The sequence below is a fragment of the Cynocephalus volans genome, chromosome 14 (assembly GCF_027409185.1).
Source record: "Cynocephalus volans isolate mCynVol1 chromosome 14, mCynVol1.pri, whole genome shotgun sequence".
In the NCBI taxonomy this organism is placed as follows: domain Eukaryota; kingdom Metazoa; phylum Chordata; class Mammalia; order Dermoptera; family Cynocephalidae; genus Cynocephalus; species Cynocephalus volans.
This window is the reverse complement of record NC_084473.1, coordinates 91,029,584-91,101,672: the sequence shown is the minus strand read 5'-3', so window position 1 is coordinate 91,101,672 and position 72,089 is coordinate 91,029,584. Positions and strand designations below refer to the sequence as shown.

General features: G+C 44.4%; 2 protein-coding genes across 3 annotated transcripts; both read right to left on the bottom strand.

Moving 5' to 3' along the window:
* Nucleotides 1-24,513: 24,513 nt before the first annotated feature.
* NCAPH (non-SMC condensin I complex subunit H) lies at nucleotides 24,514-60,015 on the bottom strand. 2 transcript variants are annotated; one of them, XM_063078822.1, is made up of 18 exons: nucleotides 59,997-60,015; nucleotides 54,039-54,258; nucleotides 53,787-53,877; nucleotides 53,045-53,137; nucleotides 52,492-52,630; nucleotides 51,921-52,045; nucleotides 46,917-47,106; nucleotides 45,657-45,748; nucleotides 44,629-44,834; nucleotides 36,562-36,710; nucleotides 35,759-35,865; nucleotides 35,118-35,240; nucleotides 32,738-32,848; nucleotides 30,936-31,115; nucleotides 30,053-30,169; nucleotides 28,424-28,515; nucleotides 27,941-28,016; nucleotides 24,514-24,573 (listed from the first exon to the last, which is right to left on the bottom strand). In XM_063078822.1, the coding sequence occupies exons 1-18, from the start codon at nucleotides 60,013-60,015 to the stop codon at nucleotides 24,514-24,516; spliced, it is 2,190 nt and encodes a 729-aa protein (XP_062934892.1). The 2 variants fall into 2 exon arrangements, with proteins under 2 accessions (XP_062934892.1, XP_062934894.1); XM_063078824.1 differs by having other exon boundaries at nucleotides 54,039-54,219.
* Nucleotides 60,016-65,602: 5,587 nt separating this feature from the next.
* ITPRIPL1 (ITPRIP like 1) lies at nucleotides 65,603-67,249 on the bottom strand. Its single transcript, XM_063079048.1, has one exon. It carries the CDS (start codon nucleotides 67,232-67,234, stop codon nucleotides 65,603-65,605), a length of 1,632 nt encoding a protein of 543 aa, XP_062935118.1. The 5' UTR covers nucleotides 67,235-67,249.
* Nucleotides 67,250-72,089: the final 4,840 nt, after the last annotated feature.

Below are 72,089 nucleotides of genomic sequence, written 5' to 3'. Positions count from 1 at the left end.
GTGAGAGAGGGAGACAGAGGCAGAGACTGATGGAGACAGAAGCAGATACAGAGAAACAGAAACAGAGAGAGAGGCACGTAGGGAGAACGGGGACTACTCGTCAGCAGCATTAATGATACCACAGACTCAGAGGCTAGGGTCTCAGTCAGGGGCACATGGCCAGTTGTGGCACAACCCAGGTTGGAGCCCATCTCTCCTGACTGCGCGGAAGCACACGCTAGGCTGGGTCCTTTGAGCTTCAGGCTCCCAGACCTCCTCCCAGTTGAAAGGCCCTGTGCTCTTTATGAGAACAAAATCTCATCTACCTTTTTTTTTTTTTATTATTGTGGTAAAACATATACAACGTAAGGATTGCCATTTTAAGCACTTTTAAACATACAATTGTGTGGAATTCATTCCATTCGCAGGGCTGTGTGACACTGCCGCCACCTGGTTCCAAAACTTTCTCATCATCCTAAACATGAACCCTGTACCCATTAGACAGTAACTTCTCATGATTCCTTCCCCCCAGTTTCTGGTGCCCTGTAATCTACTTCTATCTCTGAAGGGTTTCTTTTCTTGTATTTTTTCTTAATTGACCCATGGTAATTGTATATATTTATGGGGTACAGTGTGATACTTGGGTACATTTGTACACTATGCGATGATCAGATCAGGGTAGTTAGCATATCCCTCGCCACAAACATTTGTCACCTCTTTGTGTTGGGAACATTCAGCGTCCTCTTGACTGGCTACTTGAAGTTGTATAGTTATTCGTTGTTGACCGTAGTCTCTCTATGGCGCTGTAGGTCATTTACCTTTAAACACTTTAAACGATGTGCAGCAGCAGCAATTCAGCTATGCAAAAAGATCTCATTTTAAAAAAATTTCTATGCTTGAACTGAATTCCTGGCTTAAGTTCACATTCCATTACGTGGCAGACATAATCCTGGTCAATTCAGGACAAGCCCAGGCAAACTTGGGTTGGCTCAGTCAGGCCCCTGGAAGGACAGACTGTGGTCTCAGCAGTGGAATTCCTTGCCCGTCCCCAAGCCCTGGACATGGGCCCATCCCCTACCCTCCTGCTTCTCTAATCCTCCCTCTCCTCCGTTTTCCAGATCAGAGTGTCCGCTGGGCGCATGCCTCCCAGGACCCAGCCTTTGGAGACAGTGGGCATCATATTTTAAGGAATTAATTGTTGGGCTTGGCCCACCCCCCACCCAAATCCAGACAGAGTTTCTCTCTTGTGTGTTTTACTCCATCGTACATCCTGCCCCAACTAGGCCTTTGGCTCTCTCCCTCTGAGTGGCATTGTTATAGCAGAAATTCAAAGAGAAATAGAAAACACTTATTCTTGGCTTGTGAGCTAGAGAAGCAACCCCTACCACGAAGGAGACACGAATTATCTGAGCTGGGAGAGGAGAGCAGCATGAAAAGGTTCGGGCTGGCTGGATAGCTCAGCTGGTTAGAGCACTGTGTTGTAACACCAAGGTCAAGGGTGTGATCCCTATACCAGCTGGCCACCAAAACAAACAGAAAAAGGACACAGAAAAAGGTTAGAGGTTGGGATGGGTCCTTAAGGAGGGGCCTGTCAATGCCCTGGGCTAAAACCCCCAGAGAGGCCAAGGGGACCCCAATGGGTTGAGGATTAGAGAGCAGTTCTGGAGGCTGGAAGTCCGAGACCAGGGCACCAGCACAGTCAGTTTCTGCGAGAGCCCTCCTCCTGGCTTACAGATGACTGCCTTCTCACTGCATCCTCACATGCTCTTTCCTCAGTGTGTGCCCGTGGAGAGACAGTGACAATGACAGCAAGGGAGCTCTCTTCTTATGAGGTGTCTCTTCTTATAAGGACACTAGTCCTATCAGCTCAGGGCCTCATTCTTAAGACCTCCTTTAATCTTAATTACTTCCTATAGGCCCTATCTCGAAATGCAGCCCCACTGGGGGTTAGGACTTCAACATATGAACTTGGAGGGACGCAAACATTCAGTCTGTAGCAGGAAGTGTCTTGTAGGTGTTATGTGTTACAGCCAGGAGCAAGTCAGGCAGCCACCAGCAGCCCAGGGTGAAATGGCAGGTTGGAAACCTACGACAGCTGGGCTCGGGTCCAGGCTGGGGCATCCTTGAGAGCAGGGGGAGGCTGGACTCTAGGAGGGCTGAGTCCGAGCCTAGCTGGGAGCTCCGAGGACTCTCGGTGCCAGGAAGGAGGACCCATCTAGGTTAGCTGAGTGGAGAGTGTATACCCTGTATATATGCGGGCAGGATTCCCGAGGGCAAGGCCTGCTTGGTAGGTGTTGGGCACAAGGTGGGCTGCCTCATAGGCAGGCAAGTAATTAGAGAAGGGGGCTCACTCCAGCCTCATGTGTCCTGTCAGACAACCATTTAGTTACACCTGAGAGACTGGAAGGCATAGGTCCCATCAGCCAGCATGTGGGTGCTAAAGTCACAAGCCTGACATCAGTGTCCCCAGGCCACTGTGGGGGAGCTGCCCCCGCAGTTCCTGAGGCTGAATGAATCTGGGGTGTGAGAGGCTTGCTCTGGCCTGGCTGATACACTGGGGCCATTGTTTTCAATGGAACAGATGAGACACATGCCAGCTGGGAGAGGCCCATTCAGCCCCAGTGTCTACACATGAGGAGCCAAGGGCCAGAACGATAGAAAGTGACTTGCCCATGTCATAGAATAAGCCATGGCAAGGCCAGAGCTTGCCAGGGGGTCGCAGCCCATAGCCCCAAACTGCTTCGTTCCTGCTGTTGACTTACAGTTTGGAACCAATTACATATTAATTTGTTTCATTGGGGGGGGAATCTAAATTTGTGCCCTCTGCCCTCCTTCAGAGGAAGCATCGTGTTTGGTGAGAACTGGGGCAAGAAACGCTCCAAGACTCTCCAGTAATTGTCTGGGAGGGGCTCAACATGCACCTGAGCAGGAGCAAGGTGGGGCTAAGGGAGCCCCCCAACAGGCAAGATAGCAAATACACACTGACTGCTGGGAGGAAAATGAAGGGGCTGGGTTTGGTGAGCTGGGGGAGGTCTCCTCTTGCATCCGTTAGGGTGGTGGCAGCCATGGGTAACCAGAAACGCAATTCGAACAGCCTAAGCAAGGGGGCTTTATCATCCCACATCCCTGGCTGTCCTCAGGTAGGGCAACTCCAGGGCTGGCTACTTCAGCAGCTCAATGTATTGCCATCAGGAATCACAAATCACATCACTTTGTACCTCCTAAATTTATACAATTATAAATTGTCAATTTACAATTAAAAAAAACCCCAAAAACAGTATCTGGGGGAAAATCCAGTATCCTTTCCCCCTCGGCCACCCTCAGCATGCTGGCCGCGCCCCACCTCCTCTGTTGGCAAGATGGCAGCTGCAGGGCCACGCAGTCTCATCCGTCCTGTGGGAAGACTCGCTGTGCTGTTCTTTAAGAGCAAGTGATCAGTCCCCAGCAGATGTTCCTGCCTGGCTCGATGGCCAGGGGTGCATCACACGCCAATTTATAAACCGATCATGGACAAGGGGAATGGGGCCACCATAACTGGCTCAGCCAATCTGATCAGGCTGAGCTGGAGCTGGGACTCTGGTCACCCTTCCCTGAACCTATGGACCAGACGGGCAAGGAAGAAAGAGAAGGCCACCACGTGGACTGCCAGCACTGTCTGCTACTCCTACGCGCCTGTTTTAGAGCCTGCCAAAGTCAAGGTTGGACAAAAGAGTTTCACATCTTGTTTCATTCCTTGTCAAGGCCCACACGGTATCCATTTGCTCCCCGTGTTGAAATGGGATCTTTGGCAGTCCCCATGGTCCAGGTCCCTGGAGGGGATGTAACTGGCTGGGTCTTGGTGGGGAGGGGGCGGGGGAGATGGGGGTGTTTGGGGGACCATTCCAGGAGGAGGGGATGGGCATCCTGACCCTATTTCATAGCCTTTCTAGGGCAGAGATTGTGGCCTGGGTTGCCATCTCCTCACAGCCTTGGATGACCTCTTACAACTTGCCTTAGACTCTTTCCAGGCAAAATCACCAGGAATTTAAACCAAGGGAGGGGTCTTAAGGATAGCCTGAATTTCTCCCTCAATTAATTAGAAAGCACACCCGCACGAGCAAGATTCCAAATCAGAGGCACTGTGGGCACACATTAATCTAGAGTAGTGGGTATAACAACACGAACACCTTCTATTGTAACTAAAAGAGAGAGAGAGAGAGATTGCTATGTGGCTGTCACTAGAGGGGTTCTAGGCCCTATGTGGGGATTCTTCCAGAGAACACACTGGAAGTGGTGGTGTGGAGCTAGCAATGGGTTTGGAAGCCACGAGCACCTGCTGGAGGGGCTGCCTGCTCGGTGCGCGCTCTGCTTCCCACCGGCTGCAGGCCTTGGGTGACACAGCTGGTCTGAAGATCTCTGCTCAGCCACTCGAGAGTGTGGCCCTGGGCTAATCCATAACCTCTGCTCTCCTTGTTCCCCTGCTCTGATTGTGAGCGTTGAGATGGGGACTAAATCACGTGAAGAAGAATCTTTTGTTTCTTTTAAAAATTCACTTTTTAAACATTTTCTTTTTACTTATTACAAATAACAGATTCTCATTAAGCCCTTCCATCCAAGTCCCCTCAGAGGGACACTTTCTTTTTTTCTATATATTTCTTTCCTTTTTTTTTTTTTTTTTTTAAGATGACCAGTAAGGGGATCTTAACCCTTGACTTGATGTTGTCAGCACCAGGCTCTCCCAAGTGAGCCACAGGCCGGCCCTTTTTCTATATATTTCTATACAGATTTATTTGTTTGCTCGGGCTGAGGAAACAAAGTGCCACAGACTAGGGGGCTTAAAGAGCAGAAATTTATTGTCTCACAGTTCTGGAGGCTGGAAGTCCAAGTTCAAGGTGTCAGCAGGTTTGGTTTCTTCTGGGCCTCTCTCCTTGACTTGTAGGTGGCTGTCTTCATGTTCAGGTGGCGTTCTCCCTCTTTGTGTGTCTGTGTCCAAATTTTCTCTTCTTATAAGAACACAAGTTATTGGATTATGGCTACCCTAGTGACCTCATTTTAACTTAATAACCTCTTTAAAGACCCTATCTCCAAATACAGTCACATTCTGAAACACTAGGGGTTAGGATTGCAACATATAAATTCCTGGTTGGTGGGGGGATACAATTCTGCTTATAACATCCTCCATCCAATGTCTGTCCTTTAATCTATCTCTATGTCTAACCCCCATCTATATGTCTAACCATTTATACTGGGTTAGATAGCATCCCCTCAAAATTCATGTCTACCTAGAACCTTGGAATGTGACTTTATTTGGGCCCCATGGCAAGGTGGAGCTGGGAGGGGCAATCAGTGGCCTGCTTTTTATAAGTAGAGACATACACATGCCACAAGGGCTGACAACCTGGGCAGAGTAGCAGGTGCTGATGCCACTTGGGCCTGAGTGACAGCCAACTGAAGGTGGCCGATTTCTCCATGGTGCAGAATGTAGAATCCATTGATCAGGTAAACTGAATTCACCTTGTCTGGGAACTAGGAAAGGGCTGATTTTTGTCCAGAACCCAAGACAGACTAAGCAATGTTCTTTTGTGTAAGTACATTTGAACTGGCTGTAATCCATGCTGGGACAGGCTTGTGCCAATTGGTGAGAGCTAATGTTTAGGATTGTTCAGGAATTTGGTAAGCTGATTGTTAAACTATTAGTAGCTTGCAATAGGCCATGGTGGGAGTATTTATACCATGAAAATTGGGAAAGATACACATCTGGATTCCTCTCCCCCAGAGTCAATTGAACATTTACAAGCATATCACTGAAAATAGGTACTACGGTTTGATTGTGTCCCCCCAAAAGCATGCGTTGGAAGGTTAACTGCCATTATTAAGAGGTGCTTAGGCCATGAGAGTTCCACCCTCACGAATGAAGTAATCCCATTATGGTAGAAGAGGGTTCATTATAAAAGGGCAAGTCCAGCTCTCTCTTGCTTTCTCTCTTGCCCTCACTTTTCGTTGCGTTATGACACAGCAAGAAGGTCCTCACCAGATGCTGGGCCCTCATCAATATTGGACTTTTTGGCCTCCAGAACTGTGAACCAATCAGTTTCTGTTTATTATAAATTACTCAATCTGTGGTATTCTGTTATAGCAGCACAAAACAGAGTAAGACAGAAAATTGGTACCAGAGAAGTGGGGTGTTGTTATAACAAATACCTGAAAATGTGAAAGTGGCTTTGGAACTGGATAATGAGTAGAGGCTGGAACAGTTTTGAAGTTCATGCTAGAAAAATCCTGTGTTGCCATGAATGGAGCATTAAGGGCGATTCCAGTGAGGGCTCAGAAGATAAGAGCTGTAGGCAAAGCATGAAACTTCTTAGAGCTTGTGTAAGTGGTTGTGATCAGAATGCTAGTAGAAATATAGACAGTAAAGGCAATTCTGCTGAGATATCAGATGGAAATGAGGAACAAGGCATTGGAAACTGGAGTAAAGGTCATTCTTGTGCCACAAAGTGGAAAAGAACTTGACTGACTGAACTGTGTCCATGCCTGAGGGCTTTATGGAAGGCAGAATTTAAGAATGATGGATTAGCATATTTGTCAGAGGGTGTGCATGGTAAGCCTTGGTGGCGTCCACGTGGGGCTAATTCTGCAGATGCACGGAATGTGCAGGTTGCAGAGCAATGGTGGCCTCTATCTGGACTTTAAAAAATTACTCAGAGGGCCTCAGGGCCCAGGCAGGAAACTGCCATAGGGCAGAGCCACTACAGAGAGTGCCCTCTAGGGCAATGCCCAGCAGAGCCATGGGGTGGAGCTACCCCAAGACCCCAGAAAGGTAAAACTACCAGCGTGCAGCACCAGCCTAGGAGACCTGCAGTATGATACTCATCCTATGAGAGCTGCTGTGTGGGCTGAGCCCAGTGAAGCTATGGGGGTGGGGCTGCCTGAGGTCTTGAGGGCCCAAACCCTGTCCCAGTGTGCCCAGAAGGCAGGACATGGAGTCAAGGAACTTTATTCTGGAGCCCTAAAATTTGTTTGCTCTATTGGGTGTTGGACCTGTTTGGGACCAGTTACTCCTTTTTCTTGTCTATTTCTCCCTTTTGGAATAGGAATGTCTATCCTATGTCTGTCCCACCATTATATTTTGGAAGTAGAAAACTTGTTTAATTTCACAGCCTCACAGCTGGAGGGAATTTGCCTCAGGATGAATCATGCCTTGAGTCTCACCTATGTCTGCTTTAGATGAGACTCTGGACTTTGGACTTTGGGGTTGATGCTGGAATGAGTTAAGACTTTGGGGCTATTGGGATGGAATGAATGTATTTTGCATGTGAGAAGGACATGAATTTGGGGTCCAGGATTGGAATGCCATGGTTCCAATGTGTCTCCCAAAAAGCATGTATTGGACACTTATTTGCCACTGAAACAGTCAAGAGGTGGAACTGTTAAGAGGTGATTAGGCTATGAGGGCTCCATTCTCCCGTTGTCTTATAAGGCTGTGCTCTAACCAGCTGAGCTGACCAGCCAGCCCTCCATCCTCATTAATATAGTAATGCCATCATCATGGGATGGGTTTGTTATCGTGGGAGTGGGTTCATTATAAAAGGGCAAGTCAAACACGATAAAGCCAATTGAGATCTTTAACTAAAAATAAAAATAAACACATAAATAAAAAAGGCAAGTTTGCACCCCCTCCACTCTCCTGCCATGTGAATTACAGTGTTCCTCACTATGGAGGGCATGGCATTCAAGGCACCCTCTTGGAAATGGAGACCAGAATCTCACCAGACACCAAACATGCCAGCACCTTGATCTTGGACTTTCCAGCCTCCAGAACTGTAAGAAATAACTTTCTACTCATTATAAATTATCCAGTCTCGGGTATTCTGTTATAGCAGCACAAACAGACTAAAACAGTAGGTAAACAAATATAAATACTATTTCAAAAAGAAAGTAAGGAAGCAAAGAAGGACCCTAGAAACCCAGAGCTGGAATAGACTTACAGATGAGACCCTCCCCAACTGTCTCTCAGCCCCAAACCCACCTTCCATTCTCTGCTGGGTGATGCTGAGCCTGTCTCTGCAAACCACACTTCTGCTTTGCCAGCTACTCCCCAGTAGGTCATGGCAAGAGGCGGCATTTGAGGGAGACTGCAGGGCAGGAGGAAAAGGGACTCGCCCCTTCTTGTCTGCTTCTTCACTTGGGCAATGTCAGTTCCTTCCAACACCCATAGAATCACCCTTACTGTGGCCCCTGAGGGCCCAAGCACCAGCTGAGCGGCCCCTTGGTCAGGGGTCAGACTTTCAGCGCCGTGGAGCCCCTCTTCTGAGTCTCTAAGTTTTTCTCTCTGTGCCCTGTTTTTCCAGCCCTGGGTGTGGTGGTGGCTTCCCATGGTTGCTACTAACCTGACACCTTAGAGTTCTTTTTTCACTCTTTCAGTCATCAGCAACCCTACGCCTAATAAGCAATTCTTTATAATTAATTCTCTGTTCAAATTACAGGTTTCTGTCTCCCAACTAGACTCTTAGTGTAAAACTCCCATCCCTATCTTACATAGGACATGACTGACACAAGAGGGATTCTTTTAAACCAATATCATGAATTGAGAGCTCTTATTGGTCCCGAAGAAGAGAGAGAGAGATGATTTCCCAAACCAGGTTTCCATTTTAATGGAAAGTTACCAGTTCTCGCGTTTTCACTGATGACATCACTGGTGTAGCTGAGCGTCTCAGCTGCAGTGGGCTCTTTCTTCTGCCACACTGGCTGTTTTTCACCTTGAAGTCTTCAGGTGTCCACCCTCCTCTCATGACCTGTCTTTCTTGCCCTGACCTCTCCTTCAGCAGGAAGAGGGCAGTCAGCTCTGATTCCTCATCCTTTCTCTTCTAGGCACAGTTTCTGCTTTCTGGTTCTGCAATATTTTTAATTTCTGAGGAACTGTCACCAGATCCCACTTTGAGAAACCCAGTTCTAAATGAATCCCACTTATCCTCATCCACGGAAAACTATCTCTAATGCTAGGAAAAAGATTGCTGTTAAGAAAAAGTAGTCTGGACTTGGAGTCAGAAGATCTGGAACAGCTTGCCCTCAGAGCCTCCTCACACAGAGGGAAATTTGGGAGACAGTTATATTTCCTTCCTAGGGAAATAAAATAAGCTTGTTCAGCAGAGCTTCTGAAAGAAAGTTCCCAGCCAACCATCCCCCCAAAACAAAGGAACTTTATTTTCATTGGCAATGTGACCACCATCGGCCACTGCAACTCCACACAAAGTCTAAATTGTCATTGCAGAGATGTGGGAGGGACATCATAGACAAGAAGAGACATTTAATCTAGAATGAACAGAGTGTTGAGATGTCAGCCCATTGAGAGAGAGAGTCACTGCATGGCAATTCTACTACAGAGAGATACAGATGTGATATTGTCCCATTTAATCTGACAAAGGCCATTTTCCCCTGATTTGAGAGTTTACTCATGTGAAAAATCCTACAAAGGTATACAAATGAAATCACAACCCTGATTTCACAGATCATTTTTACTGGAAAGAATAAAATTTGATGAACTCAGGACTGTTGGAAAAATCCAAGGAGAACAGTTTGAGGGAACAGTCGAGCCCACAGGGAGCACTTTGCTTCTCTGGTCAGATGTCAGCAGTGCATCTGGCACATCTGACATGCACATGAGCAGACACAGGCTCCTCTCTGCTTTGCTAAATGGAATTGTCACTGGGACGCAGGACTCTGGTCTTGAAACCAGGATCCTAGAATCCTAGTCTTATAGACTAGCAAATGTGTAGCAGACTGTAGTAGGAAGCAGTGAATTTCCTATTTGCCTCAGTAGGGGATTAAGAAAAAGAATATTATGTCTACAAAATTATTGGAGCAGCTCTTTTAGAAGATAGCATTTTATCTCTGTCCAGCTTCAACTTTCCCAAAAGCACTTCTGTACATATTGGGCCAGTGAAGTTGGCAAAGCAGAGATGATTATACCTACCTGACAAATGAGGAAACTGAGACCTAGGGAGGCTAGGGGTCTGGTCCAACATTGCACTGCTAGGTACTTTTAGAGTAACCAGCCCCCACCACCCATGTCCTATGGTTGCTCACTGATTGCCACATTTTGTTTTTTCAGTTTTAAAAAGGTATCGTTTATTCATTCAACACATATTTATTGAGAACCTACTCTGTACTCTCTCCTTCAGATGCTGCAGAGCCGGTGGGTATGGAAGGCAAGGTCCCTCCTTCAGGAAGCTGACATTCTAGAGTTAGGATACACTCAATGATTGAGATAATTTCAGATAGCCATGAGAGCCATGCAGACAATAAAACAGGCTGAGGTGACAGAGGGATTTGGAGTACTTTGGTAGGTAAGGAAAAACCACTCTTGGAGGTGACAATGAGGCCAAGTGATTAAGATCCCGCTTCCTCAGAGCGGCCTTTTCTAACCTCCCAAAGTAGCCAAATGGAGATTTGGGAACTCAGCATTCCATGCAGAGGGAACAGCAAGTGCAAATAGTCTTGATTTGCTCCAGGAACAGATAAAAAAGGTCAGTGTGCAGGAGTGAGATGGGTAAGTGGGAGACTCAGAGGAGAGGAGAGAAGAGGGGTAGGTGAGGTCACCCTGTGGTGGTGCGGGGGGAGATGGAGGTCAACAACATGAGCTTGGGTTCTCTCTGAGCACAGAGGGTGAAATGGACAGTGTCCCCCAAGTTTTATGTATTAGTAGCTTAATCCCCACTGTGACCATTAAAAGGTTGAGAAACCCTATTATGGTAATTGAAAGGTGGAGCCTTGAAGAGGTGATTAGAGTGTATGACCATGCAGTAGTGAATGGATTAAAAATGGTGGTCAGGGGTGTGGTTCTGAGGGCTTTGAAAGAAGAGCACACGAGGAACTATCTCTCTCTGTGCTGTGCTGTTTTCTGACATGTGAGAGCTCTGCATTGCTGTAAAGACACCACCAAAGAGAACCCTCACCAGATGTATTCTCTGGACTTTGGACTTCCTAGCCTCCAAAACTGTAAGCAATAAATTTCATTTTCTTCTAAATAACCCAGTTCTAAGTATTTTGTTATAAGCAATAGAAAGGGACTAATACAGTGGGAAATACACACAAAAATCAGATATAACAGGAGTGGGGAGTGACCTTTCAGTAGTGGCAGAGAAATTAACTGAGTGAGCAAACCCCCAAAACAACGATGGAAAGTGTAATGGGGATGACATAGCAAAGGTTGCTGCCTAGGGGTTAGAAGTAGACCACACCCAAGTGGCTCAAGCCAGTGGCAGAGAGAACTGAGAGGCATCTCTCTTGCCTAGCAGACTGGGCTCCCATGGCTTCCTTCGAAGAGACCATTCAAGCATTTGCCCATGAACTTAAAGTGAGCCACACACCACATTCCCTTATATATACTGCCAGTTGTCACATGCTCTCTCTCTGCTTGACTCTTCATTCCTGCCTTGCATTACCTGGGAATGGAGGACTGCCCTCCTGACGCATTGTGCCCTCTCTGCCCAAGATCTGTAAGTAATGAGTCTTTGAACTTATTTCTTATGGTGGTGGTGTGATGAGTTTGTGCCTTCCAGCTGAAGAACCGGGGGTTAGCCCAGGCTGGGTTTGCCGTGGGTTGCAGCGAGAATACAAGCTTGGCTCCCAGCAACAGAGCAATGATCAAGCAGACATAAACTGTACATGGGTCAGACAAGAGCCACAGGGGTGTCTGTTAGTATAAACAAGTTTCCTGTGGGAGGGACACCTGGTCACAGGTCAGACCACCAGGCATTAGGCCATCTGCCAGGTAAAAGAAATATCCCATGAAAGAGACACTGTGAATACCTATGTCCATCCCTCCTTCATTTTCCATCAGGGCAGGCTTGCCAGTTGCTCTGGTACTGGCACCCCAATTTGGCTGGGAACTCTCAAAATGGTTAAATACTAGATTTAAAAAATGTTTAAAGTGTCTGAAGACGGAGCAAAGGCAAAATGCCCATCAAACTGAGAAGGTATCTTAAGACCGAAAAACAAAGCAGGCTCTGCCATGCAGTAAGGTGAAAAATTTTAGTTACGAGGGTAATTTACTTGCAGGATAATGGATCAGACGGGTTACAACCCAAGAGCATACACAAAGTTTCTCTGTGCCACCCCCCGGTTGAGCCCAAGTTTAGACAGGCAGTTCACACAAAGCTGTGGAAAAAGCCAAGAAGCAGTTACTAAGAAACAAGCTGTATTAGTCAGGGTTCTCCAGAGAGACAGAATCAATAGGATATGTCATAAGTATATGAGAGGGGACTTACTAGGGGAATTTGCTCACACGATTGTGAAGTCCCACAACAGGCTGTCTGCAAACTGGATGCCAGTAGCTCAGTCCAAGTCTGAAGGTCTCAGAACCAGGGAAGCTGACGGTGTCCTTGTTGTAAGTCCTGGAACCCAAAAGCTGAAGAATCTTGAGCTCTGATGTCCATGAACAGGAGAGCAGATTTCAGCAGAATCCCAGCTCCAATGGAGAGAGATTTGCCTTTTTTCTCCATCTTTGTTCTCTCCAGGCCCCCAGCGGATTGGATGGTTCCTGCCCATACTGAGGGCGGATCTTTCCAACCCAGTCCACTCAGGCTCTCAGGCTAATCTCTTCTGGAAACACCCTCACGGACACACCTAAGAAGATTGTTTTACCTGGTTTCTCAGCATTCCTTCATCTAATCAAGTTGACACCTAGAATTAACCATCATGCAAACTAACATCACTACGTATAACAATGATTATTATCTGTGATAGTCTTGTGATTCAGGTAGCCAGACCAGCTGTTACCATACCAGTACTTAATCATTAGGTCCCTGGTCCCTGTTTCTACCTATTGTTGTAATTACTTACCTCTACTTACTGTATAACTTCTGTGGGCAGCGTTCTCACAACAGATGCAGTGAGTGTTAAGTGCTTTCTAGATGGAGTCAGTTATGTTCACAGTCTCACATCCCACCCCTGATATCTTGATGGTCCTTACAATCCAACCTGTCCTTCCTCCACTAAGACCCTAGAGCTAGATTCTGGGAGGGGATCTACATTCCTAAACCACCACAACAGTAAAGCTTTGTTCTCCTCAGTCTTCATCCCCACCCAGAGTTCCCACTCCATCTTGTTGAAGGGCGACACCTCCCATGGTATCTCCTCAGCATCGGACATTGGCAGCAATCTGCTGTAGGGAAGGTGAAGGAAGATGGTCAGGGACCCTCAGATGTTCAGAATCTTGCTGGGCATTTGATGTAAATATGCACGTGCGCCCAGGTTTTCCTTGGTTATTGTCTAATGTAATTGTGCATGTGCACCCGGGTGTCCTGGGTTATATTTTATGGGCGGATACATCTCTTCACTATCTCCCGTGTTGTTTTTGGGCCCAGTGGCCAGACTTACGGTGAGCCCAATCAGCCATGTCAGAGGCTGTTAGCAAGTCCTCTAGCAAAACAGCTCAGGCTCGAGCTAAGGCATCTGCCTTGTGATTGCCCAGCAGGGTGGTTGAGGAGCAAGCTGACACATGCCATGCAGACACCTGGGCTGTTGGCTGGGTGCAGACTTCCCATATGTCTTTCCGCAATTCAGCAACCCACAGCAGTTTACCAAGTATTGTCCCGTTTTCTTGGTGCCACTGTAGCATCCAAGTTGTCAGTCCTTTCCAAACAGCCCAGCTGTCAGTGGCTATATTAAGCAGCATTGGTTCATGGGTCAATATGATCTACTCTGCTCAGAGCTCAGTTTACTGACTACTCTGTTTAGTTCCTTCCCCAAACCAAATCATATCAGAGTCCAAACGGACAACAGAGGAAAGCCAGGGTGGTGGATCCCCCTGGTGCTACCATCAGTGTCCCAGGTGTCATGGAGAGGAGTTACCATGCCCTCTTGTGCTTGCAGAAGGGGCGGAGCAATGTCTTGTACTATTGAAATATGGTCTGGATCCACATAAGAAACTGGTCCCGCCAATGTGCGTAGTTCTTGGGGACAATGGGCTAGTGTTGTAGGAGCTTCTCTGTTGTAAGTAAGCATGCCATTTTTGCAGGGTGCTTACCTGGACACAAGCACTCTTCAGTTTCAGAAACGTATCTTTGATCCATTGCCCACTGGCAAGGAAGTGCGTATTTCCACTGGCAAGTCAGTCAACAGGCTTTTGGTCTACTGCAATGCCAGATAGACTGCTAGGAGCTGTTTTTCAATGGGACTGTACCTGGTTTCTGTGTCTTTCCAAAGTTGTGACAAGAATCCTAATGGAATACATTTCCCATTTGGCCTCTGCCACAGGCCCTAACCAAACTCCTCTGGATAAGCACCAGCATCGAATTCATAGTCCTTATCTGGCACTGACACTCCTAGGGTCTGTTCTCATTTGACAACCAATGTAGCTTTATCAAGTGTCTCTTGCTGGAGAGTATTCCAATCCCATATAGCTCCCTTTTTACCATGGCATATAGGAGTCTAAAGGTTTGTGCCAAATGAGGAATAAATGGGCACCGATAGCCCAGCAATCCTACAAAGGTCTGCAAATCTTTCAGTTTGGGGAATAGGAAAGGCTTTTACTTTATCAATCACAGCCTCTGGCATGACTTGTCTTACTCAATCAGATAACTCCCAGGAATTTTACCAATTGCCCAGGCCCTTGTATTTTGTTGGCATTTTCTTCCCATTCCCTGGTTTTCGAGTGTGCCTGTAAGGACACTGCTGCTCAGGAGAAAGACAGCAAATAATCACTTGGGTAATGTAACATCAATATAATGATACATTTTAAGGGACACATCTGTCTTGCATTTGTCTAAAGCTCTAGCTACCATACTATGACAGATGGTGGGCTATGTGTGGTAACACTTGAAAAGTCCACTGCAGCCCATTCCACTGACAGGTAAACTGATCCTCTGATGATTCATCTAAAAGAATTATAAAGAAAGCATTATCCAAATCCAACTGTTCCAGGAGGGAAGCTATTTTGGGTGCAGCAGCAGTATGGATGGAGTGACCTTGTTTAATTCCCTGCAATTCACAGTTGTACACCGGGTGCCGTTAGTTTTCCTAACTGGCCATACAGGGCTGTTACAGGGGATCTGGGCTGGGCTCATCACCTCAGCCTTTTCTAGTTCTTTAATTGTAGCTGTGATCTCATCACACTCTCCTGGCAGCTTGTATTGTTTTACGGTAACAATCCAAGAAGGTGTGGATAGCTGCACAGGGTCTCATTTTACATGTCCTTCCAAAACAGGTTTGTTTACTCGAATATGCAGCCTAAACTTACCTGTGGTAGTTGTAAAGTCAAGGCCTTATAATACATCCATCCCCAGTGTATACTCAGGGATGGGAGAGATATATACAAAGAAAAGACGAGGGGGTAGACATCTAATTTGCAAATACAATCTGATTTGTTTTACTTTGTTTGACCCCTCTGTCTATGGATTGAATCTCTCCCCTAAATTTAGATGGGTTACTATATATGAGTACATTCTGCTCCAATATGTACCAGGGCCTACAGTTTGTTGGTGCAGGACCAGTATATAGTCTCTTCCATATGGGGCCTCAAGTCACCACCTACCGCTCGCACCAGAGGGCAACGTTGGCCCACCCCCTAGTCTTGAGGAGTTGGGGGAATCCAGCCCTGGAAATCATCCTGGGGTGGGGGTGCACTGGGCTGTGTCTCTCCATCTCCTCCTTTGCTCTTTAATGGAGTGTATTGTTCATCCTTGGGAAGAGGCTCCCACAGATCTTGTGATGCAGGTAGCCGACTTGCTGTTACCATACCAGTGCTTAATCATTCTTTATAGTCCCTTCTTTACAGTCAGAAAGCCATTTCTACCTATTGTTCTAACTACCTTACCCCTAGTCATTGTATAACTTCTGTGGGCAGAGTTCACACAAAGGACATAGCAAGTGTTAAGGGTTTTCAAGATGGCATAAGTTATGTTCACAGTCTCAAAGACACTGGAAAGCAGACAGAAACCAGAAGTGTTTAACTGAAGACAAAGCAAGTAAAGAAAAATCGTCTGCAACTGGAAAGGGTAAGAAATACAAGTGTGTGGTTTACTGGCCCAAAGATACTGCCCAATCCCTAAGTCTATGGCTGTGGGAAATGGCAGTGGGAGAAATCACAGCCTTGTCGGCAAAGGTTTCAGAGATCAGAGTTCAGGAAAGGGAAAGCAACTGGAAGTGTAAAGGGGCAGCCCTTGGCAGTGTGAGACCCTCAGAAGGAACAAGACACATTCTGAGCATAAGCTGCTTTCTCAGCTAACAGTTCAATCCTGCATAAGTGGAGAAAACCCCTCGGGGCCTGGTGCAATAGAACTCTCTTGAAAGAGAGTGATATGCAGAACAAGAGCTGTGAGTTTGGTGGTCCTTTTCCTTGACTTCTTTCCCCAAACATATGCATCTCGTTTCGCAAAAAGCTAAAACTGGAAGGACAGAGCCCAAAGCAGGGAGAGCAGCTAGACATTAGGGGGAAGCCCTAGAAGCGGGAAGTCTCTGCCCAAAGCGTTCGGTAGCCACCAAAGTTGTCAGGCAGAGGGGAGACTATGGGGATCAGGCTCTAAAGCAACTTTGGCGAGCTGCAAGAACAGATATCAATAACTGCAGACAGTGAGAGATACCAAGTTTGCAGTTCGAATCCAGGCAAATTAACTGCTTATTAGAATAAAAATCCAAGCCTCTTCAGAACTTAACAAAATCCAAAGTCACTACAAAATTTTATCTACAATATCCAATTTTAAAACAAAAGTGACTAAACATGCAAAGAAACAGGAATATGTGACCTATATTCAGGAAAAAGAGCAATCAGTAGAAATTGATGCCACATGGGCCCTTGTTGGATTTAGCAAAGACTTCAAAGTAGCTATTATAAATGTTCAAAGAATTAAGAAAATACAGTATGCTCAATTAATTAAAGGAAAATATACAATCAATGAAGAAATAGAGAATCTCAGAAGAGAAACAAAAACAACCTTGAAAATGGAAATCCTAGGGCCGGCCCGTGGCTCACTCGGGAGAGTGCGGTGCTGATAACACCACGGCCACGGGTTCGGATCCTATATAGGGATGGCCGGCTCGCTCACTGGCTGAGCGTGGTGCTGACAACACCAAGTCAAGGGTTGAGATCCCCTTACCGGTCATTTTTAAAAAAAAAAAAAAGAAAGAAAGAAAATGGAAATCCTATAGCTGAAAACTATAAATGAAATAAAAATTTTGCTCCTTGGGCTTATCTTAGTCTCTTCAGGCTGCTATAATAAAATACCATAGACTGGGTAGCTTATAAACAGCAGAAATGTACGAGTATGGCCCACAGTTCTAGAGGCTAGGAAGTCCAAGATCAAGGTACCAGCAGACTCAGTGTCTGGTCAGGGCTTCATCTGTGCTTCATAGATGGCTCCTTCTAGCTGTGATCTCACATGGCAGAATGGGTGAACAAGGTCCCTCGGGCCTCTTTTATAAGGCCCTAATCCCATTCATGAGGGCTCCAGTCTCAAGACCTAATCACCTCCCAAAGGCCCCACCTCTTAATAGTATTACATTGGTGATTAGGTTTCAAGTTATGAATTGGGGGGGACACAAACATTCAGACCATGGCAGGGCTCAAGAGCAGATTGAAGATGACAGAAAAAGGAATCAGTGAACTTGACAAGAAATTAATGGAAATTATTGAATCTGAAGAACAGAGAGACAAAAGATTGAAGAAAAGTGAATACACATTAGCCTTCAGAGAGATGCAATATCAAAATTATGAGATGCCACTTCATACCCACTAGGAGGGCTGTAATAAAAAAGACAGACAGTAACAAGTATTGACAAGCATTTGGAGAAATTGGAAACCTAGTACACTGGTGTGGGAATGTAAACTGGTGCAGCTGCTTTGGAAAACGGTCTGGCAATTCTTCAAAAGATTAAATTTAGTTACCATATGACCAAGCAATTCCACTCATAAGTATGTATCCAAAAGAATTGAAAATATGTCTGCACAAAAATTTATGCATAAATTTTATAGCTGCATTTTCACCATAAACGAAAAGTAAAAACAACTGTATTAGTCCATTTCTGTTGCTTATAACAAAATACCTGGAACAGGGTAATTTATAAGAAAATGAAATTTATTGCTTACAGTTTCAGAGGCTAGGAAGTCCAAAGTCCAGGGAACACATCTGGTGAAAGCCTTGGTGGTGACAGTACTGCAGGGTTCTCACACGGCAGAAAATGATGGAGCAGAGAGAGGGACATTCTCTTCAGGCTCCCCTTTTAAAGCCCTCAGAACTACGACCCTAGGGCCGGCCCATGACTCACTTAGGAGGGTGTGGTGCTGATAATACCAAGGCCATGGGTTTGGATCCCTATATAGCGATGGCTGGTTGGCTCACTTGGGAGAGCGTGGTGACGACAACACCAAGTCAAGGGTTAATATCCCCTTACCAGTCATCTTTATTAAAAAAAAGAGCCACGACCCTGACAACCACTATTAATCCATTCACTATGGCATGATCCTATAATCTAATCATATCTTCAAGGCCCCACATTTCAATTGGCATAATAGGATTTCCCGTCCTCTTAACACTGTCACAGTAGGAGTCAAGTTTTGGGGGGACATTCAATCCAAGGCAACAACCCAAAAGTCCAGCAACTAATAAATGAATACACAAATATGGTAATCCATACAGTGGAATATTATTTGGCCATAAAAAGTAGTGAAATACCGATGCATGCAACAACATAGATGAACCTTGAAAACATTGTGCTAAGTGAAAGAAGCCAGACATAAAATTTTATTGTATTATGATTCCATTTATATGAAATGTCCAGACCAGGCAAAACTATAGAGACAGAAAAAGTAGGTTAGGGGTTGCCTAAGTCTCAGAAGAAAGGGGAGCAAGGGATACAGGGTTTCTTTTGGGGGTGATAAAAATGTTCTAAAATTGACTTTGGTGATGGTTGCACAATTCTGTGCAACCATCTAAAAACCACTGAATTATATACACTTTAAATGAGTGAATTGTATAGTATGTGAATTATATCTCAAAGTTGCCACACACACGCAAAAGAATAGAACCTGAGAGATCTGTGAGATAAATATGAAGCAGTCCAATATACATGTAACAATACCAGGGCAGGGTAGAAAGAGGTAGAAAAAATACTTGAAGAAACAGTGGCTGAAATCTTCTGGAACTGGGTAGAAAATACAGCTGATCCTCATTATTCATGAATTTTATATTTACAAATTCACCTACTCACTAAAATTTATTTCTAACTCCAAAATCAATACAGCAATTTCACAGTTATTTGTGGACATGAATAGAGTAGTGGAAAATTTGACTTCCCTGCACATGGTCCCAGCTAAGGTTGGACAAGGCAACACTCTGCCTTCTTGTTCCAGCTTGCATACTGTAGAAAAGTGCTTTTTCAGGGTCTTTTTAGTGCTATATTTTTCACTTTTTGTGTGTATTTTGTTGGTGATTTTGTTTGAAATTGTCCCTAAGTATAGTGCTGAAGTGTTGTTTAGTGTTCCTGAGTGCAAAAAGGCTGTGATGAAATACATGTGTTAGAGAAGCTTCATTTAGGCATGAGTTACATAGTGCTGTTGGCCATGAGTTCAATGTTAGTAAATCAACAACACAGTACATATTGAAAAAAGAAGAGGAAATTTGCCAATCTATATATGAGGCCACTCTGGAAAATGCTAAAGTAACAACACTGCATGATGAAGCTATGGAAAGGAATAAAAAAGCAGCTAAATTTGTGGATTTATGAGAAGACAATTAATTAAAAAATAGTGGACAGCATTCTTGTGAGGCTAGAAGCCAAAGAAATTTACAGTCATGTTACTCGGGGTCAGGAAAGTATTAAACCTTGCTTGGCTAGTGTTTTATTTAAATAAATTCTGTGTATAATTATTTGTAAAAAAAAAAAAAGATTAGATGCCTTTATATAGAAACACACATAAAACAAGATTATGTGTTGATCAGTTGTTGAAAATGTTTTGACCAGAGGCTCATAGGAACCCAATCCATGTTTCACCTAAGAGCAATGGTTTAGAATTCAGTAGACTTTATAGAACATGACTACCACAAAGAATTGACGGACCACAAGAAGCTCAATGAATCCCAAGTAAATAAGCATGAAGAAAATTGCCTCTAGACATATCATAGTCAAACTGATGAAAGCCAAAGATAAAGAAAAGATCTTGGAGGCAGCCAGGGGAAAAGTGACATTTACATACAAGAAAATAATGATAAGATTAATAGCCTACCTCTCATCAGAAACTATGGACACCAGAAGACATTGGGATGGCATATTCAAGTGTCAAAGGGCTGGCTGGTTAGCCAGTTGGTTAGAGCAAGGCGTTGTAACATCAAAATCAAGAGTTTGGATCCCCATACCGGCCAGCCACCAAAAAAAAAAAAAAAAAAAACCATTGAATGCCAAAGGTAAAAAACGTATCAGCCAAGAATTCTACATCCAGTAAAGCTAACCTTCAAAAATGAAGACAAAATAAAGATATTTTCAGATAAACCAAAACTGAGAATTCCTTACCTGCAGACTTAGGTGGTAACTATTGCTTCAGTGCTGAGCAGCTTGGCTGCAGCCACCATGGGTGGTTTCTTTCCTTGCTCCAGGACAACAAGCTGGTTGCCACAGATGCTCCAAATCTTCATGGTGTTGAGATGGCTCAGTCTTCTGTCACTGAGTAGGGGAACCACTACCCACTTTTTGCTGTGGCCCACTATAGTGGTCCCACAGCGGAGTTGCTAGGCACCTTGGGTTTTATGTCTCCCCAAAACTTAATTCCCACTGTAACTGTTTAGGGTGGGAAATCCTATTACAATAATTGAAAGGTGGAGCTTTGAAGAGGTGATTAGATTTAGCACAGTGCTGTAGTGAATGGATTAAAAATGGTGGTCAGGGGTATGGTTCTGAGGGCTTTAAAAGGAGAGTGAATGAGGTTAATCTCTGCTCTCTTTGTTCCACCATTTTCTGCCATGTGAGACCCCTGGGTCACTGTTGCCACCACCAAGGGTCTCACCAGATGTGTTCCCTGGACTTTGGACTTCCCAGCCTCAGAAACTGTAAGCAATAAATTTCATTTTCTTTACAAAATACCCAGTTCCATATATTTTGTTATAAGCAATAGAAATGGACTAATACACTAGGACACCAAAGTGTCACCTGCAGCCTCTTGTTCCCCAGGGGAATCACACACCACCAGGGTAGTCAGGCCAGGGAAGTGCACCTAGTTGCATCATACCTTACTAGGAACTACAATTCCCCTTTCGACATCAGTACTTGTAGTTGCATTCAATTTGTAATGCCTGGTTCCCTCTTCCTTTGGGAAATGTACTCTCTCTCAGAATCTCACAATTCTCTCTTGCAATTTGGTTTCTCCTGTCCTTCCCTTCTGGTTCTGTTTGGCAAATAATGTTAAAACTTCAACTATGGACATGGTTTATCCTTTTGTCTCAAGAGGGTTCTAAGTAACTGAGGCAGATACTGCCAGCTACCTCAAGTTTTCTTTTAACCCTAATAACAGAATCCAAACTTTTAGCTGGACATGTTGCCACTTAATTAGGATTACATTACAGCCAGATACAGCCATGTAATTGTGGAATATACTAAAAAACGTATGTACTTCACAGGGCCTGGTTTTCCAAAGCCTTTCAGTTTCAAATATTGACCCTGCAGAGGACTGGAAATTTCCCTCAGGGTATAAGTCTCTGTTGCAAGATAAGAATTGTGGCACAGCAGGTTGCTGGCTCAAAGACAGACTAGTTACTGATTGTTATGTAAAGATACTGAGAATTGCTATAGGAAGGAATGTTTGCTAAGAACAAACTGTTGTTGATAGGACCACTTAATTGTCTACTGGAATGTCATCTGGCTTGTTTCACTGAAAGTTACCAGCCTATACTGTTAAACTAGAACCCCACCTTTGTTCTCTTCCTATAACTTCCTGGTCTGGAAAATAAATGCAGGAAAAAAAACCCAATTCGGCATTAATTTCCCAAGGAAGGGATGGCTCTCGCTTGAGCGTCCCAAAGGGAGATTAACCACGTCGGGGCCTCTCGCTGCTCAGTAGAGATGGGCTTTGAGTAATCCTTTGCGTCTCCGTCACCCAGGGGAAGTGGGGTGACAAATCTGTGGGGGGCGAAGCAACACAAAGCAACATGTATTGTTCTGGTTAATTAGATATACAAATACTTCATATTAAGCCCCAGTAAATTGATCTAACAGGGAGGTGCAATTCCCTTCTCTTCCAATCCCTCATCCCACTCCTTAGCATATGGATGTGATGACTGAATTCCAGCAGCCACACTGAATCAATGAGGGTTACACAGTAGGGATGGCAGAGAGGAAAGCTGGAAGGATCCTTGGTCTCATGATTTCATGGAACTGCCACACTAGCCTTGGACTACCTACCATCCTGATGTATTTTATATGAAATAAATTTATCTTGCATATCCACTGTCTTAGTCTGGGCTGCTCTAATAAAATACCTTAGACTGAGCAATTTACAAACAACAGATTTATTGCTCATAGTTCTAGAGGCTGGGAAGTCCAAGATCAAGGCACCAGCAGATTCAGTGTCTGGTGAGAGCTCATCCTTCATAGATGGCACCTGCCCCCATGATCTAATCACCTCCCAAGGGCCCCGCCTCTGAATACCAACACATTGGGGATCAGATTTCAAAATATAAATTTTAGAGGGACACATACATTCAGACCATAGCACCTACTTATTTGTGTTTTCTATTATATGCACAAACTAATTGTAACAGACCATGTAAATGAAGGGGAGAAGCTTGGGAGAAGCAGGGTGGAGGGGAGAAGGAAGTTCATTAAAGAAGCTGGTACCGGGGCGAGCCCGTGGCGCACTCGGTAGAGTGCTGCGCTGGGAGCGCAGCGATGCTCCCGCCGCGGGTTCAGATCCTATATAGGAATGACCGGTGCACTCACTGGCTGAGTACCGGTCACGAAAAAACGACAAAAAAAAAAAAGCTGGTACCAACCTCACTAGTTTTATTGGCAGCTCAGCCCCAGTCCAGACCCCACTATAGAGAAGTGTGATGGACTGAAGGAGGGAATGGGCTTGGCTAGTCCTACTCCCAGGAATAAAAGGAGCAAGAGGCACTCACCTGGCATGAGGAAAGAATGCTGCAGGCTTCAGCCCCAGCAAGGTAGAGTGTGGAATCTCGCCCTCTGGCACCATTGCTTTTTTCTACTAAAGCATGTTCACAAGTCTCTAACCATCTCAATAGAGCAGAACAGGTAGTATTTTGAACACAATTTGGAAAGTACATTACTGGGGGAAAGGAGATTGTGTTTTGTTTTGTATGGTTTTTGGCTTAGGAGCAAGTTATTATATGGAGTAATCACCGATGCCTACTTCACTGCTTCTGGCCTACCATCTGAGATCTCTGCTTAGCCAGTGAATGGCAGTGGGGGTTCTGGCAGAGATCTAGGACCTTCCAAGGATAGAATTACTTGGATCAGCATCTACAATAGTGTTCCAAACTGCAAGCAAAGTTTATTCCTCTTTCCCTGAGGTTATGGGAAGAAATTTCACATTGCAAGTGTGCTGAATTGTATGGGGCTGGGTAGATCTCACCAAGCACTGCTCTTCATCCACGGCTGAGCCTGTGATGCAAGCAGCATGTGTAGTGGCTAAGAATAAAGACTCCAGAGGCAGACTGCCTTGGCTCAAGGCCAAGCTCTGACAGTTTGCTAGCTGCTCTTATGCAAGTTACTTTGCCTTTGTGTAACTTTTCCCTCCTGTGTAACATGGGAGTGATAACAGTATGTTCTTTATAGGGATGCTGAGAAGACTAAATGACGTAATTCACAGAAGGGACTCAGGACACACTTAAGAAATGTTAGCAATGATTACTACCATCACCCTCCAGCAGAATTCATAGGTATTTAAACATAGACCCAGTGTTATTATGTGAATCTCCAGCCAGTGATTTCTTTCTCCTCTACTATCCTCCAAGGCAGATCATCTTAGCCCTTAATTTCCTGCCACATACTGACATGTGGGTATCCTGGGTCACTATCAGGACTGCATCCCCCTTGAGGATGAGGACCAGGTCTAATAACTAGTGGACACTCAAATATTTTTCCAGGCATAGTATTCAAAATGATTTTACTTTTAAGCATTATATATACATTTATAAGAGCACATGTGATGTATTTTATGTACATGGATTAGGTAGCTCTTTAAGTGCCTACTAGAAATTATTTTCTACAAGAGTTAAGTGTGGAAAATAATACAGCTCTATTTAGGAGACTAAAACTATACACAGATATAAAGAATGGATATAGTTTTACACAACCCAGAACAATATCTTCACCCTCTCCTCCCTCCTAGTTGGTTACTGCAAGGCAGAAAACTTTAATCAGTCAGTGACAGAGCTTCAGGGTGTTGGTACCCAGACCGTGGTGGAGAGAAGGGAAGAGAAACAGATAGGCACTTTGGTAGTTGGCCACGCAGCCTTGCCAAAACCCATGGCATCTCCTTCCACACAGAGTAGAGATGTCCTGGCCACTGAAAAGTGATGAGCCTCCTGCTGCCATCTTCTCTGCAGTGAATCAATCTCCTTGCTTCACAAGAACATCAGAAAGATCTTCTGTTCCTTCCAGCTTTAGATTCTGAGGGAAGATAAAAACACACATGTACTCTGGTATACAGAGAATAAAAAAAATCACAAAACAAACTCTAATCAAGGTAACAAGGTAGTGTCTATAAAGGATGAGGTTTGTTCCATGATTATAAGGAAAATTTTTTCGTAGCAAATATAATTCATTGCTAGTTGCAGGGGAAAAAAGCAAAAAGCCAGCCTTTTCTAGCTCTGGTTCCTGCAACATTCTCCCTACAAAGGGCCCAAGAGCTGAGCTATCTGGCCTGAAGGAGCTAAGGGAATTGGATGGAGAGGCCACCAGGAGCCACAACACATATTAACCCGTCCACATGCTCCTCCTCCAGACACCCCTCTTACTGCCCCATGACCCTGAACCTCAGTCATGTCCATGACAGCCACCCTCCCTCTCCAGTCTCTGCACAAGTTTTTCTCCACCTCCCACCTAATACCCACTACTCCTCCACCCCAAGAATTCTTTTCACCAATTCCAGGCAGCTGTTTCCCTCAGGACTAACAGCTGTCAGAAGCTTTACTTGCCCAACTTCACCACCACCATCCCTCCCCTTGCTTTGGATGGAGGTAGGTGGGTGTGTTGGCACTCAACATCACTCCACCCTAGTGCACTTTTCTGTACTGCTAAAGATGGAGAGTTCAGATCACACCCCACAGGTTTTCTGCAGCTCACGTTCCAGAAATTGTTTAGGTTCAGCTAATCAGTCACACACTGCTGGCGTTGCAGGGCCATGGAGGCAGAGGGCCAGTGCCCATTGCTGGATCCTAAGCCCCATCACACTGCATAGCTGAGGGGCAGATCGTTACCAGGGTGGTGGATGAATAGAATCCAGATGGGGGTGAAAGACTGAGAGAAAGCAAGCCAAGAAAGGTCAAGTTCTGGTGTGAAGTGTTTTGAGAATATTTCTCTTGGTGGCTCTAAGTTCTGAGTTATCACAGATCCCTGCAGATTATTACAATAAATATCATAGCCAATGTTACAAGTCCAATCTTCTCAACTAGTCCAAACTGGGCCCCAGTAACAGCCTTGGCACTCAGATTAACAGGTCATAGGCTAAGGCCATTCCTCATTCTTCAAATGCCGAGAACTCCAGGGCCCCCTGCAGAGAAACTCAATCTGAGCAAAATGAACAAAGCTTGTACTGTCAGTGGGGGAAGGGGAGTAGAGCTGGAATTGGAGGCCCTCGTTGAAGACATAGAATCACCAATGTTGCTTAGCACTGTTGACCTGGCCCCAGTCTACTTGGGAACTAAGGAGGGCCATAAAGCTGCCCTCTCACATGGCAGCACTGTGATCCTCAGACAGGGGCAAATGAGTGAAATAGATACTGCTCTTAATTTAGAGTCAGGAAGGGTTTCTGAGCTTTGGAAGCACCCTACACTTTAGGAGCCTGGTATGCTAGAAGACCAGCAACTATGTCCATGAAGATGGTGTGAGAACGAGATTCCAGGCTTTCCCTGAACAGCTGAGCAGCGACACTTCTGAATGTCAGACAGATGGATGGCTTGTGCACCTTCTACCTCAGAGGGGGAATCCTCATCAGAGTCACCTGCAGATTTCTTGTCAGAGCGATGATAACAATATTTATATTTATTTATTTATTTATCCTTTGTCACTCATTCTCCATGTAGTTTGCATCTGACATAGATACCTTAGGATGTGTCAGTTTGGGAACTACCATCTCCCATAACGGTAGACAGGTGCTGTTTGGTGCCACCTTTGCCTTCATGGGCTTCTGAACAGGACACGCCACTTCTCCAGAGTCAGCCGCTGCCTTACTAACTTCCAACCAGTTCCTGGGTGACAACCATTTGCAATGGCTCTGATGCACAATCATTCCCTCCCGGGAGCTCAGTTGGGTTCCTTCGTTTACGCCTCAGTTTTGAATACCCAGACCAGTGGTTATGGGCCCACTGGTCAGCACAGCACTCGGAGCCACAGCACTTGCTTCTGGCTCGGTGGCTCTTCTACATCTGCTCCCCATCCAAAACCAAAACTAGCTTCTGTCACCTGGACAGTTTCTTCTTCTTGTGTGAGGTAATGAGCTACAGAACTGATAAGAAAGAAAAACTGGACCCCAATTCCCAGTGGTAGGTCACTTGGACTCATTGGTGGCTGTGCCATACAGACCATCCTAATCCTACAGGGGAACCTCTCTTCGAAGCATAGCCAGACCTGGGAAATGCAGCCAATCATCACTGCTCCTGATTTCATCATAAGGCCAGAGATCACAGATTGGCACATAGGAAATCCTGGGCACTTCCACCAGGACCCCCTTTTGCTACCATTTCATTAAAATCTTATCTAACCATCCTATCCAACCATACTCCATGGGCCGGCCCTGTGGCTCACTCGGGAGAGTGCGGTGCTGGTAACGCAGAGGCTGCGGGTTCAGATCCTATATAGTGATGGCCGGTGCGCTCACTGGCTGAGCATGGTGCAGACCACACCATGCCGAGGGTTGCGATCCCCTTACTGGTCAAAAAAAAAAAAAGCAAAACCATACTCTAATACCGCCTCTCACCTGCAAAGCAGGACGCCTGTCCAAAAGGAGGTTTAGAATCTATAGAGCTGCTCCACAATAGCCCCGCACATGCTATGGCTGAGCCCACAGTCCTCTATTAGCAAGTGTGTTGTAGATCAGCTGGCTAGGGACACTACAGGACACCAAGTGTCCAGCAGTACCCAAATGTACAAGCTTGTGGCGGGCTGCCCTCACTGTGGTGCCCTCAGGTAGCACCATCAGGCTCCCCAGAAGATGGGTCCTCCTCTGCTCTTTCAATAACTGTCCCACAGCTGCTCAACTGTTGGCTTCATGGCACAAGGAGCCTGCCACACTAACCCAGCTGGCACTTTGGAACTCTCCTTCCTTGTGACAGATAGCTCTATTCCCATGACTTTCCTCACTGTTCTCAGCAGCTTTACTTTCCTGGCTGTTATCTCCATATTTTATTACTCTCTCTTGTAACGTTTTCCTTTCCTCCTCATCTCTCACTTCTTATCTCTCCAATGTTTCCCATGTGTCTTGATTTTGGCACTGGTAGGCTTTGGCATTTAAAGTCTTTTGACACTCAATAAAGTAAAAGCACTTTTTCTTAGATTGGGGAACTCACTGATCACTATTCCATTGTCTAAAATTTTCCCATTTGGGCCCTCTTCACTATTTTCATTGCTAATTGAAACTGATGGCCTTTTTCTAAATTAATTCTAGGTGCTTGGTTAATCCTTTGAGTTGAAGGTACTGCATAAGCCACTGTATCTAAGATATGCTATGGTAGCCCATGAAAGATCTAATAAAAAGCTTAAATGAGGTGACACAAATAGGGAATATTCAAATACTCCCATGCTTACCATAATTACCTACCTTTTCATTGGCTAAATGTAGGAGACAGGCAAAAGCCAGAGGTATAGAGAGGTTCTGAGCCATGACGGGTGGCAGGCTGGAAACAAAAAAACAAGTATTGAGCTGGGTCACTGCAAATCTAAGAACAAAGGCTCATTCATCAAGTATGAATAATGCACATATACAATGACTAAACTAATGAGAAACAAAGAAATATTTCAGATGCATTTATAAGCAGGTTTTTCTAGTTTCTTATTTGGAAGTAAAATATCTCCTGTTCCATTCCAGCCACTGGCACAGAAAATGCCTTTTTAAAGTTGGTCTATATTAACTTATCTATCAATGCAGAGAGGAAGCAGAAAAGCTGCTACATAAAGTTATATTATATAAAGCAGGTTGTGCACAGGGGTCTGTCACACTAACAGCTCCAGGTGAGCTTTCTTGGCCAGGGCTCAGAGCAGAGATGGAGAGCCCCCTCTCACCTCCCACTTTGCCCACACACACCTCTTATGCAGGTCCTTCGTGAGCCTGCTGAGCAGTTTCTCCTCAGCCACTTCCACTGGGGCCCCTTCTTTTCTAGTTTCACTGCGGTTTTCCTAACAGAAGAAGTACATTCACGGGTCGGACATTTAGGGCTAGTTTACTTTAGAAAGAGCAATAGAAAGTTACAAAGTTGTATTCCAAAAAAACAAAAGTCTATACCTGAATGAAATAAAAACAATTTCTTAGTTATTTTTTGAAGGAAAAAAACCTAAAAAGGAGCCAGTGCCTCATCCCCGGACTATGACACTGACATTTACCAAGTTATTGTAAACAGGAATGTCAGTGGCCAGTATAATCCTGGTAAAGGGGAAATTGCAATGAAGTTTGTTTCTAGGTCCTCCGGGGGGGGGGGGGGGGGGCAAATAACAAAAAACCATGGTGATTTATAGCTTTAACCGGATGACATAACTAAGGGCAGCACAAAATTCATATTTAAAAGTAAACTCAAGCTTTCCACTTAAACAAAAAATAGCCTGCTGCTTGCCTCCTTACTAGTAAGGCAAACAGTTATGAAAAGATACCAGGCCTGGGATTTGCATTTAAAATAGTTCAAAATGTGTGCAGGGGTAATGGAGTTGGGGGCAGGAGGCACGGGAGTTTATTATTCTATTATTCTTCTCTCTACTATTCTCTCCGCTTTTGTATATATTTGACTATTTTCTAGTAAAAAGGTTTTTTTTTTAAAAAAAAGAATAAAAACCTTTAATGAACCAGAATGCCTGGGGGATAGGGTATTGAGTCATTTAGATTTAAAAGTTAAGCAGAACCCCATCCTGTCAACACCCACACACCTTTTAAAAAGCACATTTCTCTTACACTTGTGTCCCATTCCATTTTAGTTGACAAAACCTTATGAATATGACTAAAGCTTTCTCTGATATCCAAGCCTACACAGTTTAGGGCCCTCAATCAAGTCATGAGTTTTCACTTCTCAGCCAAGAGGAGAAGGTATGAGAGTGGATTGAGTTTGCAAAGCTCAGAACATTCCCTGAGCAGAAAGGGTTGGAAAGAAGAGGGAAGGACTCTAGTTAACTGAGATTTCCACTAATCAAGGTTTCACCTTGTTCTGAAGGAGAAAGAGAATGACAGCATGATAATTATTTTTCCACCGTTTTCCTTACTGAGAATTCAAAATTGGAATCCTCAAATCAGAATTATTAGATAAACATTCCATGGCACCTGAGATGTAGTTACAATTTACTTTCCAAAAAGGTAAATCAACTGAAATTTCTACCACCAGTGAATAAAAGTCCTCCATATTTTCCTCAACTCAGCAGTGGTAAACATCATTTAATTGCTAAAAGTGCTGTTGTTTTAAAGCAGCACCCAGCGGCTTTCGTTTTTATTTTTTTATTACTCACGAGGCTGAATAATGTCCTATGCACTAGATTGCCATTTGTATCATCTTTCATGTGGCCTGCCTGCTCATATACTCGGTTCACTTCTCTCTTAGAAGTGTGATGTCTTCCTTGGATTTTTGAATGAACCTTTAGGTACTGGAGACATGGCCCAAATCGAGGTACCTTGGAGCCACAGACATCAGCCACTCCCTTCCCATATGCGGACACCTAAACAAGCGAGTGTCATTACCTCTGTGTCTGCTTCCTTCCTGGAGAACTCTGTCAGCAAATTCCACATGCTCTGTTTCAACTTCTTCATGTCCATCTTTTTGGCAGTCTTGGCATAATGAATTTCAATTTTATTTACCTGAAGTAGGTACATGACAAAGTAAAACTAAGCATTAAAAAAAAAAATTTACCCTCAATTCACTGTAAAAATAAAAGTCTCAAGTTTGAATAAAGAAGGAACCTAGGCTGGCCAGTTAGCTCGGTTGGTTAGAGCACAGTGTTATAACATCAACGCCAAGAGTTTGGATCTACATACTGGCCAGCTGCCAAAAATAAAAAAAGAACGCAGTTTCAACCAAAGAGTTATACAGCTCTCTCTGGACACATTAAAAGAGTCCCTCATGTCAAATCTAATTTCTTTTTAACCAAGTGCAATCTACATTAAAGCTAACCTGGAATTTCAGTACAAAAGAGATAAGTGAATTAAACATTAATGAAAGCACCAAGCCTGCCACCTGGTATGGAATAGACAGATGTGCTGAACGCACAATAATTTAATAGAAACTGAATCTGGCCAAGATTTTTCAGAGCCACATAGCTACCTAGCCTCACTGAATATAAACCTATTTTCTCTGCCTGCAGCCTTCATTCGCATACTTTATTTGGGTGATCAGCTCACCCCTAGTTATTTCAAGATCTTTGGAGAGATGGTTAGTTCCACACAAACCTAATTAGCATCAGCTCACTCTCTACAGCCCTATTTAAGACTCAGCCACTTGGAGAATAGGTTAAAATTGGGAAGGAAAAAAAAACATATCAAGCTCAGACTGATAGGACTCTCATATCGGAGGCAAATTAAATAGATTTCAGACAAAGTATATAATTCTGCGCTGCTTTGTCTTTACCTTATGAGGCTCAGCTACCAGATTTGATTCCCCATATGTCGTGATGTCTAATCCGTGGACTTCAGGAGTTCCGTTCTCTTGTGTTGTCTTAGGTGAATGGCAAGGATAAGATGTGAGGTCAAAGGTCCCAACTGGTCCCACAAATAAGTCATCCGACTCGTTGTAATCACTGTCAGCAGCCTGGGCAAGGAAACAGCTCTTCAAGTTTAGCAGAAGCTGTCAGAGGGGCTTAGAAACATCCTTGAAACAGACCTCATGTTTATAAAGCAAGAACACACCACCTGATAGTTCATTGTGGAGTTACACCAGAATGGACTTCTTGGTGTCTCTAGTTATCTTCCTTTTTCACATAAACCTTACTAGGGAAGTGTCTGTTATCAACCTAAGACCTCTATAGCAGGAGTTAAAAGTAATTCAATAATCACAACTGCCCGTGTCTTCTTTGGCTTCTAACCGATTTAGGGTTTCATTTTATACAGAAAGCATTCCCGAAATACCAGAGACATGATCTGCATCCCTCATCTAACACGAGCATGGGAAATTCTAGAGGTCAACCGGTTGGCAGCAGGGGCACCACCTAGGAGCTGGTTGAGAAAGTCATTCTAGAGACCAAGACCAGAATGATTTGATAAGAACCTTTCACGGGGTGGGGTGGATGGATAGGACTTGGTCTTCTAAATTGGCTTCCTGGAACGGCCCGTGGCTCACTCGGGAGAGTGCGGTGCTGAGAACACCAAGGCCCCGGGTTCGGATCCCATATACGGATGGCCGGTTCACTCACTGGCTGAGCGTGGTGCTCACAACACCAAGTCAAGGGTTAAGATCCCCTTACCGGTCATCTTTAAAAAAATAAATAAATTGGCTTCCTGAGTGAATTCTTATGCACACTAAAGTCTGAGAAGCACTGGCCAAGGGGTCAGTCTGCATTTTCACTAAAGTATAACAGATTAACTTTCCTCCAAGTAAGAAAATAAGGTGAATATATTCTTCTTCCAGTTCTTTCCTTCTCCCCGTGTACAGGGGCATAGATAAGGCCTAATATTTTTCCCATTTCTGTTACTTACACTTGCTATCTCACTAGCAGACCCACAGAAGGGATATGAAAATTATTCAGTACAAACCAAGATCTAAAGATGAGGAGTGGCTTGTACAAGTGCACAAGTTCACAATCTAAGAGCTAAAATCAGAGCTTGAAGCCTGGTCTCCTGAGACACACCACAAACACTTTTTCCCCCAACTAGAACTTCACATGTCTATGTGTTTTGTCTACCCAGCCAAATACTGGATTCTAAGAGCAGGAAGACCGTTTATATTCCTTTGAAATCCCAAAATAGCCAAGATTAGTGCTTTGTAGCCAGGCTAAAGATTCTCTCCATACGTTGACTCATTTACTGGAGTGTGTCCGTTTGCCTCCTGCACATGGGGTTGGAGGTAAGGCAGGCCAAGGTGGAGGCTGTTTCCTTAGCTCTGCTCAGTTCTTTGCACTGAGGACAGACTGTGCACCCAGAAAATCCCCATCAGATTAAGAATTTCCTCAGTCTTCTGCCATTTAGAAGGAGGACATGGGAAGTAGGGAAGAAAGACTTTTTTTTTCCTTTTAAAAGATGACCAGTAAAGGGATCTTAACCCTTGGCTTGGTGTTGTCAACACCACACTCAGCCTGTGGGCGAACCGGCCATCCCTATATGGGATCCGAACCCATGGCCTTGGTGTTATCAGCACCGCACTCTCCCAAGTGAGCCACGGGCTGGCCCAGAAAGACTCTTCTTAGAAGAAAGAACAAAGCTCTTCTCCCCTTTTACCTGTAATCCAGGGCAAAAGTTGGAGGTGTCATTAGGATTGTTGTAATCATAGTCTTCAATGTCCTCATAATGCTCGGTCTCTGCCTTCTGGCCCTGAGCCACCTTAAGTAACTAGAATAAAAGAAAGAACAAATGCAAAAAGCAATTTCTAGAAAAGCAGCTACTGCACTACGTTGGGGAAATAAATCTTAGTTCTTATGCTCAGTCTCCTCCTAGAATTAAATGATTTTAGAGTTAGAAGGGCCCTGACAAGTCATGTAGTCCAATCAACTCATCAATTGCACAGAGCAAGCCTGGAGTAGCAGGGCTCAGAGCCTCCACCCATCCCAAATAAACCAGGGCAACTCCATTTGTCTGATTTCCAGTTAGGTCTTCCGCACAGTTTTATCTGAAAAAAGGTTCCTTCACTAAAACAAAACAAAATTTGGAAACCCCTACCTACAGCTTTCTGAAAGGAAGTCAACCTGTTGCACTTGAACATTTCTACTAGAAAACCCATTAAATTAATCTACAGGCACCCTGTCTCATTCCTGGGGGGCAACCACTGTTCTCTACATAGCAAGAGGGAGAAACATCTAGCTCTTTCCCTTTAATAACATCCATGGGTCCCTGTTCGGCCTCTGGAGCCTCACAGAACAACTCTGCCTCCCTTTTGGCAGTACCTGTTGACCACGGCTTTTTAAATATTTGTTGGTCCTTAGACCAGTGAATTTTATCTGAGATGTGTCTCTTTGAGGTGGGGGAAATGTAGATGGAGGTGTGTATAGTTTACAAGAACACGCTGAATATTTTAATACAATTCTACACTTTGAAAACCCCCCAAAATTCACAATTTTGTAATACAAATCTAAAAATAACATTAAACAATAAATATTTTCTGAGTTAAGAGATGCCCCACTTTTTTCCACTGTTCCTCATGTGACACAACTTCTAAATCCCTCTCCGTTTAGAATACTCTCTTCTGGGCACACTCCCAATTGTCCCTAGCCAAATGTCCAGTGTTTCAGTCATTTTCCCAGTGGAGCTCTGCTGGAAGAATGAGGGATCTCCAGCTCCTGCTGCCTGGCTGTCCTGCTCCACGTGGGGACATTCATTCTGTGGATAAGCAGAAGCACAGATGCTTTCCTCTATAAGCAACAATTGAGGGAAAAAAACCCCTCCAAAACCAAAAAACCAGGACCTGGAGTACAATACTCTAATGACTTTCTTCTACCACCTTCACATCTGAATATACAAATTACTACCCAGGCCACACTACTGAAAGGTTCATAATAAGGACTGGAGGGAGGGGCTTGTGGCCTCAGACAGCAGCTCCTGCACGAGTTCCTATCAAGTGGCCTCATTCTGAGGCTGAGCAAAGCTTCGTGGAAGTGTTCTACCATCTGCCTCACTCAGCCTTGCTCTGCCCTTCTGCCTGAGGCCCTATCTGTACTTTGACTATAGCAGGTTGCTGCTGGGATCCAACCAATATTGACCACAGCCATAGCTTCCACTACTGTTGCAACTTTGCATCTCTTTCTGTGTTTGTAAGAGAATTCTGTTAAGTGAACAATATTGATCAGAAAGAGAAATATATCAGGGTTGGTTTCTAAAAAATAGAATGTGAGATATTAGTGAAATAAGGGAAATATATACATATCATTAAGAGCTTGTGGAGAAACAGGCAAAATAAAGAGGAAACTGTAAACTGTTCATATACTTGACACTGTAAGAATAGAACAACCAGGAATGCAAGTGAGCCGAGGATCCAAATGAAATGGAGCTTAGCATAAACCACTGACCAGTTACCCTGGCAAGAGGGCCTGCACGTGCTACAAGCACCACAAGAACAGCCACAGGCAAATGAAGTAGACAGTAATCAGGACACAACACAGGTGGTCTGGAGTGTGCCACATAATAGTCTTAGGAGCCTGGGCAGGATGTGCAATACTAGGGAACTTCCTGAGGACATGACCACACATGTCATTGCTATAGAACTGGATCACAACTCAGGCAATGTGGACTATATAAAGCACCTGGTGAGTGAATCCACAACTTCAATGAGAAAGTGAGAAAATTAAGAAATAACTAAAATTTTTTGGAAACTCACTCAAAGACTTTACATTCACCTGTCTTTCATTTCTGCATGGAAGCTTCCATGTCCAGCACTGTAGCCAGGTATTAGAGTGCATCTATCCTGTAAGCTCTTCACTCTAGCTTTGCCTTACCCATCTGATCTCCCGGCAACTCCCCTTGGCTAGCACATATCCCTCCTCGCACTCTCTCCTTTCCTCGAAGGCACTGCCTAACAGCTACACTACTGCTCACTTGATACCTCACATGCCAACCTCAACAGGCTTGGCAACAAGAATGGCTTAAAGGAACCGAAGAACAGCCTTACCCTGGTGCCTGGTTTGAGATGAAGCTGGACGAGAGTTTTGACATCATAGTGGAAATCTGTAGGAAGAGTGGTGGCTTTCCAATTCTGGTTCTCCAAAGTGGACTTGGTCAGAACAGTAGCAGCCTATTGATTATTTTTTTTAAAAAAGGCACCTTTAATAACAATGGTCAAAGCATCTTTTTTTTTTTTTTTAAAGGAGCTTGGGAAGGGCTTGGGTAGCTTTAGTTTACCATCAGAATTCCCACAGTTCTGGGTAAAAGAGTGATTTTGCTAGACATTATTCTCCTTATTCTAGACTTGATTCTTTCTGCCACTGGGTTTGGGACTATTTCTCAATTTCCCCTTTAGGGAATGAAGGAGAATGAAACCTTCAGCTTACTCTAAGAGTTAAATTTATAATGAATTTTTAAAAATCAAATCTGGGGCCGAGCCGGTGGCGCACTCAGGAGAGTGCGGCGCTGGGAGCGCACCGATGCTCCCGCCGCAGGTTCGGATCCTATATAGGAATGGCCGGTGCACTCACTGGCTGAGTGCTGGTCTCGAAAAAGACAAAAAAAAAAAAAAAAATCAAATCTTAAGGGGAAAGAGAAGTGCAAAGAGTAATATAGGAAAGCACGAATGCTAATAAATCCAGCACAAACCTTTGTTTTTCGAAAATACACATCAAAGTCAATATCATCTTCAAAGTCAATTTCAAAATTTTTCTTTATACTCTTCTTTTTGTTCTCTGATTGTGAGGCAGCATCTTCTGCAGAAATGAACACAGATGTCAACACTTCAGCTCTGTGGCCTAAAGCATTTGCTCACCTCACAAGATCTACTTATCAACCACAGGACAGTATTTATGTCTGAGCATCACAACAATAGTAGGAATTGCTAAATCATACACCTCATTTTCATCCTAAACTTCTAATTTGTGTTTTGGCTAAGAAAACACATAAAAAATGTATGTTAATTCCTTCCTTTCAAAGAGAAAATGCAAAACATGTAACAGTGGCACAGCCCTTCGGAGCTCTGCAGAGTGCTGCCTTGTGCAATAATTCACGTGTGCCCTCTAGAATCCGGCAGTTATTCCTACCTGTGGCCATTTTTTGAAGTCAACGCAGATACCAGGGAGTAGTGCAAGGCTGTGAGCCCAGTTCTCTTGACTCCAGGTACTTAATCTCCCCACTCAGAGGCCTCAATTTTGGTGGGGAAGGAGGCAGCAGCTGGCATGAGGATCTGAACCCTTGACCTTGGTGTTATAAGAGGTCGCAACTTTAACTGACCCTTCATCCTAGGCCAAGCCAAATGACTGTCCAACCAGAAGGATGGCTCATCTGTATGCTTCTTCAGCTTATCAGGAGGTACAACAGGGCCAGGACTAGCATATCCCTTCCTTGGCTAACTGCTGACTGGCTGGTCATCTATACCATCTCTTAAGATTCCATCTCGAAGTACATACGTTTGTGTCGAGGCCTAAACCGCCAGTGATCCGGGCCAGCCCACATCGACATGGTCCGGGGACTGAAATAGGAATATTCTCCAGGTTTCATGGATAAAAGGGGGCACATGATCCTAATATCTCCGTCCCCAAGGGAAATCATTTCTTCCCTGTAACACACATGAAATCATGTTTGCACATGTACAATATATGTAATACAATTGTGTATTTACATGTAAAGAAGCATATGATGTCACTGAAGACTCCACCTACCCACTTTCCACAGATGAGCATTTCTAAGAGTAAGTCTAATATAAATACTTCATTACTAACAATCCCTTAGTTTTTACTTCTCAAGTGCTTTTGTTTCTCTTAATTGTATAACAATATGATCAATTCTATACAAGTACTTTGGATGTTTCACAGACCTTCATAAAATGCTAGTTCTACCCATTTGAGAGAAAACCAGAGATACAGAGAAATTAAGTTTTTATATAAGACTACATAGCTAGTAAAATGCCAGAGCTGGGAGCTGGACACAATTCCCTGAATCCCAGCACCAGGGATTCCACTGTCCACAGGCTTCTTGCCACACAAGGCGACAATCCCTCACTCTTTCTTCCCCACCCTTCCACAGATGAGGGCTCCACAGACACTGCTACAGTTCCTACTAACAGTGAAAAAGGTGTTTTCATTTACAGTTTTAGTTCCCCAAATGCTTCCCCCACACTTATAATCTGTTAGGTCATCCAGCTTTTATTCTTTGCTGTGTGTGAAGTGTCTCAGGGGTCGGTCCAGCATTGCAGTGTTGGTTTGGTTTTCACTCTTTCTACAACATACTAGAATGTGTGAAGTAGCTTTCTCCTGAAGGGCTCCCACGTGTCAAAAAGCATGTTAGTGCTGCTTTACTGCCCTCTAAAGGTTAGGGGAACAAAGAAACTTCAGATGGAGAGTGGCTTTATAATTCTATTGAGCCATACGTGTAAATCCCCTTCATATCAAGCCCTGTAGAATAAGCTAAAAAAATTTTTTTTAAAAAAAGACTTTGGCTTTCTCTAAAGAATCTTTAAAAATCAAAAACAAAAAAAAGGAGACTGTATTTATATATTTATTGTGTAATTAAAATGTAATTTTAAAAAGTAAAATATATACTAGAGCCGGGAAACTTGTGGACCTTCCTCTTGCCATCTCTTAAGGGAGGACCGCTGCTGCTGGCCGGTCGTGGGGGCGGACAGCCACTTTGCCCCCGGCAGGAGAGGCTGCCTCATTTACAGGCAACAGCTTTGAAGTGTGGAGCAGGAAAAGAACTCTTTCTTAGCTGCAAAAGCGAGTCCTGAAACAGGGAACACGGCGCCAGGGCTGCTGTGGATGCAGACAGGATCCCGGAGGCCGGGGCCACGCTGAAGGCGGCCAGCTGCCCTATTCAGGATTCGAGGTTTCAGGCCGGCATTAAAGAAGATTCCTGGGAGCGCCCGAGCCGCGCCGCGACTGAACAGCCCAAGGCGGCAGCGGCCGAGAACAGGGAAGGCGACAAACCAGAGACAGAGAGTGAACACCCGACCTGGCACAACCCTGTGAGTGACCCCTGGCCCAGTTCTGTTCGGGGGGATTACACCCACCCGGCCCCCGCCTGCATCACCAGGCCACTCACCGCCCCAGGACTGCCTCCATTTTCCCAGGTGCGGGCAGCTCCGCCCGGCTCGGCCCTCACTGAGCCTTCCCACTTGCTTGGCCGGGCGCAGGGCTTTCCGGAGCCTGCAGGCCGGCCCCCCCTCCCACTCCCTCCGCAGTTCTCTGGCGGGGCTGGTGGCGGGGGCGTCCCCGGCCAGTGCCGGGAGGGCAAGGAAGTACGGGCGGGTCAACTGTCACTCCTCCACACCCTGGACTCCGGCCCCCAGTAAACTTCCTGTTACTGGGAGGCAGATACCATCTCTGCTGCCACCAGTTCGGAAAAAAGCCTAACCAATTCCTGGTTGGGAATAGTGTGGTAGGAGAGTTCCCAGGTCCAGTTGAACCTGCCAGAGAGCAGGCTGCAGGTGGGCACTAGATTCGGTCTATGCCGGGGGGATACAAAGGTGAACAAGACCCGAAAAAGATCTACACAGTGCTACAAAGGCACCCAGAGAGACCAGTCGCCTGTGCCTAGCAGAAACCTGGTAGACTTCCTGGGCGAGGCGGTGCTGAGCAGGGTCTTGAAGGTCCAGCTGATAGAAGAGGGGCGCAGAAGACACGCCCCAGCCCAGCAAAGTGCGCACAGAGTGGGGAGACGTGCGACCTGGGAGGAAGAGACTTGACAGAAACCACACTCCCGGTGGGGTCGCCACTGCACGATCCAACAGCCTGGGCCAGAGCACACGGAACAGGGAGAAGTCCTGCACAGGAAGTGAAAGCTCAACAGAGATCACACACCCTGTGGTACGTGATCCACCAGCCCAGCAGAGTCCAAGCTGACCAGAGAGGTGGCTCCCCGGAGAAGCCCAAGACCCGAGGCAATCACACACACAAGGCACTAGAGGCCAACTGAGCAGTCACGGAGGGAGCCATACGAAATTGGCAACCACAGCAACATCCTAGTTAGTCATTAGTCTCAAACCGGTGGTCTGTGAAACCCCCTGCCACAATGAATAAACACCAAAAAAAAGATACCAGAAATACAAAAAATCAAGAAAGTACACCACCAAAAGTTAATAAATTTCAAACTCTAGATCCTATAGAACAAGAAGCCACTGAAATAACTGACAAGGAATTTCGAGTGATAATTCTAAGGAAACTGAATGAGATACAAGAAAACTCAGCTAGACATCATGATGAAACGAGGAAAAGTATACAGGATCTGAAAGAGGAAATGTACAAGGAAATCAATGTCCTGAAAAAAAATGTAGCAGAACTTGCTGAACTGAAGAAGTTATTCAGCGAAATAAAAAACACAACAGAGAGTTTAATCAGCAGGCTTGTCGAAGTTGAAGAGAGAACCTCTGAACTTGAAGATTGGCTGTTTGAAATAACACAAGCAGACAAAAAGAAAGAAAAAAGAATCAAGGACGTTGAAGAAAATCTGAGAGAGATATCAGACAACCTCAAGCGCTCAAATATCCGAGTCATGGGTATTCCAGAAGGGGAGGAAAATGGAGATTCCATTGAAAACATATTCAACAAAATAGTGGCAGAAAACTTCCCAGGTATAGGAAAAATCACAGATCTTCAGATCCAGGAAGCTCAACGATCTCCAAACGTATTCAACCCAAAAAGGCCTTCCCCAAGACATGTCATAGTCAAATTGGCAAAACTCAGAGACAAAGAGAGAATCTCAAAAGCTGCAAGAGAGAAGCGTCAAATCACCTATAAGGGAGCCCCAATCAGGCTAACATCAGACTTCTCATCACAAACCCTAAAAGCTAGAAAGGAATGGGATGATATTTTCAAAATACTAAAAGACAAAGATTGCCAGCCAAGAATACTCTACCCTGCAAGGCTATCCTTCCGAAATGAAGGGCAAATAGTATATTTCTCAGACAGACAAAAACTGCTGGAGTTCACTACCACACGACCACCCTTACAAGAAATCCTCAAGGGAGTACTGGGTTTGGTTCCTGAAAAATAACTACCACTGCCATAAAAACCCAAGAAAAATCAATACCCACTAGTATAATAAAAATGGCATCCATGAAGAGAAAACAAGCGAACAAAAACACTATCTACAACCTAAGGAACCAACAAACACAGAAACCAAACAGTAAATCAGAAAGCAAGGAACAAAAGACATCTAAGACAACCAAACAACCAATAAAATGCTAGGAATAAATCAACACCTTTCAATAACAACTCTTAATGTAAAAGGCTTAAATTCCCCAATCAAAAGACACAGACTGGCTGACTGGATCAAAAAGCAGGACCCAACTATATGCTGCCTACAAGAGACCCACCTCACCCATAAAGATTCACACAGACTAAGAGTGAAAGGATGGAAAAAGATTTACCATGCAAACAGAAAAGAAAAACGAGCTGGAGTAGCTATTCTTATATCTGACAAAATAGACTTTAAACTAAAAACCATAAAAAGAGACAATGAGGGACACTACTTAATGATAAAAGGACTGATCCATCAAGAAGACATAACAATCATAAATATGTACGCACCCAATGTTGGAGCAGCCAGATTTATAAAACAAACTCTATTAGACCTAAAGAAGGAAATAGACACTAATACCATAATAGCAGGGGACCTGAACACCCCACTGTCAATATTAGACAGATCATCTAGGCAAAGAATCAGTAGAGAAACACAAGATCTAAACAAGACTCTAGACCAATTGGAATTGGAAAGCTTCTGCACAGCAAAAGAAACAATTAACAGAGTTAAAAGACAACCAACAGAGTGGGAGAAAATATTTGCAAAATATACATCTGACAAAGGATTAATATCCAGAATATATAAGGAACTCAAACAACTTTACAAGAAGAAAACGAGCAACCCAATTAAAAAATGGGCAAAAGAGCTAAGTAGGCATTTCTCTAAGGAAGATATACAAATGGCCAACAGACATATGAAAAAATGCTCAAAATCACTCAGCATCCGGGAAATGCAAATCAAAACCACATTGAGATACCATCTAACCCCAGTTAGGATGGCTAAAATCCAAAACCCAGCTATCCTACTGTTGGGAATATACCCAGAGGAATGGAAATCATCAAGTCGAAGGTATACCTATTCCCCAATGTTCATCGCTGCACTCTTTACAATAGCCAAGAGTTGGAACCAGCCCAAATGTCCATCATCAGATGAGTGGATACGGAAAATGTGGTACATCTACACAATGGAATACTACTCAGCTATAAAAACGAATGAAATACTGCCATTTGCAACAACATGGATGGACCTTGAGAGAATTATATTAAGTGAAACAAGTCAGGCACAGAAAGAGAAATACCACATGTTCTCACTTATTGGTGGGAGCTAAAAATTAATATATAAATTCACACACTCACACACACACACACACACACACACAAACCGGGGGGGGGGGGGAGAAGATATAACAACTACTTGAAGTTGATACGACAAGCAAACAGAAAGGACATTGTTGGGGGGGAGGGGGGAGGGGGGAGGGAGAAGGGAGGGAGGTTTTGGTGATGGGGAGCAATAATCAGCCACAATGTATATCGACAAAATAAAACTTAATAAAAATAATTAATTAATTAATTAATTAATTAATTAATTAAAAATAAATTATATATATATATATATATATATATATATATATATATACTAAAAAAAATGCAATTTCTAGCCTGTAAGACCGGGTGCTATATAACAGATGCCTAGCCTATGTTAGTAACAAATGTTATCACATTGTGAACTCTAGATCAAGAAAGAAGATGGTTTCAATTCTCAGAGATATTCTTCTGTAAAAGTTCTGGTGGTTGTTTTGGGATGGGAACTTATAGGCAAAGGTATAAAGAGCTTGGCTCCTATTCCTGAAAATCTGTGGACCAGGGCTGGCCAGAGGCTCTTGTAGGCTTCTTGAACTCTGGCCATTCAGTAATTCTTTCAACACACAATGTCCTGTGGCAGGTGCCATATTGGTTCTGACCTCACAACTCTACAATTTACCTAATCCACAGTTTACCCATTTCTCAAGCCCTGTCCCCTCCGTCAAACTTGTCCAATCCCCTCTGCAGGAACTCTTTATTTCTTCTATCTCCTCCCCCTCAATATCACAGGGCCCCTCCTTCAATTTAGCCCTAGGTCAGCGCCGTTTTATATCAAATACCAGCAAGCTGAAAGTCTCCTCCTAGCTGGCTCTTAGCATACCAGCCAGCCCCCAGAAAGAATGTTTCATTCTTGCATGCACGGAGTAGGCTGTGCTCTGGGCCCTGACCCCTGACCAGGTCTTTAACAGCAGTAAGCACTTTATAAAATCACACCCACACCACAGAAGGGTCAGCTTGAAAACCATTGGCCCTACCGCTGCAGAAGAGGGAGTCACCTAAGCTGCCCTTAGACACCAAGCACTTTCTCATTAGAGTCCTTATTAACTAATGTATGTGCATAGTTGTCAAAGGGACCAATAAAACATGACATCCTACATAACACTGATGGTTACCATTCAACATTGCCCTCATCCACTTTGAGCTAGAGGCCCTAGAATACAGTGGTTTTTAACCCTGGGTACACAATGCAATCACCTGGAGAGGTATCAAAAAGTGGTGATGCAGGTGTCTATCCCCCTCCACTCCCAACATTCTCAGTTAGGTGGTCTAGAGTGGAGCCTGACATCCGAAGCTCATAAGATGTAGCAGGACTCGTCAAAGGTGCTGGGCAACAACCAACTCCACCCCATAACTTAACCTCTCTGAGCCCCTTTCTTCATCTGTAAGATGGGGATAACAGAATCTGATACACGGCTATTGCAAGGATTAATTAATTTTATATATTATATAAATTATGGGAAATAATATGTGTAACGCACCTGGAATAGTGTATGGCACAAAGTCAGAATAACAAGGAGCTCAATAAATATGAGATATTACTGCTATCATCTAGTCCAACTCTTTGTTATATGGACGAGAAAACAAAGACCCCAAAAGGTGATGACATTGCCCCGCATCTCATAGCCCTCCCTAGCAGGGTCAGATCCAGTCCAAAAACACTCCCTGGGCTCCAGGAAAGGCCAGCACCATGCCAAGGGGAGTGGATCGAAGGATGGAGAAAGCCCGAGGCTACAGCTGCAGCCTCCTGCCCTTAATGCACTCAGCAGGACAGAGTTGAAGATTTTGTTTTTGGAACTGGGGAGAGCAATGGAGACATTTGTTCAAAATGACCAGCAGAAAACATCTTCTAAAAACAGAATGGAAGCCACTGAAGCCATTTGTTATTGTCAGTCCCTTGGATGTCACCTCACTGATTGGGAAAAGTGACAGCGCTTCCCTGGCATTTGAAAATAATAAAAGAGTTCATCCCACAGAACTGCCTACCATTTCTCACTTCTTAGAAGACAAGAGAGGAACAGGGCAAAATCATGGCTATGCACAAATCAGGAGAGGAAGGTGCTAATGGGCCTAAGATGAGTAATTTTGCTTTGAGGTGCCAATGTTCAAACCCCCAAATTTCTACTTGGATTCTAAGAGACATTATCAATCTAATCATCTCCCACATGGCCAGACAAATTGAGCTCAAGACAGAAATCTCTTATCCTGGAGACGTTCAAGCAATGCTCTTGAAGGGATTTTTGCCATGGTGGGAAATTACACTAAACAACTTCTAATGTTTTCCCCAAACTAATCCAGCTTAACTGTCCCCAATCCCCAGTTTGCAAAGCTGCTGTTATATAGACACTGTTTGCTCTAATCTCATGGAATCACCTACCCCCAGGCCCATTCAAGACCTTTAAAACGCCCTACATACTGAACGGTTATAGGATCCTGCTTCCAAATCATATTCAGAATTAAAACAAAAATAATCTATTAAGTACATATAATAAAGGCCAACCAAGTTCTGACATTTTTCTTATGATGTTTACTAGGGTAATAAAAAATTTAAATTACTAAAGACCAATTCTCCCTCCTCTCCCCACAAAATGCTCATTTCTCTATTTAGTTTTCCTCGCTTTGCTCATCCCTAGTCTGCCTATCTGGTAACCCAGCACTGCCCAGCCCCCCTCTCTGCTTACCCTCCAGGCAGGCACCACTTCTTTCTGTAAGGAACACATAAGCCTGTATCTGTCTATAACTGATATGCAGTGATACCGCCAAAAGCCAGACTATATGCAGTGTGTAGAAAGGGAGCACGCTCTCTGCTACCAAAATGCAAGTGGTAACGACAGCCACCTACTTCAGCAGGTCTCAGGTACTCTTCCCAGAACTTTACATTGTTCTAATCCTTAAAAACTCCTGCAACATCATGTGGCTGAGCCAACATCAAAAGCCAAGTGTGAGTCCACCACGAGTCAGAATGGCTTGGCTGATGTATATAACACAGCACACCAGCCCAGTCAATCACAGATAAAATTAGATCGCCCAGCAGGAAATCTGTTCAAAACTGATGGAAAACTCTTACGAAAACATTTTCTGTGACCCTGAGAGCCTTACTGGCAGCTTTGAACTTGGCAGGGCTCCTTCCAGCTCCTGAACTCTTCGTGGTCCCCAGCTGTGGTGTGGTCAGGCTCGTCGTTGGCATCAAAGTCATCCTCCAGGGGCACATCAGGGAAGTCCCCACAGTCACTCTCCTCAACCTCGGCGTTGATGTCGAATACCTGGTCATTCTTCTTAAACTTGTCTACTAGGGCCGACACAGACTGGAGGGGACGAAAGAGGGTTCTCTAGTTCTCCCTATTCCTATAACAACCCCAGTTCACCGCTGGAGGAACAGCCTTCTCACCCTGAAATCCCAGTTTCCAGCCTTCTTTTCCCCTGCGCCACCTGTCCCACCCCTGCCTCCCAGAGGCAGCAGTGTTCTCACAATAGTACAGTTTATATTGTTTATATTAGGAAGTTTATATTGTGCACACAGGATGAAGCTGTATTGTTGTCAGACATTTTGTAAAACATGAAACAGGAATCTGCATCCATTAACTACATGTTTAGAGAAAACAGTTTTCCATAGAGACCATTTATTTTGGGAGTTCTAGTAAGTAGGCTAAAGGGGGCCATGCTAAAAATATACAGAGGAAAGCTTTACATGACAGTTTCCCAGGAAACTCTGTGCCAAGGGACTCAAACCCAAAGAGCAGGAAATTCCTCGAGCTTGACAGCAGCCTAAGAGACCAGAGGCCACTGGGACAACCATGTTCGAGAGTAAATCTGATAAAAAATGTTCACCCATAAATGGCAGGGCCTCCTTACCCGAGGGAAGCAGAAGATGGGACATGAAGCTGATGCCAGAATTCATTTAGGTGTATAATGGTCCTGCTGACATTCACAACCCAACTCCTACACCCCCCAGGTTTTTTGTCCCTATAGAAGCGCCAAAGAAAATATTTTCTGTACTCCTGGCTAAATAAAAGTGATGCCACGGTTCTGGTTCCCATTGGGCAGAACTAATCTTGAGCCATTTCACTGAAACCATGAGCCTTTGGAGAAATGCCCAGAGCCCTTATAAGTCCAAAATTTGACCACACCTCATTATGTGTTTCACTGTCCCATTTAGTAAACTGGAACCCGGCCAGGGAAGGGCAGATCTGGCGATCTTCCACACACTGCTGCAAGGGCGCTGGAGAGGAGAGCAAGATCACAATGTGAGATTAGAGGTGTGTCAAGTACATTCCTCATTCCCTTCAGAATGACACCAAGTGGCACAAGAGAGATGAGAGGCACACAGTCACCTCCCTGTTCTCCATCAGAGGCTCAAGTTTCAGCAGTGGCTGGCAGCCAACCTCTGTGTGCTCTACTCCCCTGGGAGCCAACAAGCAGATGCAAAGGCCACACCCACACTGGAGTTAAGCTACACACTATCATTCCGAGAACAAGGAAGATGCTAGAGGAGAAACCCAAAGTATAGATGTTGAACTCTGTGCCCTATGTTATAATTGGGAAATCAAAAACCCTTAAAGGTATGCTAAGTACATAAGCAATCATGTAACGGTACTTATTTTTAGTCTCATACTAAACTAGCTACAGATCACAAACCTCAGAGGATTAGAGCCCCAGTTGAGAGCATAAACTTGGAAAACAGATTGTTAGCACAAAACAGTTATATGAAGCAAAATTTAGGCAAGAATGGAAAGGACAGGCATGGGTACCGAAACATCTGCATGGCCCTGGAGGGGGGATCAATTTCACCCAACATGTAAAAATGATTACACACAGCATAGATACTGCACTGCATGCACGTGGCCTTCACACCTGCCTGGGCCTTATAACAACGTCCTCAGAAGATCCCCAGAGTGGGTGGAGGGGTAGAGTGGGAGGAATGTTACAATCTTTGCCATGCCAGTATAAGGGGACTGATAACAGGACAGATCAGTCCTTAGATTGCCACAGAGTAGTCTGAGAAAAATTCACGATGCCCTTTTCTCCTCAGGACCCCTGGATTGGTAACAAATAAGAACAAGGCTTCTCTGGCTAGACAAAGGTCTCTTTGAGCCCTTTCCCAAGTTCAAACTCTGACACTACAGGTGGGCCCAGGGCTCCAATTGTGACTGTGAGAGCTGGCTGAGGACAGTGGGCACCTGAGGTATGTGGCATGTATAGATCGGGGGCAATGGTTTACTGTTTTAGACTCCATGCTGCAGAGAGGAAAAAGTTAGTGGGTTGCTATGCACTCCCAAAAGGATACCCAATTTGGCATTCCAGAGAAAACTTCTGGATAATTTAAATAAGCAACATAAGAGCATGAAAAGCTTATTATACCTCTGGTGAAACGTATTATTTGTACTTACCTTTTAAATCTGTCATATCTACCCAGCCTAAATCTGGCAACTCGAGAGGTTCTCCAGTGGAAAGAGTATGAACATCAGAAGGAAAAAGCAGCTCACTTCTGTAGTCATGGCAGTGGAGAGTAGAGAGAAAAACCCCTGCCGTGCTACACTCATCAAACGAGGCTGCAGTCTTCTGAAACATGGGATCGATCTGAATACAAAACAGGGAACCAAAGCATTAAAGCAGGTAGCCAAAGGAAATATAAACTCTCATGCATTGGACCCTATTCATTTGCAGGTGTAAAATACCGGATTGAGATGTCTCTGCACACGATCGAAAAGGGTGAGGCGTTTTCTAATTGATCAGGTAAAATCCCAGTTGAAAAGAAAGGCTGTACCTGGTCAAATGGATAAATGTATACTGCTCAAGAAGACAGTATATGGTGACAAGTGCACACTGGGTCAGTCTGTTAGTTTACAATACACCTGGACACATATCCTTCTGCTGGACTCCTTCCACAAGTCACTGTTTTTAAATGGCTATCTCTGAAATACCTGGTGCAGGAGAATGCTATCGCAACAAATTCTGTCGGCTTAAAAAGCCTGCGTGATGAAGCTAGTAACAAGGTTCTAGTGTTCCTCAGAACAGAAATATTCTCTAAGATTTGGAAGAACGTAACTGAGCCATCCAGGCAAAGGAGAGGCAGAGTCAAAAGGGCTAGATGGCTGGGTAAAACCTGACAGACATTGTAAGAAAGTCCCTAAGGCTGGGTCCGGGAGCAGGAGTGACAGTCACGTGACATTAAGCCCTAAGGCAGAAAAGGGCACCAGGCATAAGAACAGGTGCAAGGCAAGGCACATGCACGTGTGGCAAGAGGACCTCCTGAGAAAGAAGATAGGGGAGACAGGGTTGGGTATTGGGTTCACAGGTCTTCCTGATGCCTCAGGACACGGTTACTATGGAGAGAGGGGTTTGGGTATGACAGCACAGATGTGGCTCTCTGGCTCTTCCCTGGCCCCCTTAGCTCTAAAGCATCTCACCAGAACTGAACTTCTGCTCCTGCCTTCCCCATCAGTCTGTCTAACAATCCTTAGTTCCAGATTAGCACACTGTCCCCTGCACGTTCTCCCGTTTCACCAGCCCTCACACAGAAGCTACATAGCCTGGTAGATTTTCTTCCCAGTGCATCTCTACCTTTCCATCCCCAGTGCCACCAATACAACCCTTGTCTCGCCTCTCCCACTTCCTGTCCTAAAAATACCAATGTCATTACTCCCATTCCCTTCCTCAAATGCTAACCAGAATAATGTTTGCCCACCTGGATCCCTGGAACTACCGTCAGCATTTCAGAGTCAACATGGAAACTGTCCCCTGACCCACATTAAAGCTGAAAGCACTAAGATAACTTTCCTCACCTTTGTCTAGAACTATATCATGCAAATTAGACATGATATATATCCCTGAGTAATTCAAGGGGGAAATGAATTATTCCTGACTGCACAGTTTGGGCAGGTGAAACCTTTTGAAATAAGGGTCTACAGTAAGGAAGGAGTCACAGTAAAAGAAGGCCTAGGTGGACAACAGACTGTATGATAAAGACCAGGGTCATTCTAGGTGATTACTTATAAGTAAATCCTCAGCTCTAGCCAAACTTGTACACTGTCCAGCTCTCTAGAAAACCAGAACTCTCCTGTGCAATGGCCTTTGCTATGCCTCTGCCTAGGATCACCTCCCTGGCAATGCCCACCTGACAAACACCTAGCCTTCCTTCAAGACCCAGTTCAAATCTCATGTCTTCTATAAACTCTGACCCCACCCACTCTGTTCTCCTATTTTTGTGCATTGATCTTCCTTGCATTATATCTACTTGTGCTCTACCAGTATAAAGAACTGGAGCATAATCATGTTTGACTCATCCATGCAAGCAATTTGCACACAGTAGAGAGCTGTATACAAAAGAGATCAGCTCTTACACTAACAAGTGCTTGCAACTGGTCTAGACATACCCACATGACATCTGCTTTCTGATCTCCATGCCATCTCTAAGAAATTGGGAGTTCAATAAACAGTCGAAGCTTCAAATTATAAGTCTGTGACAGTCACTCCCTCTTTTTTATCTTTCATACTCTTGGTTATTACAGGTTTATAGCAGATTACAGAGCAAAAAAAGCTTTCCAGGATTGGCTCACTTGGCGTTTCTTCACCACACTATTGATTTCACTTGGCATAAATATACCACAGCCCGACAACCACAGGCTTAGAGGGAACAGCACTGCATGCTCTCTCCTGTTCTCTTTATAACCATGGGCATAGGCCAGCACAGTTTCTCTCAGGATACAGAACTTGGTTCACTGGTAAGAAAGAAGATGGCTGGAAAACAGAATTTCCAACGATCCTGTAATTAATAATCCCTAATTGATTTGAACATTTCACTACAGAACCAAAAGCAAAACCAATAAAACAGTAAAATAAGTTCCAGATTATCTGGGAAGAGGAGAAAACAGGGAGAACTGGCGGAGGGAAGGGAAGGCAGGATAGGATTTTATGGATCCCTATGACTAATACCACCTCAGATGTGCATATCACTATGAATAAAGCACCCTGACAAACTGATTCATTAATACAAACCTGTATGTGGGTGGGGCCAGCACTACTTGTTTTTACAGCGTTAAGACAGTGAGATTCCGAGCCTCTTCCCAGGTCACACAGCTAAGTTAGGTGAACCAGGATCTGTACTTTACACAGTCTTCCTCCACATCTGGTATCACCCTCAAGTGGACCCTAAATGTTGTCTGGCAATCAAGCTATATTTCCCTAGTCCATTCACTCACCTGCCTTCCTAGATGACTCCTTCCTACCTTTCTCTCTCCTCAAACCCCCAACACTTTCCTCCTCCTCAGCCGATGACCTGGCTTTCTATTTCATTGGGAAGAAAAAAAAAAGAGAAACACACCAGAAAAGAACATCCAGAAGGTCCTACGTGTGCACTCAAACCCCATGCCTATCAGCTGCAGGTGCTCCTCAGCCAAGCCTCACCTATGCTATCCATTCCTTTCTCTGATGCTCCAGGACACCACCCTAGCAATTCTCCTCTTTTCTACGTCATCAATAATTCCTTCTCCACTAGACCGCTACCATCAACAAGAAAATATGATGCTAATTCTCCCGTTTAAAAACAAAAACAAATCTCAATATTACTTTCCCCTCCATTTGCCATCTCATTACTCTGCTCCAATTTATAGCAAAACTCTTCAAAACTACCTATATTCACTGTCTTCATTCCTCTCCTCCCATTTGTTCCCATTTAACACGAAAAACTTCAAACCTACGAGAATATTGAAAGAACAGTAATGTGAATCTCTGTGTGACTTCTACCTAAATTCCCTGGTGGGTAATATTGGCACATTTGCTTTCTCCCTCTCGATCCCATCCCAGAACCTTTGGAATGGGATCTCATGACACTTTGCCTGTGTGCCAGTCATTAGCTATTGTCTCTCAGCTCCAAACCTACCTGTCCTCTGCTCTGTAATGCTAGGTCTGGGACATTTTGGCTTTGTCAGCTGCTCCTGGTTAGGCTCTACCAAAAGGGGGCACTAGAGGGAGACTGCCGGGCTCCAGGAGGGAGAAGGTACTTACTGTTTCCGGTTGGCTTCCTGTCTGAATGAGTGTTACTCAGCAGTGTCGCTTCAGCCCAGCTGTAGCAGGTCCCACTGTAGCAGCAGCTGAACCCAATTTGCAGTTCTCAAATTCACAGATCCAGCCTCATTGTGTGCCCCTCAGAGACATCAGCACCAGCCAGCATGCCCTCTTCAGAGGTCTGGGTCCTGGGACCACAAGCCCCTCCTCTAAACTCAGTGACACGAGCATCAGCCAAGCAGCACCCCTCCCTTGGAGGTGTGAGTTTCAGCTCCAGAGGACCCCCTGTCCAAGCTCACTGGTGGCCCCAGTTTGCCACATTTGACATGGTTGATCATTCCCCCTTCCTGAAACACTTTCTCATTTGGACACCACACTCTGCTCGTTTTCCTACCTACTGGATGTTTCTTCAGCTCTCTGAACTCCTAAGATTGGGGCAGCCCAGAGCTCAGTCTTTTTTCCACATATATTCATTCCCTTGGTGATCAATTCCAGTCTTGTGACCTTAACTGCCATTTATGAATGTTGTGGACGTAAGAGAAAAAAGTAATCTAGTCCACTGCTGGTAGGAGAGTAAATTGGTACAACCTTTTTATCGAGGGCAACTGAAAATGCATGTCTCAGAATTTTCTTATACTCCCAGAAGAGTGCAAAGATAGCATGTACAAGAATGTTCACTGAAACAATGTTTTTAATAACAATTTTTTTTTTAAATTGTAGCAACACTTGTTTGCTTTAAATTAACCGTGCTAATTATAAATGAGGCCTCCCACACCATTTCTTTAAGCAGATTCCTTAGAATTTGCTAGGTGGTAAGATCATTTAGAGCAAGGATTCTGGAGCCAGACCATTTAGTTTCAAATCTAACTCACTCACTAGATGTGTCATCTTACTTAACGGCCCTGTGCCTCAGTTACTTCTTCATAAAATGTAACTAGGATGTTGTGAGGATTAAATGAATTAATACAGGTGAAAGGCTTAGGGAAGCATATGGCACCCGATGTGTATACAATAAGTGTTAGCTATCATCACTACTGCTGCATGTACTAGGAAATAAAATTAAATTTTTCAGCCTGCTCTGTGGTGCAACGGATAGCACATTGGACTTCCAGCCAAGCCTGGTGTGGTCATTAAAATTAAGTTTTTCATCAACCAGATTTCTTGGTAATTTTCAATCTCTTTCTATTCAATCATTCTGAAATATTGAGGGACTTACCACCTTCAGCCTTCACTATAAAGCTAAGGGATGATAATGCAGACGTACCACTTGAGTATTTTACTCCCTTGAAACTTAAGCAAACACATACAAGGCGGGCTCAGCCCTACCAAGTTTCAGCCCCAGAGGTTCTGAATTAGTCAGAGACCACACTGTGCACACAGTTCCTCACCTCACACTTACGATCTGCTTCAGGGACATTGAGGTTGTTTATATTCTGCTCAATGGTTTTATATGAATGCTTCTTCTTTGGCTTTGGAGGCTTTTTGGTTGTTCCCATTTCAGTAGCACTTCCATCTAAAAGAAATAAAATTGTGTACTGCAAGGACTGCTTTGAAGCATGTGACTGAATTTATTAATTCCAGTGGTCATAATTTAAATGTGTGTAATTCTTTCAAAGCAACAGGCATATCTAATCTGCAGCTTATAGAGAAACCAAACTACTACATTGAGTATTTGGCTTTTAATACAAGTCAGTTTCCAAAGACTTCCCTAGCTGATGATGTTTACTTTACAATCTTGTCTAAATAAAATTTAAGAGTTTTTATAAGACCCTTCTCTTTTTGAAGAAAAATAACTCTAGTGTTTGAGTATCTTCTCATGTAAGACCATATATGATTCTGAAAATGTCCATGTTTTAAATGAGAATTGATTTCTTGTGACCTCATTCTGGTATATCACTCAAAGAACTACCTGGTATGCCCTAAAAGAAGCCCCTTGAATCCAGATCCCAACCCATGTACCTGCAGCATTGCCCTCCGCTTCTTCCAGAGATGGCACATCTTTGCCCAGACCCCCAAGGACTCTGTATACGTCAGCATGGACAGCATCAACACGCACAGCGTAGATCTTGGTGCTGGCATCCAGAGTACCTGCAGCTACCTAGTCAAACAAGCAGAGCTTTATTCATGAAGATGCATAGAAAAGAACTTCTGAACAGGCAAAACACAGCAAGCTTCATAAAATCTTTTTGCCCCAAGGAAAAAATAACAAAGAGCCCCCTAAGACTGATAGGGAATAAACAGAATATATATCTTCTCTGCATTTCATCAGTTTAGGAAAGAAAAGGCTGGCCTGTTAGCTCAGTTGGTTAGAGCATGGTGCTAATAACATCAAGGTCCAGGGTTCGATCCCTGTATCAGAGAGTCGCCAAAAAGGGAAAGAAAGTAAAGCAGCTAAGAAAATATCTAAATGAGAAAGGCTCTCATGTATTTTCAGAATTCAGTTGTGTTATTCTATGTATTAGAAATAATCATCATTAATTCAGATGGAAGAGAAACTGAACAGCCTTCTTACTTTAAAGTTGGTTGGTTCGGTGTCTTTCTGTTTAAGAATCTCTGACATAAAATCAATCAGGTGTAAGCCAAAAGCATTCTTGGTAGTGATTTTCTGAAAACACAAAATTGTAGAAAGGTTTGTTATTTATAGCCTAGGTTCATGTAAATAATGCTACTCTGAACAGAAGATGATAGGAACATAGGAATACCTACATCTTGCTACTGATCTCACTTCCCACAAACACTTGGCAACAAGCCCAATCTATTGGTGCATGTGCTCATTCTCAAGGCCTAGAGAGTGATAGTACAGTTCCTGAGTGTGCACTGTGTGCAGGCCTTGCTCTAAGCACTGCACAAGAAGGGACTCAGTCATGCTCAGGACAAAGCTGAGGCAGGCACTATTTTCATTCTTCAGAGAAGGATCCTGAGCACAACAGAAGGGTGACACACACGGCTTGTAAGTGTGTAGCTTCCAACTCAGAGTAGCTCTAGAATTCACTATTAGCTCCACAACTCACACGACTAATCTCTAAACCATGCTCCCTCTCTAGATATACTGCAGGTAGCAAACAACCTGGCAGGAGGAGCACCAAAGGTCCATAAGAAACAGTAAAACCATAATAAAAAACACCAGCATTAAGAAAGCTCATGGGAGAATAAAATAATTCTCATCAATCATGCATTCACTACAGAATCAAAAAGCTAGATTTCCTCTGTGATCAAGATGCAAAATCTTCAATGATAAACCAGCAGATACTCACATTTTCAGTAGATAGTTTGATGCAGGTGGAATAATGTTCTGTAATCTGTGTGTTTGTAAACTTGGGGATTGTTGCTGAAACATCAATACTCCTAAATTAAAAATAAAAACAAAAAAACTCTGGCAAAAATCCATGATACTGCAACTTTTCAAAACCCAGACCAGAATGCGCTAAGTTTTACAGAGAAGCTAGGACCCACGTGACCAATGTCAAGGTGGCACCTCCAGAAGGGCCAGCCAGAAATACACTCACCTACTGGAGGGGGAGCCTAACAAGTGAGGCGAGTCTGTGCTGAACTGCAGGTCAATGACCCTGGAGCGCCTCCGCTGCATTCGCTCCTTTTCATCATCATTCTGAGGAAAGTCTTCAAGGACTGGGGTGCCAGGAGTATTGAGAGGGGCCTTCCTAGGCAGGTGCATCGAGAACACCTTTTCTGAAGGTGAAGAGACACTGTGGGGGTGTCCACGGGTCTCTGAAGAAGAGAGATGGAATAAACATAAACATGTAAAATAAAGAGAATATTCCAGAGAATCACCTACAGATTACTTGCCAACAGCAAAGGGAAAAATGTCTTTTACAATGAAAGATCTAGCAGTCACCACATTAACCAGTCAAATGTAGCCTCACTAAAAATGAAACAGAGCTGTCCGGTTAGCTCAGTTGGTTAGAGCATGGTGTTAGTAAGATCAAGGGTTGGGATCCCCAAACCGGGCTGCCACAAAAAAAGAGACAAACTGACACTTATACATCTACTGATGAGACACAATATGAAATTCATATCATCACCCAGGAAATATTTGCACCCAAAATGTTTAACTTAAATTTAACAAAAAACTATATCTTTAACTTTCAGTCTGTAAGAAATATAAGGGGTGGTGGAACAAGTTAAATGATATCACAAGGAAACACTGAGACAAATCTAGAATGTGGGACAGTTTACAAGGCTTAGTCTCTTGAAAAAGTTAATGACCAAAAAAAAAAAAGCAGGGGAAACTCTTTGGGATTAAAAGAAACTAAAGAGTCATACAAACCAAAAACAATGTATGAAAAGATAAGAAAATGAAAAACAAAAACAAAAACAAAACAATGTAAGAGCTTTCAGCCAATCCTTGGTCCAAAAAGCAAAAGAAAAAAATAAAAAAGGAAAAAAGTCAGCTATAAACAACATTTAGGGATAATTAAGGAAATTTGGAGTACAGTCTAGATATCAGATAACACCAGGGAATTGATTTTTACTGACTTAGGGGTGATAGTGATATTGTAATTATGTAGAAGAATGTCATCCCTTTTAGGACATGCATGATAAACAATTTAGTGGTGAAATGACATAATGTGTACAGCTTACTTTCAACTGGATCAGTCAAAAGTAAATATAAAGATAGCAAAATGTTAATTGTTGGATCTAGGTGGTGGATATAAGAATGTTTATTGTTTTAGTCTCTTGATTTTCCTGTATGTTTGCACATTTTCATAATGAGAATTATGAAATACATGTCACAAGAGATGGAGATCAATGCTATAGAGAAAAGTAAAGCATGGAAGGGAAATAAGGATTGGGAACGGAGTTGGGAGGTCATTTTAAATACAGCGTCAGGAAAGTCTTCAAGGAAGGTAACATCAGAATCAAGACCATGCAGATATCTGGGGGAAACTACATCAAAGCAGGAGGAACAGCACATGCACAGATTGGAATATGCTGACATGTTTGAGGGGCCACTGTGGCTGAAGTGGAGTAATCCAGGGGTAGGAGCACAGCTCTCTGAAGTGTTGGACTCCCCAGGGCTTAGCAGAGCAGGTACACCAACTAGTCAGAACAAGGGAGGGACAGCACATGAGCCCTACTTATAGGACACTGTGAAGTCTCTTGCCTTTTATATGCAGTGAGAGGGAAGTGATTGGACAGTGATGAGAAGAGGAATAAAGTGATCTGTCTTGTGTTTCAAGAGGATCCCTCTGGCTATTATGCTAAGAACAAACTGGAAAGGGAGCAAGAATAGGCAGGAATACCAGTTAGAAGGTGACTATCAATAATGAGGACAAGAGATAATGGTGGCTCAGACGAGACAGGTGGCAGTGGAGGAGGTAAGAAGTGGTCAGACACTGGATAGAGTCAAAACAATTTTCGGATGGATTAAATGTGGGACATGAGAGAAAACAGTAGACTCAAGGATAACTGAAAGATTATGCTGCACAATTGATGAAATGGAATTGCCGTGATCTGAGAGAGGAAGATACAGGAGAAGCACATTTGTAGGGAAAGGAGGCAAGGCCAGGGCTCAGTTCAGGACATGCCAGCCTTGAGATGCTTATCAGTCATCCAACTGGGATAGACGGCTGGATATCTCTTCCTAGAATTTAGGGGAAAGTTCTGGGCTACATATATACATTTGCAGGTCATCAGCATATAGAAGGTAATCAAAGCCATAACACTAGATGAGATCACTCAATAAATGAGTAGAATTAGAGAGGAACACAAGTCTGAGGCTGAGTCCTAGAACAATTCAAAAGTTTAAGGAGCAGGAAAAGAGAAGGAACCAGCAAAAGAGAAGTGGAATGTGCAACTGATGAGGTAGGGAGAAAACCAGAAGAGTGTGGCATTCTAAAAGCCAGATGAAGAAAATATTTCAGGGAAGGAAGACATGATGAACTATGTCAAATGCAGCTGACTGGTCAAATTAGATGAGGACTGAGAACTGATCACTGGACTTAGCAACCTAAAGGTTACTGGTGTTTTGACAAGAGTTTTCGCAGAGTAGCGAGAGAGAAAACGGAACTGAAGAGGATCCCAGAGAGAATGGGAGGAGAAATCAGAGACAGCAAATGCAGATGAGATTTTCAAGGACCTCTGCTGTGAAAGGAAGGAGAGAAATGGGAGGGAGGGAACTGAAAGAGAAGGTCAAGAAAGCAGTTTTTAAGATGGGGGAAAAAAACAAACCCAACATGATAGGAAATGAAGCAAAGAGATTGTATTCGTTTTCTCTCGCTGTTGTAACAAGTTCTCACAAATGTAGTGGTTTAAAATAACACATATATTCTCTCGAAGTTCTGAAGGTCAGAAGTCTAAAATTAAGGTGTCACCAGGGTTGCATTCCTTCTGGAGGCTTTAGGAGAGAATCTGTTTCCTGGCCTGCTTCAGTTTCTAGAGGCTGCCTGCATTCCTTGGCTCATGGTTCCTTCCTCCCATAACTCCAACCTCTTGCTTCTGTCATCACATCTCTGACTGACTCTCCTACCTCTTATAATGGCCACTATGGTTACATTGGGCCCACCCAGATGATAATCTCTCCACCTCAAGATCCTTAATCACATCTGCAAAGTCCCTTTTTCCATGAAAGATAACATATTCACAGGTTCTGGACATCTTTCGGGAGGGTATTATTCAGCCTACCACAGAGATCATGCAGAAGGGTAAAAGTTGCCGAATAATGTACCCAAGCAGGTAAAGGGGTTGCCTTTGTCTAGAGCAGAGGGAGCCCATCCACACACAGCACCAGAGGGAAGGCAGAGTACACAGGCACAGATGCAGGTAGAGGAGCATATGCAATAGTGGACTTGTAGATGTTCTCTTTTGATTGCTTTTATTTTCTTAGCAAAATAAGAAGTAAAAACAAAAAACTCAGCAGCTAAGGGGAGGGTGGGGGTGAAGGTACTGGAGATTAAAGGAGAGAAGGAAGGTATAAAATAGTCATCTAGGAGAGCAGGAAGGTGGATGAGCCAGGAAATACAGCCTGAGTGCTAGGCAGCTTTAGGGTCCCCTTGAGACCACTCAGCATTCCTGGATGTTTTTCTCTTAACACCATCAGATGTGCAAGGGCTAGTGCAGAGTTGGAATAACCAGGGTTGCAATTCTCATTAAGCAGGTATAAGGAAGCAAGAGGAGGGCAAGGGGGTTGAGGGTGTATGACAGGGAATGATTATTTTGATTGACCATGGAAAGTAAGGTAAGTAAAGAGGGGTGTAACAAGGGCACAAGAGAGTAGAGTGATGGCAAAAAGCAGAATTTAGGTCTGCTGGGTTGAAAGATGGTCAGTCAGGGAACAAGAGAGAGTAAGTTGGAAAGATGCAGGTGGTACTGAGAAATGGGTTACTTAAAACTGAGATGACAGAGTGGTGCAGCTATCGTTAATGACAAGGTATAGGGTGTGACTATGGTAGAGTGGCTATGGCATACTACAGTAGGGCAAAAAACAAGATCACAGCAAGAGAGAGATGAACTGAGAGACTTCAGCTCAGAAAGTTTCCAGATTTAAGAATCAGAAGGGGGGGGGGGAGAACCAGAAGGCCTGGCTGCAAACCCTGGCTCCATCATCATCACTTACTAGCTGGTGAAATTTTAAGCGAGTAAATGTTTTAAGCATTTGCTTCTTTATTCCCCAAATAGGAATAAGAATACAGACCTCAGCTGGTTCAGAACTGGTGATACAAAAAATATATACATATGCACAATGTAACACATATTTTGTAGGAACACATGAAAAATAAAGTGATACACGATACTAAATGGTTGGCCATCTGAAGGGAGAGGAATAAGAGTGGTAAATAGGGATAAAAAGGAACAAATAAGATACAAGAAGAACCTCACAAGTTCCCTTGATGGTTTCCACATGTTGAAGAGTATGATTAACATAACTCTTACCTGAAGTCAAAACAAACAAAAGAAAAAATAAAAACAGAAAGGAGGAAGAGTCATTTTTTAGAGAATCAAGAGGACTTGCAACTATTTGGGTGTGTGCACTGCAAGGTAAAGGGAGCTGGACCTTGGGAGAAGTGACCTTAACAGAAATAGGAAGCACTGAAGGAGAAACTAAAGTTGGAATTTAGAGGCACACTTTAATTCTCCAAATCTTCTATCCCAGATTTCTCTCCTTGCCTTTGACATTATGCATCCACTCATACAACTGATGGTTACTGAATTCATAAACACTTCCTATGTCTACTTCCTCCTCTCCTACTCATTTTTCAAACCCCTCTGGTCTGGTTTCCATTCCCACCACTTAATGAAAACTGTCTTGGCACCATCATCTACAACTTCCACGTTGCCAAAACCTATGGTCACTTTTCAGCCATCATTTCTCTTGAGATTCAGGAGCATTTGAAAGAGGTAACAATCCTTTCTTGAAATACTCTTCAGGGGGGAAAAAAACAGAAACACTCTTGGCTTCTATGATAGCACTGTCCCTTAAGTTTTTCCAGCTCTTCCTCCTCTATCCAGCTTCCAAATGTTGGTCCTGAGTGTACTCTCTACAAAGTCTTCCTAGTGTTCTCATCTGTTCCCATGGCTTTATGATCTATATGATGATGTCCAAATTTATTTCTCAGTCCGTGGGTCACTTCCCTGAGTGACCCATATCACTCCCCGGAGTGCCAAACTCATCCAAATGATTATTGACCCCTTCCCCTGAGTGTCTCTCAGGTAAGTCACACTTGCCACGTCCAAAATGTAACTCAAACCTCTTACCAAGGCCCACCAGACCCTGCCTGACCGACCTCACTCACTAAGCTTCGTTTACAATGTTCTGGTCAGGTCCTAGCCCAGGGCCAGGCTCTTTTCTGCCTCACCTTTGTACCTGCTCCTCTGCCTGGAACACATTCCCTAGTCTCTGCTTAAAGATCTTCCCTGGATTCCTAAGCACTCAGCCTCATCTGTAATTATTTCATTTGTTTATTGTCTGTCTCCCCAACTAGAATACAAGCACCAAGAGTATAAAGATCATATCCGTTTTGCTTTTTACTATATCTCTGCACCTGACAGAGTGGCCCAAAGGGAGCGCTCAATACTTTCCAATGAATGTAAAAACAAATGCACGCATGCCAAGCATACAGCAGCAACAAAAACGCTCCCACGTCCCTGAAACTAACGACTATTCCAGGAAAACCGTCTTTTTAATGGAGAGACACCGAGCGTGGTGTAGGAGCCCAGGCGAGAGGCGGCGTCCACTTCCCGCCTAGAGCCTGAGGAGGGGGGGCCGGTCCCGCGCGCGCTCCCGACGCAGGCCAAAGCCGCGTCCTGATTGGCCGAGCGTGCCCCACCTGCCCACCCCGCGCCGGCCCTCCCCTCCCCCACGCCTGCCTCTGCCCTACACCGGCGGGCCGAAAGGCGGAGTATGCATGTCTGCTCTCCCCGCTCAGGCCGGCCCGCCGGCCCTGCCCGTCGGAGCACCACTTCGCATCGGGCCCTCCCCCGCGGGCCTCCCGCCGACCCAGCCTCACCTGGGCCAGGAGGTCCCATCTTGCCTTCCGTGTCTCCGGAGCAGGTTTTAAATCGCGCGCGCCGAGGCGCCTGAGCCTTGTAACGGCCGCGTAGCGTCACCGGGGCGGGGCCAACGGCGCGCCTGCGCAGACCATCTCAGACCTACGCGGGAAAGGGTCGTCACGGGCATCGCGGAAGTGAGACCCCCAGGCTGGAGGGCACCTTGGGTGGACTTCAGGGGGTCCGTGGACTCGCTGGAATAGTATGAAAACCGTCCTTCCGAGTGCGAGGCGCGGAGCAGGGGGCTGGGGACCCAGCGTCGAGCAGGGCGGGCTACGGCCCTGCTTTCGTGGAATGTACTTTCCAAGGGGGAGGCAAATTACCGAGTAGTTCGTTTACCCCAGAGATCTGTGCTGTGAGGCCAGCAAAACGCTACCGGGCGCAGAAAGCCACGGACGGGGTGTGGGACCGAGGAGAGGGAGCCGACACCGGAATGAGCAGCGTTCCAGGAGGATGCAAAATGTTGTATGTACATTTTTTTAATGAAGGCCATCGTCTCTTCAGATTCCTGTGCACAGCTTCCTGGAAACCTCCTCCCAAAAAAAAAGGTCGGAAAACCGAGACGAATAAAATGCCTCCTGTCCGTTCAGTTTCATCTGCCCCCAAAATTGTATTGTGGAAGGAAAAGCCAACGCGAATCTCAAACATCCCTAGAACGTCCTGTAATTTATTATAACTCACCCAACTGCCGTCTTTTATAGCGTTTCTCCTCAAGGGTGCTATTGGCATTCAGGGTGAAACAATTTTTCTTTTTTCAGACATAATTCCCTTATAATTAATACTTGATGGAAAATGGAGTTTGACACTATTTACAATTACACCAACATTCACAGAGGCCTAATATCATAAACAGAGGTACACTATGACAAGACGTCTTTTCATACTTCAGAAGAGTTTCATATTTTAGCTATGAAGGTCAGTAACTTGTTCTTAACAAGTAGAATTTTTATGTCCATTCAATCAGTCTCTTACACCTTTCTGGGCCTATTCATTTGCAGGTAGGAGTAGAAACTGTAACCAGGGTCTTCATATTATGCATTCTCATGTGATGCCCAATCTTTATTCATTGCCCAATTTCTTTAAGATGAAAGGAGTGACTCACAAAGGTGGAATTTCATGTGGAAGGGATCACGTCCTCCCACGTCTTTGTTTTCATCTCTGGATCTAGCTTTGGCTCCAGGGCTTCAATTCAGAATGGAACAACATGGCTCTATTGAAACAGTTCTTGACCTGAGGGACTCTTGCCCTCTCTGTAAGACTGTTTAGTATCCCTGACACCGTTTGCGCGCTAAATGCTATCAGTGCCCTTCATTCATTTTGGCAACCAAAAAGTACTGCCCTTTGTTGAAAACCACTTTATAAACTTATTATTCACACAAACTTGTTCTTGCAGTGACCACCATCAAATCTTTAGCCAAGGCAGTGTGGGATAGAGGAAAGAAAAGTTTACAGTACTCTTCATCTCAGCCAATGATACCACCAGCCACCTAGGAACCCCAAGTTAGCAGCACCCAGGAGTCATCCTGGATATCTCCCTCCCTTCTCTCCACGCAGAATCCATTATCGAGCTCTTTTACCTCCTGAAAATCTCTTCGATCTTGCCTCTCTCCTTTTCATGCACATAACCTGACTGTCCTGCTCTACCACCTTCTTGTTTGGCCCAAAGTGGTGTTTCCCAAGTACAAATCTAATCTGTCACTCCCACTTGTCCTCCACCTCTTCCTCCCATAAGTCTAAGACCTTTCAAATGTCCCATCGCCCTGGGAACTTTTAAAGTGACCTACAAGACCCTGCAGGGTTAGCCTGCCCCACTTCATCCCCCTGCTGCCTCTCAGGCTCATTTTACACCTTGCCTCCTCTTGCTCCCTCCCTTCTGGCCACATGGGCCTTCCTTGACCTGCCCTCACCATGCCCATTCCCACCATGTGCCCTCTGCACATGCACTGTCCTCCACCTGGATCCTCTTCATCCCTACTTCACCCAGTGATTTCCAGTCAGGTTTCTGGTCCCCTCACTTCCCTGATATGCCCAACTCTCCTTACTGGAGGCTTCAGTAAAACTTGTCACATTGCAATTTTACATGCATGTAGTGGAGTGACTGTTTCATGTATCTCGCTTCCGTAGACTGTCAACTCCGAGAGAATGAAGCTGTGTCTGCTCACCATTATTTGCCAGCATCAGGCCCTGGACACAGCAAGTGCTTAAATATGTATAGAATGAGTACAGTTGGAAGACAAGTTTAAATCCTGAGTTGAGCACGTTAAACTCTGTAGGCCTCATTTTCTTCCCCATCTATAAAATGGGGATGACAATATCCCCTTCAATAGACTTTATGAAGAATTAGGTAATAAACTCCCGTGAACATGTGGGCTCAGTGTATGCTAGAATCTCTGTCATCTCTCTAGCTTGTTCTATCTGCTGAGTGCATTTGAAGGAGAGTGGGAAGAGGTCTGATCCCCTGGCTTCCATGTGTGCATTAAGAGCAGCAAGGGTTGGGAGGGTGGTAGGTGGCACTGAATTGGGAGCCTCCGAAGAACTGGCTTGGAACCCCTGGCAGAGGAAGACTACTAAGTGACCCTCTAGGCGAGACTTGAGGCTGAACTGCGGCAATAATAGAGCCTCCTAAGCTGACTGCTTGGGGCTTCAAGTGTAGGGAGGCAGGACCAGCTCCATCCCCAGCATTTCTGTGGGCCAGGCACAAACAGTGCCGGCAGGTCTTTCACTTCCTGCTCTGAATGCCATCTTTGTTTGGGGGTTAGGGCTACGGAGGATGCCAAAAGACTGAATGATTTATCAGTAGTATCAGTAGTGTGCAAAACTCAATTCCTCTGTTTGTACAAAAGTAAAAGTCAGGCCCCTCCCCAACTCCTAGGCTGCCAAAAAAGCAGTGTTGGAGCCATTCCCCTCCCCCATTTTACTCCTTACCAGGATTCTGCTTCCTCACAATAAATGGGAAACAGCCTTAGTTTAAGTGAGAAACAATAGTATTAATCTGTTGGCTACCTGAACAAGCAATCTTTTGGCTTCAAATTTGCCCTGACCTTCCAGCCTGTTTATATCATAAAGTAGTTACTGATATAAACTATCAAGTCACTGGGACTCTGGTCACATAGTTGCAATGGCTTTGCATTCATTTTGGCCTCTGAGCAAATGCCTTTAGTTTTTTTATGTCATATGAAATTCCTGACCTCCCAAAGACTGGGCTAAGAACCAACACTTTGTCTTCTAGAATTTCCAAACAATAACATACCACCCTTTAAAATTAATACAGTTTTCTGCCTTTCAAAGCATTTTAACCCTTACCTTTGTTTTATTCCCAAAACCATGCCGAAAGGCTGCCAAGGCAGGTACTTTCTTCAGGCTCTGCCACTTACTGTCTATATGACCCTGGGGAAGTTGCATACCCTTTCTGGGCCTCAGTTTCCTCATATGTAAAATGGAGGAGATAAAGGGCCCATTTCATGGGGTTATAGTGTGAGGATTAAATGAGTTACCAGTTATAAAGCAGTTAGAGCAGTGGCTGGATCATTGGCAATTTTCAGTGAACGCTACGTACTCCCATTACTATAACTACATTTGTATCCTGGGTGCTAGCCAGGTTTTGTTTTAGAATAAAGCTTAGCTTCCTAGATATCTGGACAGGTTTCCTCTTTAATTGTAACAGTATTCCAAGAGCACTACTGGTCTGTTCTTTCCATTACTATCTGTTGTTTTTTCTATACACTTTCTTGCACCTGCTGCCCCACCCAAGAACTGTCAGGGTAACATGAACTTCTCGGGAACAGGCATGTGAGAATGCTGGTTTGATGAGTGTGTTATTGCACAGATTCCAACTTACACAGAAATTAGCTTCCTTTATTGACTTGGAACTAAAACACCAGCAAATGATTTTCTAAACAAAAAATATATGGATGTTTTTAAAACATCAAAATCCCACCAGCATAGAAACCACCATCATTGCATGTTGCCTCAAAAGCAATAACTAACAGATGCCAGCAGACAACATGGGGACAGAGCAGCTATTGTGCAGCAGGAGCCCCAGGTATTGACTAGTATCAGCTTCTGGAACACTTTAAATTTATTTTTGCTGGGGGGAGGGTATGGATTCTACAACTAAAGCTCACAGAGGCCAGTATGTGATCTCCTCTGAGGTCAAGTTAAATGTGGGGCCAGGTTATCCTCCCCACCAGATATTCCTGGCAGTGCTGGGTAGAACAACATTGGTATTTCCAAAACAACCACACCCACAACTATGGTTGCATTTCTTAATGCTCCCCTTGAGAGAAGAGAAAACACACCAATCATACATCTAAAATCATGACTTAGAGCTGGACTGCTGCATAGTCCCTTCCTGTCCAACCCTGGCAGTGGGCCTGGATTGTGATAACCCCTCATTTCAAAGCCACAAATATAGTTCAAATAATCCCTTTGTCATCTTTGAAAAGAGAATACAAAGGCGTGACCAGACTGAGAAAAAGTACAGCTACACATGGTAGCTAAACCTTCTTTCCATTTAACAAACAAGTGGCTCCCCTCAGAAACAAAGTAATTGTTCATCTCAAGCCACCAGAAAGACTGTCCTCATGAAAGGCTTTATAATGTTGCTCTCAGGCACTGAAAAGACCTTCAGAGGTGAGCTATTTCATTAATTATAGTAAATACATGATCTCAATTATTAGACAGGTCACTGTTGACTTAATATTGGTTTGTGATTCAATGCTAATAAACTATTTGAGTACTACTGGAGTTTTTTTCAGATGCACAAAAAACAGCTATCACATCATGAAAATAGGGCTAAATTAAGAAAGTGAAAAATAAACATTTTGGTTATATTTTCAAAATAGGATATGAAAAATTAGATCCTAAAATATGAGAAGTTGACATCACAGTATTTGGTATAAAATGGAGTGCCATCAACTTGGATGAATTAAGCTAACAGTTCAACAAGAAAACTAGTCCACAAGGAACATGTTGAGAGTCATTCACAAAAAGGAATAAGCTTGAATGGAGGTATTCTCTGGTTCTCTGTCACTTCCAGTGTTGTTGATACAAAAACACAGCTTCACAGGCCCCCTCTGGATCTCAACTCCTTAGCAGCAAGATCCTCCCATAACATCTGTTTCCCTTGACCTTCTTTGGATCATGATGAAAGTGAAGGCAGGAGAAGAAAAACACAAAAGACCCACCCTAGATTAGTCTCCACAGGCTGCATCCATCCTCATGACCATCTCCTACACTCCTTATATTGTCTTAATTATAGCCCCCACTGGCAAGGTGAAGGGCATATAAATCGCTGATATACCTGAAAAATAAACTATTTTGCAGCCTGAAGAATCAGAAATACCTTCTCCCATTTTTTTAATGGCCTTTATATTATTTATTTATTTATTTATTTATTTAGACCGGTAAGGGGATTGCAACCCTCAGCACAGTCTGGTCTGCACCACGCTCAGCCAGTGAGCGCACCAGCCATCCCTATATAGGATCCGAACCCATGGCTGCCATGGTGCTACCAGCGCCACACTCTCCCGAGTGAGCCACGGGGCCGGCCCTAATGGCCTTTATATTAAGGTGCCCCAACCAATGGGGCACAGGGCAGAGTTTTCACCTGGGTCAGAAGGTTGTGGAACTCTTCCACTGCCTGTGAATGTGCCATGGGGTTCAGCACCAGGTGCTGGAAGAGATTGACAGGCTCAGCATTCCGAAATGTCTTAGGGATGGGGATGGTCAGGGGCAGGAAGGCGTTACCAATGAGGAAATGATGAAGAGACCTTTGCTGGAGGCCACGGCCCAAGAACCAAAGAATGTCCTGGAGCCGCTGACAGAGCATGTTGTGCTGCCAGTCTGTTAGAGGCAGCCTTAGCAACAGGTGCATGAGGGCTGTTTTGAAGTGGTAAGAGGTGAGAATGGGGCGAGATGCCCCATGGGGTAAGCTCTGATGCTCCTGGAGACTTAAAATGATCTGGAGGCACTTGAGGTGACAGGTGTTCTCGGGGGCAAAACGTCCTACCAGCTTCAGAAACAAGTGCTCACAGGCTGCAAAGGACTCAGGCCAGTCCATACTGGTGAGCTGTTCCTGGTCAGGGGCCTGACTCACCAGGTAGACCAAGGTGTCCTCCCGTTGGACCCCAAGGATCAAGTGGATTGAGAGAAAGCGGCCTGAGCGATAGTCCAGCCTGAGCTTGCAGGTGGTGGTAGATGGTGGAAGACTGAGCTTGAAGTCATACTTGTGGGCCACAAGGGTCCAGGCATTGCCCACCATGTTTCGGAACCACTGCATGGTCTTGCACACATCCAGGTGAGAGCCGGTGCAAAGAGCTGCCTTGATGGAGCTGCTACACTTCCCCAACACCTTGTGGTGGTGCACCAAGCACAGCACGTCTCCTAGGAGTTTCTCACGTTTGCACACACATTCTGACTCCACCAGCACACAGCCACAGCGGCGGCCTAGGGCCGGATCCCTCATCTCCAGGACAAACATAGTGCCCTGCGGGGGGACAATGGGCACGAGGATATCAAATTTCTGGGTCTCGTGGAGGGTTCCCCATTTCTCAAAGGCAGCCCCGATGCCCAGGCAGTCCTCCAACTGTGGGTGAGTCTCCTGGCGACTGAGCACCCGACAGGCCTCAATGAGATCATCCACAAAGCTCTCCACAAATTCACAGGTGCAAGGCAAGTCACGGATGGCATTTTGGACATAGTGTCTGTAAAAGGAGTCCAGGGCCTCCTGGGAGGGGAAGTCACTGAGCCAGTTGTAAGAGGTGACAGGCACAACACGGACTTCCTCCTCCTCTTCATCACTGCTGGACTCAAAGGCCGGCTCATGCTGCATGTTCTGTCGCAGGATCTCGAAGACGAGAAAAAGGCAAAAGAGGCCTGCATTCCACAGGTTTCCTAGCATCCATCCCAGAGGCCCCTCCTGGCTGTCAGCCTGGAACGGCCACCCCATGTCTTTCTTCCCTAGCACTAACTGGTCACCAGATGTGTCTCCTCTCCATAAGTTCTCTGCTTTCTGCTTCTGCTCAGCTGCTCGCTTTCTCTCTTCAAACTCTGTCTCTAACTGGCGCATCTCCTCACTCATTCGCTTCTCCAGCTGCCGACTTCTGGCCAGAGTGTCCAGGTCCATCCGGTCACTGACCATCAAGGGGTGGTGAACAACATACATAACTGCCAAGAACAGCAGGCTTATCACAGCCATGGAGGCCTCTGCATCTGGAGAAGTAGGAGGACGGGAGTCAGTGGTGATCTTCTGGACTCATCTGCTCTCCAGTGCATATTCCCCAGAGCCTTGGCAACCCAAATCCTAGATGTCAGCTACCCAGGAGGAACAGCTCACAGAACTGGGTTTGGAGAGAGCAAGGGTGGTCTGCCGGGGAGGAGGTTTGGGAGAAAGGGGGGCAGCAGGATGTGCCACTCAGTCTCTCTACTGTTTTCCTTCCACATAGTGTGGGTGGCATTTAGGCTTCTAGAGGGTGGCCATGGGACTGTTTTCATTCCTGTGTAGGATGGGGAGGGGGACCCTTGTGGTAGGGTGGCCTCACCCAACTCATCAGTCCACCGTGGGCACCAGATACGCCCTGATGATCCACAGCCTCCCTTCCACAGACAGAAAGCACCAAGTCTGCCTGGGCAACACCTTTCCTCTCTCCAGGCGCCAGCCCCAAGCCCCAGCTGTACCATCCCACTTCCCCTGTGACTTCACAATCCTCATTCTGCTCACCCAGTGTCATCAGAACACTCAACCTCTCCCTCTCTGCCCAGTGGGTGCCAGGGAGGCACAGAGCCACCAGCTGCCTGCTACGGTGCCCTCTGAGGTCCTAAGGGTGCTGATGCCCCTTTGGTGGGCCAGGCCTGGAGGCAGGCAGCTCCACTCCTCAGCCCAGGAAACTGCCTGCAGAACCGGGTGCCCCAGGCCCACCTGACAGCCGGTAGTGGTCGGTTCCTCTGCTGCCCCATCCACCACTGAAACCCGAAGCTTCCGGCATTCACCCCAATAGTTAACAAGCTACCAGGCTTACCGAGATTCATGAAAGACTATGCCGTGTGGACGCTGAAGCCAGGTGGGGGACTCTCCTTCTTTTGGAACTTGGCCTTGCTTAGTCTCACCGCCCTCTCCAGGAGCCCTGTTAGAATTTACAAGGTACCCGAGGGCTTTAGCTCAAAGCAGACCGCCCCCGCCCCCACCCATTCATAACTTCCCTAAATCCCACATCCAGAGACTTGTACTCTCATCCACCTATCCAGACCAAACCTTCTGAGTCAAGGACGCATCCTTCTCGTGGTTTCTCCCTGGACTTTGGGCCAAGCTACTCACCGTCGGTGTTAGCAGGAATACGGTCTTAAAGAGCCAGCGCCGCCTGACCGCCCCTGCCTTCTTCCCGGCGGGGTGGGGGCTCCCGGTTCATCGCCGGGGCTGCCCGCAACAGTGGCCCCGCTCCCCTCTCCCGGGGTACAGACCATGTTTGTCCGAGCGTCTGATCTCCCGTGCGCAGTGGGACCCTGCGACCCCCACCATGCGGTGCGCGGCTCCCCCGGCGCCCGCCGGCCGCAGCTGCTCCCGCCGTCCAGGCTCCTCCCCGCCCCGCCCCGCCCCGCCTGCGCAAGCTCCTCCCTCCAGCCCAGGCAGCCCCCGCGTGCAGCCGCCGCACCGCCCCTGGCCTCCTGGAGCGCTGCCCGCCTCCCGTGGGTTGAGGGGAGAGTGGAGGGGCTGGGGTACAACGCTGCTCGCGCTCCCTGGGGTGGCACGAGGGGACACTGCCGTGCCTGCTGTCAGCTGCACTCAGCTCAGTGGAGAATATGTATAGTGACTGGGAATTCAGGTGTGAAGATGATGGTAGCAAAACTAGAAGTCGACCAGGGGAAAGGCCATTCTCGTTTCGGGCTGACCCTGAACAAAATAGTACAGAAAATGAGGTGTGTTTTCAGCATCATTAATGTGCCCCGTTCCCAGCCCACTTCCAAACTCAGGTGTCTTACCCCTTTCTCTTACCAAAGTGAGTCTCATAAAAGGACCAGACAGCACTCAAAGACCCGGTTTGAGACCTTGCTTGTCATTCTCTAGCCACGTGGGAGTAAGAACCCTAAGCCCATGGGGTAGCTCTGCTAATGAGATGGGTGTATAAAGAAGGACTTTATTAAATTGTGGAGTCTGCACAAGCCTTACCACACATTTAGAAATAACAACAGAATGGAAGCCCTCAGTCACGTGTGACACAGGATAGCTGTTCTGTGTCAACTATCCAAGGAAATAAAGGAAGTGATAACTTGATGCTAACGAAAATCTTGATGCTGAAAAATCAAGTTTCAGGTCTCCTTATCCAGTGGCAATACAGAGGGAGCCCCATGCAACTTGGACAGTACTTCCAAAAATACTGACTTATTTAATTGTGGAGCAGGAAAGACGGTCTGCTGGCTGACAGTGACTGAAGTTCCATAGTTATTTTTTATAAACTTGGATGATGAGAAATAGACCACTGGTTATTACTGAGTATTAGTGCATTTGAGCAATGATAATGACATTCTCTATTATCTTTTTATTTATGACATGACAACATCGAGATGAAAAAATATGCTTCAGAGTGTGCAAAAATAATGGTGTTTAAAACCATGAATTGAAAAATGTGTGTTCGTGGTCAAGTAAAGGTTTATTTTAAAAGTGATTGTTGGGTTAGAAGATGTTTGTTAATTCAAGGTCTGCACAGAAATGAAGTTGGTTGCTATACCAAATTAAAGTCTCCAATCTAGACAATTGTTCATCCACTTAAAGTTCACACTTAAATCAACAAAAAGCAACGAACATTTCTTGGTCCATTTTTTGGTGTTTCTTCTTCAGCAAGATGTGAAGCAACTGCTGGCTTAGTCAGTGGGATTATTAGGAAACCAAGTCATCTGGACACCTTGTCACACTAATTGGTTACTGTACACAAATGACACGTGGGAGTAAACTGTAGCAGTGATCACTCATTTTAACAACTGAACTCCACTGAAGTGGGGATTTACCCTTGTCAAGCAAGAAAACATGGTGTGTGGTTTTTTCCCCTCCAATAAATTTATTTTTATCATTAAAAAAAAGTAAGTACATTATAAGGAACAGAGAAAGTAAGCACTGTACCTGCATAATATTCTTGATTCTGCCTTTTGGCCTGCAAAACCTAAAACTTGCTTAAAACTACTAGCCTTTTGGTGAAAACAGTTGCTCAGAGAACTTGGGAGAACATCAATAATCAATTTTAAAAACAAGACAAATGATTTTGAGTGGTTTTCCTTAGCTCTTGATAAATTGACAGATGTTATTGATACCATGCTAGTTGTTGCTGTTCATGCAAGGAGCCAATGCAGAGTTTGCAATTACTGAAGAATTAAGACTTTATGAAGAGTCTGAACAGAATAATTACAGGCAAGGAGATTTCAAAGAAGTTGAAAAGACACTAATCAGTATAACCTGGAGTGGAATCTGCTAAGATGCGTTGCAACTGAAAACATATGTGGAGCAGAAAAAGGCTTAGATGGACAAATTTACAAAGCTTGTGAAAATGTATGGTTTTTGAAGCCTAAGATTATTCATCCTATTATTTATCAGCAGATACGTTATGGAAAATATTTGAATCCATCATTTATTAGTGAATCAATATTGTCAATGGTGAACTCCGTTCACTCTCTTAAAATTATCTGTTCTGTGAATTTTTGTCACAAATAGAAGCTGAATATCCTGCCTTCCTCTATCACCATTAATTCAGTTGCCTGGCAGCGGTAAAGTTTTATTGTTATTTTCTGAGCTTAGGGCTGAGATTAAAATTTTTTTTCTAAATGAGAAGAACTGCCCTCGACAACTATTATCAAATACTGAATGTTTTTGGAAATTAGCTTTTGTTTCTTAATGAGACAACCTAAAAATTACAAGGCAAAACTGTGTTTATATGTGAAACTTACACTGTGATGAAATCATTTCAAAACTAATTTTGTTTGACCCATAAGTAATATCAAGCTGCTTAATATATTTCCCATGCTGTGAAAAGGTAGGACAAGAAGGAAGATCTACATTCCCACATAAATTTGCAGCAGGTATAGTTTCTGAGCTCCAACTACAGTTCCAGCAGAGTTTGTTAGACATCAGTGCAAGTAGAAAAGACGGTTCCCTAGTTCAAATTCATTTAACTTTGCAATTGAGGAGCTTTCCTCTAACCTTCAATTAGAAGTGATTAATCTGCCATGTAATGACAAATATCAAGAGGAGAATCTAACTATATAAATCCTGTCCAAGCAATGAATATGCTCAATTAAAATCATATGCTTGTGGATTAATATCAGTATTTGGCAGTACCCATCTGCATAAAAAGATACTTTCAAAGAAGAAATATGTGAAATCTCATTACAGATCAGCATTAACAGATAGATGAATGTTTGCAATTGGTTTCAATGTTAGAAAACACTAACATTGAACCTCAATTGAGTGATGTTATTTCCATAAAAAGAATTTCGTTCTCATTAGTAGACCTATATAAAAAATTGTACTAAAAAAATTGTACTCGATTATTGTATTTTGAATTTTGCCAATAAAAATATTATGGAAACTTGTTTTCTCTCTTGTTGTGTAAGTACCTACATAATATCTTTGATTCTGCCTCTTGGCCTGTGAACACTAAAACATTTACTGTCTGAACGTTAACAGTAAAACTTAACTGACCTGTGCCTTTAAGCATCAAAATGTGCACATTTTCCCAGAAATTTATTTTTAAAGTTTTATCTTTTTGTGAAAATGATACACACTCATTGTAAAAATGCATACTATATAGAGGGAATAGAAGAAGGAAGCTATCCTCCCACCCCACCACCCAGAGATAAGTCTTACAAATTTGAGGAGCACCTTCTAAGACATAATTTGTGTCATAATCCCAAAAATGTGCCCCTTGGAACACTAGTTGCTCAAGATGACCCTCAACAAAAGGATTTTCGTAATGTCTGTTGATACATTTTTAAAATTCGTAAACATAAAACATGATGATTGTGGAAAGTTTGGAAAATACAGAAAAATATAAAACATCAGTTTTTTTTTT

Bases quoted from the DNA above. Each gene is read 5' to 3' on its own strand.
- ITPRIPL1 (XM_063079048.1), bottom strand. From the start codon at position 67,234: ATGGCTGTGATAAGCCTGCTGTTCTTGGCAGTTATGTATGTTGTTCAC.
- NCAPH (XM_063078822.1), bottom strand. The intron at 53,878-54,038 runs GTGAGTGTATTT...TTTTTAATTTAG, and splicing joins TTAGGCTCCCCCTCCAGTAG to GAGTATTGATGTTTCAGCAA. The intron at 28,017-28,423 runs GTGTGTGTGGGC...TTTTGTTTCCAG, and splicing joins ACGAAGGACCTGCATAAGAG to CCTGCCACCCGTCATGGCTC.